General features: G+C 43.2%; 3 protein-coding genes and 1 pseudogene across 6 annotated transcripts in view; 3 read left to right on the top strand and 1 right to left on the bottom strand.

The window, feature by feature from the left end:
- The window catches only part of CCL5 (C-C motif chemokine ligand 5), a 9,271-nt gene extending 6,402 nt beyond the window's left edge, over positions 1-2,869 (top strand). Inside the window, exon 3 of the mRNA XM_030924070.1 lies at positions 2,348-2,869. Coding sequence (XP_030779930.1) covers positions 2,348-2,435 — 88 coding nt within the window. The 3' untranslated portion in view covers positions 2,436-2,869. The remainder of the gene's footprint in view (positions 1-2,347) is intronic.
- Positions 2,870-6,362: 3,493 nt separating this feature from the next.
- Positions 6,363-22,759, top strand: HEATR9 (HEAT repeat containing 9). Of its 3 annotated transcripts, none has more exons than XM_010385189.2 (15): positions 6,363-6,599; positions 8,799-8,848; positions 10,178-10,359; positions 10,678-10,810; positions 11,015-11,071; positions 11,266-11,322; positions 12,008-12,065; positions 12,442-12,572; positions 18,949-19,131; positions 19,496-19,588; positions 19,702-19,821; positions 20,900-20,973; positions 21,469-21,520; positions 21,951-22,037; positions 22,295-22,759. In XM_010385189.2, the coding sequence occupies exons 1-15, from the start codon at positions 6,512-6,514 to the stop codon at positions 22,640-22,642; spliced, it is 1,713 nt and encodes a 570-aa protein (XP_010383491.1). In that variant the 5' UTR covers positions 6,363-6,511; the 3' UTR covers positions 22,643-22,759. The 3 variants fall into 3 exon arrangements, with proteins under 3 accessions (XP_010383491.1, XP_010383490.1, XP_030778945.1); XM_010385188.2 differs by having other exon boundaries at positions 12,442-12,614; XM_030923085.1 differs by lacking the exon at positions 10,678-10,810 and having other exon boundaries at positions 6,512-6,599; positions 10,178-10,372.
- On the top strand, positions 12,793-14,575 carry LOC115894806 (annotated as a pseudogene).
- Positions 22,760-31,020: 8,261 nt separating the features above from the next.
- TAF15 (TATA-box binding protein associated factor 15) lies at positions 31,021-70,554 on the bottom strand. 2 transcript variants are annotated; one of them, XM_010385190.2, is made up of 16 exons: positions 70,445-70,554; positions 62,288-62,327; positions 59,953-60,004; positions 59,780-59,864; positions 59,591-59,696; positions 56,572-56,765; positions 55,020-55,140; positions 44,602-44,636; positions 43,943-43,975; positions 41,884-41,993; positions 39,296-39,425; positions 36,507-36,599; positions 34,502-34,583; positions 34,294-34,382; positions 33,624-34,185; positions 31,021-31,349 (listed from the first exon to the last, which is right to left on the bottom strand). In XM_010385190.2, the coding sequence occupies exons 1-16, from the start codon at positions 70,449-70,451 to the stop codon at positions 31,310-31,312; spliced, it is 1,779 nt and encodes a 592-aa protein (XP_010383492.1). In that variant the 5' UTR covers positions 70,452-70,554; the 3' UTR covers positions 31,021-31,309. The 2 variants fall into 2 exon arrangements, with proteins under 2 accessions (XP_010383492.1, XP_010383493.1); XM_010385191.2 differs by having other exon boundaries at positions 59,789-59,864.
- Between the last annotated feature and the right edge of the window lie 649 nt (positions 70,555-71,203).

The raw sequence follows: 71,203 nt of genomic DNA, 5'->3' as shown, positions 1-71,203 counted from the left end.
AGGTCAGGAGTTCAAGACCAGCCTGGTCAACAGGATGAAACCCTGTCTCTACTAAAAATACAAAAACATCAGCTGGGCATGGTGGTGCGCACCTTTAATCCCAGCTACTCAGGAGGCTGAGGCAGGAGAATCGCTTGAACCTGGGAGGCGAAGGTTGCAGCGAGCTGAGATTGTGCCACTGCACTCCAGCCTGGGCAATAAGAGCAAAACTCCATTTCAAAAATAAAAAATAAAATAAACTTCTGGCCAGGCATAGTGGCTTACCCCTGTAATACCAACGTTTTCGGAGATTGAGGTAGGAGGATGGCTTGAGCCCAGGAATTTGAGACCAGCCTGGGCAACATGGTGAGAACTTGTCTCTACAAAAATAATTTTTAAAAAATTAACCACGTGTGATGGTGTACACCTGTGGTCCCAGCTACTCAGGAGGCTAAGGTGAGAGAATCACTTGAGCCCAGGAGGTTGAGGCTGCAGTGAGTTGTGTTTATGTCACTATACTCCAGCCTGGGTGACAGTGAGATCCTGTCTCAAAAATATAAACAAACAAACAAACAAACTTCTGGATGGCTGCACAGTAAATAGTTGAATTTCTTCCTATGAGAACCTCTAAAATAACATATCCAGTATTTGAACTTAAGTAAAATCAATGTTCAAATTTCAAATAATAAAAAAAATCCTAAAGGAAAAGCCAAAATGGGAAAGGGTAACTAGGCAGGACTGACCCTAAAGTAACGTGTTAATTGGCAGCACTGCTAGCAAGGCCCAAGGTCTCCCACAGGTAGAATCAGTCTCCCAGCAGACAGGTGAGGCAGGCAGCTGGACTGACCTTCATGACCCCCAACTTTTACATTTTCAGCTTTATCATCAATGCCTATAGAGATAAGGCCTCTGATTTTCATAGGCCTCCACATTCTCGCTGGTTACTTGGTGGAAGTGCTTTGACAGTGCCATTATCTCATGGCCCTCAACTCCCCTGAGCCACAATGTCTAGTACCAGGACTTTTAGTCTCATGTTGCTCTCATCCACCCTAAAGCAGAAGTTGCAGAGCATTCTAGTAACAACACATGAATGGTATTTTTCCAAACTTATTCATACATATTATCCTTTGAGCTTCACAGTAATTGTGCAAAGAATTATTTCTATCTACATTTCAGAGCTAAGCAAATAGACTCAGAGGCTTTAAGTGATTTGCCCAAAATGATCAAACTAATAAATGGTGAAATGAAGACTCAAGGTCACGCCCTTCTTTCATGCCCACCCATGCATAGATGTATTCATTTGTTGAGTGTGCCAGGCACTGCGTTGTCTAAAGCCAAATCAGATGTTCTTTCAAGAACTTCTCGGCCAGGGGCGGTGGCTCATGCCTGTAATCCCAGCACTTTGGGAGGCCGAGGCAGGTGGATCACGAAGTCAGGAGATCAAGACCATCCTGGCTAACATGGTGAAACCGTCTCTACTAAAAATACAAAAAATTAGCCCAGGCATAGTGGCGGGTGCCTGTAGTCCCAACTACTCAGGAGGCTGAGGCAGGAGAATGGTGTGAACCCGGGAGGCGGAGATTGCAGTGAGCCAAGATTGCACCACTGCACTCCAGCCTGGATGACAGAGACTCCGTCTCAAAAAAAAAAAGGCCGGGCACGGTGTCTCACACCTGTAATCCCAAAACTTTGGGAGGCCAAGGTGGGTGGATCACCTGAGGTTAGGAGTTTGAGACCATCCTGGTCAACATGGTAAAACCCCATCTCTACTAAAAATACAAAAATTAGCTGGGCATGGTGGTGGGCGCCAGTAGTCCCAGTTACTTGGGAGGTTGAGGCAGGAGAATCGCTTGAACCCGGGAGGCGAAGGTTGCAGTGAGCCGAGATTGTGCCACTGCACTCCAGCCTGGGCAAGACAGCAAGACTCCATCTCAAAAAAAAAAAAAAAAAAGAACTTCTCATCTCCCACTTATTCAGCCATGACTCAGTTTTGAGGGACACCTTATTCTCTCTGCATCTTAAGCACCCAGCACAGGGCCTGGAACAGAGGAAGTGCTGAGAAAAGGCTAGTGATTGGCAGGCTCAGCCCGGGGTTTCAAGGCTCCATATCCTCTTAGCTTTTCAGGCTACATATATTTGTGTGAAGGTGGTTAAAATGCACACAGATTTGTTTCTGGCTTGGAGCCCTTTGATCCAACAGAAGAGGAAATGTCCTCTCCTTAAAAGCCACAAATAAAATCTTATGGAGCTCCAAATATGCCCTACCCCAATACCATTATCATTTCCCTTTATACCTTAATCCACTTCATCCCCCAAACTGACTGTCCCAGTACTGGCAAGATCTCATCCTCCCTCTTCTCTCCCACAGCTTTGTTACCAGAAAGAACCGCCAAGTGTGTGCCAACCCAGAGAAGAAATGGGTTCGGGAGTACATCAACTCTTTGGAGATGAGCTAGGATGGAGAGCCCTTGAACCTGAACTTACACAAATTCGCCTGTTTCTGCTTGCTCTTGTCCTAGCTTGGGAGGCTTCCCCTCACTATCCTACCCCACCCCCTCCTTGAAGGGCCCAGATTCTACCACACAGCAGCAGTTATAAAAACCTTCCCCAGGCTGGACGTGGTGGCGCACGCCTGTAATCCCAACACTTTGGGCGGCCAAGGCGGGTGGATCACTTGAGGTCAGGAGTTTGAGACCAGCCTGACCAACATGATGAAACCCCATCTCTACTGAAAATACAAAAATTAGCCTGGCGTGGTGGTGCATGCCTGTAATCCCAGCTACTGGGGAGGCTAAGGCAGAAAAATCGTATGAACCAAGGAGGTGGAGGCTGCAGTGAGCTGAGATTGTGCCACTTCACTCCAGCCTGGGTGACAGAGTGAGACTCCGTCACAACAACAACAAAAAAAGAAGCCTCCCCATCTAAAGCCTAGAAGAGCTTCTGAGGCACTGCTTTGTCAAAAGGAAGTCTCTAGTTTCTGAGCTCTGAAGCCCCTTGGCTTTGCCAGGGCTCTGTGATCAGGAAGGAAGTCAGCGTGCCTCTAGAGGCAAGGAGGGGAAGAACACTGAGCTCCTAAGCTTCCATCTCAACCCCTCACAGGAGCTTACCGGCAAACATGAAAAATCGGCTTTCCATTAAAGTTCTCAATGCAACTATAAAGCTGACTTGGTTTGATTTCCTCCTGGGGAACTCTCCTTCCCCATGAGCATTGAGCACACAGGGCTCCAGGGCTTGCAAACACCCGATATCCATCCTAGATTTGGATGACAGGGCTGAAAACAAAAGCTTTCTGAGAAGGGGGCATGGGTAGGCAGAGCAATTAAACTAATCAGTGACTTATCCACTCTGGAGGGGGAGGGGAGACAATAGTCACTACGTCCCCACCCCTGAGTCCCCAAGTTTATCTTACTGCCTGCCACAGCGTCACCCTTTTTCCTCAGACCTTGGTTGGCCCTTCCTCCCTGGCCTACCCTCCACCTTATCCCCAGTGGATTTCTTTAACACCACCCTTTTCCCTGGAATGGGATTCAATGGCAATTCCAAATGCCTCAGGTCTTTGAAATAAGGACAATGAGGTATTTTGTGGTTTTTCCACTAGTACACCAGCTCTTATAAGGTGGGGTATTCCAACTTTCCCAAGCTTGTCCCTTTATGTAAACATGTATTGACAATATATGTGGTCATAATAATAGTTAACATTAATTGAGCACTCACTATGTGACAGGGATTGGCTCAGCCCCTTACATTCATCATTCTTTTTCATCCTTAAAACCCTATAGGGTTAGGTACAGTTATTAGCCCTGTTTATAGTCAGGAAAACCCTTAGCAAGAGAGGGAAATGATTTGCCCAAAGCCCCACAGCTCAAAGAGAAATAAAGCAGGTGGGCCAGGCTCGGTGGCTCACGCCTGTAATCCCAGCACTTTGGGAGGCCAAGGAGGGCATATCAAAAGGTCAGGAGATCGCAACCATCCTGGCCAACATGGTGAAACCCTGTCTGTAGTAAAAACACAAAAAAATTAGCTGGTCATAGTGGCAGGCACCTGTAGTCCCAGCTACTCGGGAGACTGAGGCAGGAGAATGTCATGAACCCGGGAGGCGGAGCTTACAGTGAGCTGAGATCATGCCACTGCACTCCAGCCTGGGCAACAGAGTCAGATTCCGTCTCAAAAAAAAAAAAAAAAGAAGAAGAAGAAAAATAAAGCAGTTGATAAAACTTTACAATTAAGTTTAAACCCATCAGGTCTAATGCCAAAATCCATACTTTTTTTTCCCACCCTTAATTTGCAAAATTCTAAACGTATGGAAATTTGCAAGAATATACCACATACCCTTCATCTAGAGTCAAATATTGACATTTTACCACATTTGCTTTATCTGTGTGTGGGGGCAGGGTGTGGTCAGTATATACATTTTTTTTCTGAACCACTTGAGAGTAAGTTGCAAATGTGATATCATGTCACTCTTAAAAGTGTCAGGCACATGTATACATATGTAATAAACCTGCACATTGTGCACATGTACCCTAGAACTTAAAGTACAATAAAAAAATAAAAATAAAAATAAAAATAAATTTAAAAAAAAGTGTCAGGATGTGGTGAAACCCCATCTCTACTAAAAATACAAACAATTAGCCAGGCATGGTGGCGGGCGTCTGTAGTCCCAGCTACTCGGGAGGCTGAGGCAGGAGAATGGCATGAACCTGGAAGGCAGAGCTTGCAGTGAGTCGAGATCTCACCACTGCACTCCAGCCTGGGCAACAGAGAGAGACTCCGTCTCACAAAAAAAAAAGAAAAAAGGTCGGGTGCAGTGGCTCATGCCTGTAATCCTAGCACTTTGGGAGGCCGAGGTGGGTGGATCATGAGGTCAGGAGATCGAGACCATCCTGGCTAACACAGTGAAACCCTGTCTCTACTAAAAATACAAAAAATTAGCCGGGCGTGATGGCGGGTGCCTGTAGTCCCAACTACTCGGGAGGCTGAGGCAGGAGAATGGCGTGAACCCGGGAGGCGGAGCTTGCAGTGAGCCGAGATTGCCGCCACTGCACTCCAGCCTGGGCAACAGAGCAAGACTCCGTCTCAAAAAAAGAAAAAACAAAAAAAAGTGTCAGGATGTATCTACTAATAACAAGGACATTATACAAAACCACAACATGCGTACCATACTCAGGAAACTTAATAATGACACAATATACAGTCTGTAATCGAATTCCTCATAGTCCAGTAAGGAAGACAGACCTGTGAGCAGATTATACATATGAAAAAGACTTAAAGTAAAGCAAAGTGTAAAAAAGCTGTGGTCACATTGTGGAGAGAGGGAATTCTATCACAGAGTGGGGGCGGGGGGCGGGGGGCAGGAACCCTGAGGGAGAATAAAGACTTCAAAGATGAGAAAACATTTGAGTGGACTTTTTGAAAGATCTGAGAGACAGTTTAACAGGCTTAAAAGGAAAAGACTGACAGGTAGAGGGAACAGAATATGCAAAAGTAAGAGGTATAAAAAGCAGCTCCTTCATCAGGTCAAATAGCAAATGCATGCTGGGCTTAATACCTAGGTGAAGGGTTGAGAGGTGCAGCAAACCATCATGACACACATTTACCATGTATCTATGTAACAAACCTGTACTTTCTGCACATGTATCCTGGAACATAAAGTAAAATAAAATAAAATTTAAAAAGTTGAAAGAAAAGAAAAGAAAAAGGCAGCTCCTTACCACACAGATGAGTTCAGTCTTTTGCTGCCAAAGACAGGGAGAGGGTGTGTATAAAAGGGACTTTCCAGGGCCAGGCGCAGTGGCTCACACCTGTAATCCCAGCATTTTGGGAGGCCAAGGCGGGCAGATCACCTGAGGTCAGAAGTTTGAGACCAGCCTGGCCAACATGGTGAAACCCCGTCTCTTCTAAAAATACAAAAATTAGCCCAGTGTGGTGGCATGCACCTGTTGTCCCAGCTACTTGGAAGGCTGAAGCAGGAGAATTGCTTGAATCCGGGAGGCGGAGACTGCAGTGAGCCAAGATCATGCCACTGCACTCCAGCCTGGGTGACAGAATGAGACTCCCTCTCAAAAAAACAAACAAACAAACAAATAAATAAATTAAAGGGACTTTCCCATCCCTGCCATTTTCACAATGACTAATCCTAAGAACAATCCCTGATCCTAACATGGGCTTACTTGAGCTTGACAGTTCACCAAACGGTTTGACTTTCTTCTCCAGTTTATGCCTCACCACAGGCCCTTTCGTTAAGCCAGACATACATGACTTTCCTACTTGTCCAGTGAGGAAACTGAAACTCAGAAAATAAAGTGACTAGCTCAAATGCCACAGCTGGGGCTCAGAAGTGAAACCTGAGTGTTCTATTTACCAAAGTAACCTGGTTGCTTAGCACTTGGAAGCTTCTACCTCCAGAAGTCCAGACACCTCACCTGTACCTCTTGCACCACAGAGGAGAGGTCTCCTCCAGCTGTGTCCCCACTCCCCTAAAAGCCTTGCATTCCCCGCTGCAGGTTCCCTCTGACTCCACCAGGAGAAGAAGATGGCCTATGAAAAATCAACTGATATCTTTGATGTCTCCAGGTCAATGTTCCTGTATCCATGGCTGGAATATCCAGACAGGACCAAAGGTGAGGCTGGGATGGACAGAAATGGAGTCCAGAGAAGGGGACTGAAAAAGAAATGCTACCTGGCTCTCACTCCCAGGCAAGGGTCTAGGTGAGTTCAGCAAACCCATGGGAAACATCAGGGCAGGCCCTTGGACACTTTGATGGCTCTGCACAGTCCTCAAGGTAAGTCTCAGGCTCCTCAGCAGGGCCTACAGGGCCCTCTAAGATGGGACACCTGTGTGTCTCCCCAGTTTCTGCTCCCACACCTGCACACTGCTCTTTACCCTCAATTCTTGCACCTCCAAATCTTTGCATAGGGTGTTCCATGTCTAATACTCTTCCCCCTTATCCACATGGCTAGCTCCTGTTTGTATTGAAGACTCAGCTTGTGCAGTTCACTCTAGGAAACCTTCCCTTATCCTCCCAGCCAGGTTAGGTACCCCTCAAGTGTACCACCTGTGTCTACATCTATCTTCACATTTGCTTCCCTCTGTTAATCACTAAGAAACACTTTTGTCTCTCCAGCCAGAACAGTGGTCCTCAAAACGTGATCCCATGACCAGCAGCATCAGCATCTTGTTAGAAATGCAAATCCTCGGCCAGGCACAGTGGCTCACGTCTGTAATCCCAGCACTTTGGGAGGCCAAGGCAGGCGGATCACTTGAGACCAGGAATTTTAGACCAGCCTGGCCAACATGGTGAAACCCCATCTCAACTAAAAATACAAAAATCAGCTGGGCGTGGTGGCAGGTGCCTATAATCCCAGCTACTCGGGAGGCTGAGGTACGAGAACCATTTGAACCTGGGAGGCAGAGATTGACCTGAGCCAAGATTGTGCCACTACACTCCAGCGGCCCGGGCAAGAGAGCAAGACTCTGTCTCAATAAAAACAAAACAAAACAAAACAAAACAAAAAACACGAAATCCAAATTCTCAGACCCCAACCCTAATCTAGTGAATCAGATACTGTGGATATGAGTCCCAGAAATCTATGTTTTAACAAACTCTCCACGTGATTTTTTTTTTTTTTTTTCTAATTGAGGGTTAGGGGGCGGTCTCACTTTGTTGCCCAGATTGGTCTCGAACTCCTGGGCTCAAGCAATCTGCCAGCTTCGGCCTCCCAAAGGGCTGGGATTACAGATGTGACCCACCATGCCCAGCCTTTCCAGGTAATTCTAATGCACAATCAAGTTTGAGACACTGAATGACCCCAGTGGTTTTCACCCTCAGCTGCACATTAGAATCTTCTGGGGAGCTTTCCAAAATGCCTAGGCCCCATACCCACAGAATTTGATTTGATTAGTTTGATGAAGGACCTAGACATGTTCAAAATTCCCACAAATATTCTAATATGTACAGCAATGCTGCTGCTCCGCAAATCACATATTGAGTTAGGAAGGTAGTAGAAGGCTATGTGCCACTTAAAGGTAGGAATTATACCTTATCTCCCTGGTGCCTGGTAAAATATCTGGTAGTAGTAGTCACTAAATGCTGAATAAATAAATGCTCGAATGTATTTATTCTTTAACCCATCTTTGCAACTGCTCTTTTTTTTTTTTTTTTTTTTTTTTTTTTTTTTTTTTTTTTGAGTCTTGCTGTTGCCCAGGCATGACACGATTTCGGCTCCCTGCAACCTCCACCTCCCAGATTCAAGAGATTCTCCTGCCTCAGCCTCTCAAGTAGCTGGGACTACAGGTGTGCACCACCACCCCTGGCTAATGTTTTTCTTTTTCTTTTTTTGTTTTTTTGAGACGGAGTCTCGCCCTGTCACCCAGGCTGGAGTGCAGTGGCCGGATCTCAGCTCACTGCAAGCTCCGCCTCCCAGGTTCACGCCATTCTCCTGCCTCAGCCTCACACGTAGCTGGGACTACAGGCGCCTGCCACCATGCCCGGCTAATTTTTTTTGTATTTTCAGTGGAGATAGGGTTTCACCGTGTTAGCCAGGATGGTCTCGATCTCCTGACCTCGTGATCCACCCGTCTCAGCCTCCCAAAGTGCTGGGATTACAGGTGTGAGCCACCGTGCCTGGCTAATTTTTTTGTATTTTTAGTAGAGATGGGGTTTCACCATGTTGGCTAGGCTGGTCTCAAACCCCTGACCTCAGGTGATCTGCCCTTCCTGGCTTCCCAAAGTGCTGGGATTATAGGCAGGAGCCACTGCACCCAGCCTGCAACTGCTATCTCATTTGAACCACACACATACTCTTATTCCTCTTGCCAGAACTCAGAAAAGCCATGGCTCCTGTTCATCTGCCCTTGTCCTGCTACCAGGTAAGACCCCTTACTTTTGCTATCCTGGGAGCTGTATCAAAGTTAGGAGGGGCAGCAAACTATCCCTTCCCGTTAAAACCAGCTCATAGAACCCTGACATTCATCTCTTGTGCTCCCATTAACTCTGTGATCTTGAACAAGTCACTTTCCCCCTCAGAGCCTCAGGAGCTTCCTGTGTCACAGGCTAACACCTGACCACCTCCCTTTGTGGAGTTGTTATGAGACAAAGTCTATGAGGCCTTGGCTATACAGAAAGTGCTTACTAATGGAAGTCATTTTTATTAGTTAACACAGGGACAGTTAGCAACCCTCACAGTTTGGGTTGCCAGATGAAATATAGAATGACCAATTAAATTTGAATTTTGGATAAACAACAAATGGTGTTTTAGTACAAATGTGCCCCGAATATTTCATTCATTACCTAAAATCCAAATTTAACTTGACATCCTAGTATTTTTTTTTTGTTGGGGAGGAGGGAGCATTTTTTTTTTTCTTCCTAAATCTTCAACCCTACTCACTGTGAGTCAATGCTCCATTTTTTGAACTTATGCCAATCACTTGATAACCTTTACTATGATCTTCTCAGCACAAAGTTGGGAACCACAGCTGAAGCCTCTCTCCCCTGTTGCCCAGATCTGTTGCAAAAAGTGAAAGAAAGGCTTAAGAAGAGACAGGGATGAATCCTAGCCACATCTTCAGAGAAAGCCCCTGACCCACTCAAAATCCTCCATTACAGTGAAAGCTGTAGTTTCACAATTGTTTAAGTGATAGATTATTTTAAGAAAGTCTGTTTCCCTGCTAAACTGTTAAGTTCCATGAGGGCAAGGATAACTGCAACCCTAGCACCTAGCACAGTACCTGGCACATAGTTGGTACTCAAATAAATATCTGAATGAGCAACAGTCTGTCTTTTCCCCACCTTTATTCCACATCCTCCCCACACCTTGCCTTTTCATTTCCCTACCCAAATGTCATTTTCAAAGTGCTTTGAGATCCTCAACTAACCAAACTATGTGTTCAGATCGATTTACAGATCACCAGTGGCTTCACAATCTGGATCTCTTTTGATCTTTACAACAACCTTGGTAGGGACACAGAGCAAGGATTATTAGCTTTGTTTTACAGATAAGAAGACTGAGATCTTGCTAGGATGAAGTAACTTGCCCAAGTTATGCAATGGGTTAAGTTGTAGCTGTGACTCCAGCTCAGATGAGAGGCTAGAGGGCATCTGTCTCACTCTGCCCTTCCCTCCCTTTACCCCCTCCTCCCCATACCCCAAGTAAGGGCCTAGGGGACCCCTCTGACTGTTCTGCCACTTGCAACCCCCAGATGCCAAAGGAAGAGTTTCCCCCAAGTCCAGAGTGCTGGAGGCAGCATCCGAGCAAGCCAAACTCAGTCCCGTACTGCTACTTCAAGAAACCTGAGATCTACACGCACTGGCACGACCTGTATGATCAGCGAGAGGAACGGGAGGCTGAGAAGATGTTGAGGAAAATGAGAGATGACCATAGGTGTGTTTTGCTGGCCTCCATATTCTCCTCACTCTCCACATCTTCTAGGAAAGTAAGGAACGGCAAGGAAGGGGTGGGCCAGGGAGTAAGGCAAGTCAGCCTACAGGTCCCAGAGAGGAGCTTAGGGCGGCTCGGCTCGGCTCAGCTCCACCTGGCTTGGCTGGCTCAGATGGCTCTGGTGGATATCACCGAGTCCTCATCTGTCTTCCTCTGGTTCCATTTCTGAGCTGGGCCGCAGCCCTGTGGCAGAGGTGAGGGTGCAACCTGAGGAGGGAAGGTACAAGGGGACCAAAGCTGCCTATGCAATTTCTCACACAGGTACATCAAAGAGGGACATCAAACCCACATCCAAATGTTCCATCTCCCCATGAGCAAGCTGACTATAAAATCTGAGATGCGATCTAGGCCCTTAGAGCCTACCTGGGACCCCCTGAAGTGGCAAAGATTAAGGGTCAGGACCATGTGGGAGAGGACGTGGGGGACTCCCTCCCTCTGGGTGCCCTTCCCTTGGGCTCACACCATCCTTCAGCCCTCAGTCCTTGCCTGAAAAACAGAGGGAGGGTAGGAAAAGGGATTGGATTGGATCAGCTCCCTTTAGTTTGAAATTCTGTATTTTTCTCTGTCTTCCTTTCCACTGGCTGCCTTGGGTGGCCAGGAACTCACAAAAAGCCTGGAATCTCCCAGAGAGGATGAGCAATTCTATGCAGCACAGGTGAGAAAAGGCAAGGATACAGGAGGGTGGTTACAGCCAGGAACTGGTAGAGCTGGAAAGTAAAAAGCTGCTTGATGTGATGGTGGTTGTGGGGATGGTATTCCAAGCACAAACTCCAGCTGTGTCCAGAGAATGGTAACTCCTGGGGACGGTGTCCAGGGTTCCTTCTCTTTCCTCCATCCCTCTTCCTGCAGGCTCTGGGATGCTTACGCATCAGTGACAAATTTGTCATGAAGGCACTACAGCAGGTGGTGAGTCTGAGAACTGCTGGAGTTCAGGAAAGAAGGAAACAGGGTCTGAGATGTGTGGCACATGGGCATAGACAAGGCTCCTCAGGGTGCTAGGATGGCAGGTCAGATCCAGTAAGGACACAGCCGCCACTGTGCAGCATGCCCCCATCTCATGTCCTTGGTCTCTTAGAAGAGCAGCTGGATCTAAAAGATGGGGAAGGAAGAATCTGAAGATCCACCTGGTCTAACCAAAAAGACATTGGACTGAAAAGCCAGGAAAGTCTGAAAACCAGAACAGAGTACATTCTCTGCCTTAACTGGAAACACCACATATGTACACATCAGCTTACCACTGGGAACATGCATTCTTAATATCCATAATGTCATTTAACTCTTACAACAACACCAGGAATTAGTATCTGTATTTTTCTAAAAGAAAATGAAAGCTCTGAAAGACCAAGGGTCTTGCCCAAGGCCAAGTGGCTACTAGATACCAGATAGAAATTTGAACAAACATCTAACTCCCAACTGCATTGTTCCTTCCATTGAACCATTTTGCCTGTATTCTGTATTTGAGAATAGATAGGTCACTTTCTAGGCTTCAGTTTCCTCTTTTGTAAAATGAAAAGTTAAGCTGAGACAATCCCTAAAGCTCTGACATTGCATCACCTTATTATATGTTCCTACCACCCGCCTCTTAAATTAGGCCCAAACTGGTCCAGAGAAAGTAAAGTACGAGGCCTACCGAACCCTGGCCATCCTGGGTAAGTATGTCCTCTCTCTTGGTGGGGAGTTGAGAAAGTGCAACCACTTTCTTCTTTGGGTAAGGACAAATGGGTGAGGAGCATACACCTACTCCAACCTAGCATTTGGCAAGGCCTGAGAACTATCCCAGTTATGTCGAACCAAGAGAGGAAGGTAGGGTGAAAAGGGAAAAGAGATTAGAGAGAGGGAGAGGGAGGGTGCTTGGAATTGTGTTCATGTTCAGTCAGCTGCCCTGGTATCCTGGGAGGATGGGCAACACCGTGGTACCTAGGATTTGGAACTTAGGTCTCAATAGCAAAGTGGAGTTCAATAGGTCCTTGCAGAGAAGGGCAGTACCAGAGGCTCTGCCCTGACTTGAGGCCCCTCCCTGTCCAGGTTGCCTGAATAAGCATGTGATCCGGGCTCTCATCAAACAGCTGAGGGAGAAAAATGAGGGTCAAAGGATGGAGACTTTGACGGGGCTACGAATGGCTCTTAACTCCTGGGCTGCTGTCTCTAAAGACAAGGTGATTGGGAGGACAGTCTGTAACGGGGCAAAGCTGGACAAGGTAATTGATAGGTTTAGCTGGGGGTTGGGTGAGGAAGAAAGTAACCTAGCACAGCTTTGATAGAGGAAGACACTGTCCTTGAGGAGTTCCCTCGGAAGTTGAATAGAAGCATATGGCTTGGCCATTTACTAGTCCATTTCTGAAAAGCCAAATTTCAGAGCTGCAGTTTGTATTTAAAATGGAGAATGGAGACAGTACAGATGGTTCCAGATTTAGATGGTTTAACTTACGATTTTTTGACTTTACAACAGTGCAAAAACAACACACATTCAGTACACTCCTTAATTTACCATGGGCATGACATTACAACCTGATAAACTCATCCATGGGATGTCATTGTAAATAGAGGAGCATCTGTAATTGCCTGATAGTACTGTTGAGAGATAATGTATGTAAAACACCTAGTACAATGCCTATGCTCTTTCAGTGGTAACCATCATTATTACCATCATCTCTAAAATAACTTATTAAGGTAAAACCTGTCAAGAAGACACGGGGCCCAAGAGAGTCCTCAGACCCTACTGTTTTTTTCTCCTTTAGTGTTCTCTTACTTTGACCCCATCATTGCCCTATGTAAAAGAGAATCCATCATTCATCCATTTATTCAGCAAATATAAAATAAACAGCTATCATGTGCCAGGCACTGTCCTAGGCCCTTGGGATATAGCAGTGAACCAGACAGGCAAAGATCTCTGCCCTTATGGAGGAGGTTACATTCTAGTGGGGGAGACACATCATAACCAATAAATTTATTTTTAGAAAATTAGGCTGGGAATGGTGGTTGACGCCTGTAATCCCAGCACGTTGGAAGGCTGAGGTGGGTGGATCACTTGAGGTCAGAAGTTTAAGACCAGCCTGACCAACATGGTGAGACCCTGTCTCCACTAAAAATACAAAAAAAAAAAAAAAAAAAAAAAAAAAGCCTTAGCCAGGCATGGTGACACACACCTGTAATCCCAGCTACTTGGGAGGCTGAGGCAGAATTGCTTGAACACAGGAGGCAGAGGTTGTAGTGAGCCAAGATTGCACCATTGCACTCCAGCCTGGGCAATGAGAGCAAAACTCCATTTCAAAAAAAAAAAGGAAAAGAAAATTATGTAGTATGTTAGAGGTGACAGGTACAATGGAAACAATTACGTAGCAGGGTAAGTAAGAGTGATCAGGAGTGACAAGTGGGAGTAGGGATGGGTTGCAATGTTAAATATAGTAGACAGGGAAGGCTTCATTTAGAAGGTGCATTTGAGCAAAGACATAAAGAAAGTGAGTGGGTTAGCCTTACCAATATCTGAGAGAAGACATTCCAGGCAGAAGGACCAATGCAAAGGGAGGAGTATGTTTGGCATGGTTAAGAAAGCAAGAGGGCTTTCAAGCATGGCGTTTGGTTGGTGGGGACCTACACAGGTTCAACAAGGGTATCAAGAAGTGTTACTTCTCTTCGGGGCCCACCTACCCCCAGCCACGACATGATGCTTGTCTGCAGTGATTGCAAGGTGTTCAGATTTTGTAAATCTAAATGTCATAAAAACTATAAAAAGAAGCGCAATCCTCACAAAGTTAGGTGGACCAAAGCATTCCGGAAAGAGCTTACAGTGGATAATTCATTTGAATTTTAAAAACGTAGAAATGAACCTATCAAATACTAGCAAGAGCGATGGAATAAAACTATTGATGCAATGAAGAGAGTTGAAGAGATCAGACAGAAATGCCATGCTGTATTTATAATGAACAGATTGAAAAAAAATAAAGAGCTACAGAAAGTTCAGGATATCAAAGAAGTCAAGCAAAACATCCATCTTATCCGAGCCCCTCTTGCAGGCAAAGTGAAGCAGTTGGAAGAGAAAATGGTACAGCAGTTACAAGAGGATGTGGACAAGAGGATGCTTCTTAAAAATCTCTGTAACCATTTCTTTTATGTACATTTGAAAATGCCCTTTGAAGACTTGGAACTGCTAAATTATTAGTTTATTTTTTACATAAGGTCACTTAAGTGAAAAGTTATTAAAATATATCTTTCCTACATTGCCATCTACAAAACATCAGGTATTACGAATGTTAGATTTCATCTCAGTGTTAAATCTTCACTAATAGATTTATGTAAATCATGAAAATTCTACTTATAACTACAGAAGGGAATTGTGGACATAAAACGGTTATGCCATTTGGATAATGACATTAGGCAGCATATAATAACTAATGGCAAAAATCCATGGCTAGTGATATATAAAACAAAATATTCTTTGCAGTAAAATATTCCCTTTATTAATGTTACAGAAGGAGGAATACACCAAGGAACTAACAATCTGTATGACAGTGTCAAATATTATTTTGATTTTAATATTTCCTATTTTGGTTTATTTGCATCTTAGAAGAGCATAATGACATTGTTTGATGAAGCCTAATTATGCTGGACTGTTTTGACCTGGTTTAACTCTTCTGATAGGTAGTTGTGGATGTTGGGGATGAGAACTGAATAATCTTTGCCTGGAGTGACACTACACTCTAGAGTTTCCACTTTGGAGAATATTCAGTTCTAACTTGTGATTCCTGGTAGAACAAACTTTATTTTTCTAGCCTACCAATGATCTAGAAGCAGAGGAATCCCAGTGCCTTTTAAAAGTTGTTATGTGGTTTTCTTTTAAAAAGCTCGTTTTTGGAAAGTAGAATTTATGGGTACAACATCTGCTCATTATTTGCACATAAAATCATTTAAAAAGTTAAAAAAAAAAAAAAAGGCAAGAGGGCCAGTGTGGCTAACGTGAAGTAAGAATACAGCAATAAGAAATGAGGTCAGGTTAAAGAAGTTAGTAGGAGACTAAATCATATGTGGCCTTCCGGGCTGTTTTTTTTTTTTTTTTTTTTTTTTTTTTTTTTTTTTTTTGTGAGACGGAGTCTTGCTGTGTCGCCCAGGCTGGAGTGCAGTGGCGCGATCTCGGCTCACTGCAAGCTCCGCCTCCCGGGTTCCCGCCATTCTCCCGCCTCAGCCTCCCGAGTAGCTGGGACTACAGGCGCCCGCCACCGCGCCCGGCTGGTTTTTTGTATTTTTAGTAGAGACGGGGTTTCACCGTGTTAGCCAGGAGGGTCTCGATCTCCTGACCTCGTGATCCGCCCGCCTCGGCCTCCCAAAGTGCTGGGATCACAGGCTTGAGCCACCGCGCCCGGCCCGGGCTGTTTTAAGTACTTGGGCTTTTACTCTGAGTGAAATAGGGAGCCAATTGGGTGCAGTGGCTCAGCCCTGTAATCCTAGCATTCTGGGAGGCCGAGGTGGGTGGATCACAAGGTCAGGAGATCAAGACCATCCTGCTCAACATGGTGAAACCTCATCTCTACTAAAATACAAAAAAAAAAAAAACCAAAAAAACAAAAAACTAGCTGAGCGTAGTGGCGCACATCTGTAATCCCAGCTACTTGGGAGGCTGAGGCAGGGGAATTGTTTGAATCCGTGAGGTGGAGGTTACAGTGAACCAAGATCATGCCACTGTACTCCAGCCTGGCGACAGAGCAAGACTCTGTCTCAAAAAAGAAAAGAAAAGAAAAGAAATAGGGAGCCATTAGAAGTTTTTGAGCAGAGGAATAACATGATGTAACTTACATTTTAAAAGGTTCACTCTGACTTATATGCTGCAAAAAGACTGGGGGTTAGGGGCCAAAAGTGTAAGCAGGGAGATCAATTAGGAGCTACTGAAATAATCCTGACGAGATGTGATAATGGCTTGGACCATGGGGATCCCAGTGGAGTTGGTAAGAAGTGATTTAATTCTGGATATATATAATTTTGGGAGTTTTTGAGATGGGGTTTCGCTCTTGTTGCCCAGGCTGGAGTGCAATGGCACGATCTCAGCTCACTGCACCCTCTGCCTCCTGGGTTCAAGCGATTCTCCTGCCTCAGCCTCCCGAGTAGCTGGGATTACAGGCATGCACCACTATGCCTGGCTAATTTTGTATTTTTAGTAGAGATGGGGTTTCTCCATGTTGGTCAGGCTGGTCTTGAACTCTCGACCTCAGGTGATCTGCCGGCCTCAGACTCCCAAAGTGCTGGGATTACAGGCTTGAGCCATTGCGCCTGGCCTCAAATGCTGGATATATTTTGAAAGCAAAACTCTTGACAGGTTGAATGAGGTGTAAAAGACAATGAGGAAACAAGGATGAAGCCAAGATTTTTGGCCTAGCAACTGAAAAGATGAAGTTGTTATCAACTAAGGTTGAGAAAGCTGTAGAAGAGGTTTGGAGTTTGCATCAGAAATCTAGTTTTAGATAAGTTATGTCTGAAACATCTACTAGAACTCCAAGGGAGGCAGTAAGTAAATGGTTAGATATACAATTTGGAGTTTAGGATTGAAGTCTGAACTAGGGAAGGAAATCTGGGAGTTGTCAGCATATGATGTCACTACACTAGATGAGATCACTGAGCTTTGGGGCACCCCAATATTAGGAGGTCAGTGAGAAGGGAAGGAACAAGTAAATACTGAGGAGTGGCCAATAGGGTAGGAAGACAACCAAGAGTGTGGTGTTCTGAAAATCAAGTGAAGAACATACATCCAGGAGAGAAGAGAAATCAAACTTATCAAGTCATGTAAGGACTGAGAACTCATATGTGGATTTAACAATGTGGGAATCATTGATTATCTTTCTTTTTGAGATGGGTCACTCTGTCGCCCAGGCTCAACCGCGCCCAGCTGAATCATTGATTATCTTAATAGAGCCATTTTGGTGGAGTAGTGGAGGTGAAAGCCTGATTTGAGTGAGTTTAAGAGAGATTGGGAAGAAAGAAATTAGGGACAGCAAATATGGACAACTTTCCAAGTTTTGCTAGAAAGGTGGTAGTTGGCACAGAAGTAGAGTCAAGAAAAAAGAAAACAGCATGTTTCCACACTGAGGAGTAATGATCCAGTTGTTAGAAAAATAAGGACTTTGGGCTGGGCGCGGTGGCTCGCCCCTGTAATCCCAGCACTTTGGGAGGCAGAGAGGGGCAGATCACGAGGTCAGGAGATCGAGACCATCCTGGCTAACACGGTGAAACCCTGTCTCTACTAAAAATACAAAAACAAAAAAATTAGCTTGGCGTGGTGGTGGGTGCCTGGAGTCCCAGTTACTCAGGAGGCTGAGGCAGGAAAATGGCATGAACCTGGGAGGTGGAGCTTGCAGTGAGCCAAGATCGTGCCACTGCACTCCAGCCTGGGCAACAGAGCAAGACTCCATCTCAAAAAATAAATAAATAAATAAATAAATAAGGCCGGGCGCGGTGGCTCAAGCCTGTAATCCCAGCACTTTGGGAGGCCGAGACGGGCGGATCACGAGGTCAGGAGATCGAGACTATCCTGGCTAACATGGTGAAACCCCGTCTCTACTAAAAAATACAAAAAACTAGCCGGGCGAGGTGGCGGGCGCCTGTAGTCCCAGCTACTCGGGAGGCTGAGGCAGGAGAATGGCGTGAACCCGGGAGGCGGAGCTTGCAGTGAGCTGAGATCCGGCCACTGCACTCCAGCCGGGGTGACAGAGCGAGACTCCGTCTCAAAAAAAAAAAAAAAAAAAAAAAAAAAACAGAAACGATGTGAATTAGAAGAGTGAGAAAGAGAACTGCCCAGGGAAAAACAGTATGATTACCAGGCAGCACTGAGGGTCTATATGAGGTCTGTGTTCACATGTTTTAATAAGATCATTCACTGCCACAGTGTTTTTCTCCAGGAAGTGGTGGCACAAAGTGGAGAGTTGGATTTAGCCAGGATTGTAGTTCTGTCCAGGGAGTAGAATGAAGCAAGAGTGGGTAAAGAAGTTGAGGGTGAGGAAGGGGAGTGATTACAGCAGGATCATGGAATTTAAGCTGGGTCATGAGGGACGGAGGTGTGGAGGAATGCAAAGGTGGCAGGCTCAATGGATTATTAGTCCCTTGTGGAGTCAAACAATTGTTGGCCTCGGGAACTGGAAAAAGAGGTGATGGTCAGAGTGGGATCCATGAAATGGAGATTATGGAGAAGCTGCATTTGTGGGTAATGATCAGGTCTCTCAGTGGGATGGCTGAGGCAGAGAAGAGAACAAGGATATCGGAGGAGAGGTATGGGATCACTCACATGTATATTTTTTTAAATGACAGGAATTAACACAGAAGAAGTGTTGAAGAGAGTAACAGTGATCCATCCATGAGATAGTTATAGAGAAATGAGATCTGACCTAGGAGCAAGTAGGTGACAGCAAGAATAAGTTAATTGGGTGAAATAATCTGATGCACAAGATTCATTTTAGGGAGGCAGGTGAATATAGTCTGGAAGCATAAAGCACAAAGCCTGGCTAAATACATAGCCCCTCCCCCTACCCATTTTGTGTCATGTCTCCCTCACAGAGGACTCAAGTCGGGGATGAGGGCAAGCTGGTGCCTGTACTACAGACACTGATCAAGAAGTCATCCAGTGAAGCATCTCTGGAGGCAGCCCTGTGCCTGGGTTTCCTGAGGCCTCGCAGCAACATGGTCCAAGAGTTCTTGTTGCAGTGCCTGTGCCAAGGACTCAAGACCCAGCAGATGAAGGTGTGAGGGGCGGGAGGCTGGGATACCTGGGGAAACAGAAGCTGCTGCTGAATTGTGTGTGGTCTGGATCCTGCCATCCTAGTGGTGGAGCACTGCAGGATCCTCTGCGTGCTTATAACTATGTCCATGTATGAGTATGGGGTCATATAGACATATAAGTGTACATGTGTCTGTGTATATTTGATAGGTATGGGTGTTCATTTATGTATATGCACACATGAACTTCTGTTCTCAAGAGGCCAAGAGGCAGGAAAAAGGACCTTAGCTGTTCCTCACCAGTTCTAGGCTCAGACCTCAAGTCCACCTGGCCACACAGATGATGCCTATAGGCCCTGTACACCCTGCCCTACCCTGCCCTTCATAGGCACTTAGGATGCTGGTCAAGGTGATGCATGTGCACTCAGCCCCAGTCATCAGGGCCATCCTAGACCAGCTGTGTTCTTCCAGTGTCCTTGAGGTAAGCTCTGGACTGCCTGTACCCTTCCTTTCCCGGCACTAGGATAGGGTTAGGGGATGAAGAAGGGAATCCATCTTTCACACCTCCCCTCTAACCCTCACCCCCGACCTCAGGACCGCTTTGAAGCCACCCAAATGCTCAAGACCATTGGGCTGGAACAGATCCAGGCACAGGGGCTAGAGGAACTCACATTTAACCTGCTCAGGAAGAAGACGCATAATGAACCCTTCCTCGTAAGTGAGACCAAAGCTCCCAAGCCCAGAGACACCCAAACCTTTCTCTTTTCCCAGGAGACCTCCCCTGGCTTCCCTCAAAGTATCATGTTCATCCTGACCTACTCTTGTTCAACTAACGCAGTTCATGTTTTCATATCACCTTGCCTTTGCTCAGGCAGTTCTCTCAGGTTAAAATGATCTGAGTCATCCTTCCTTCTATAAGGTAAAAAACTGTCTCATACTATTCACTCGCACCAGTAAGTAACCCCTCTCCCCTTCTGCCTACTAAAAATACTGTATGGCTCCTTCAAGACCGATCCCAACAATACCTCCTATGGGAAGCTTTCCCAAATCACCAACCAGCATTAATCCTACCTTCCTCTATGTTCCCTTGCTTTTGTATTTACTATAGCTTGTTATAAAACTAGGTGTTATATTTCTAAAGACATTTTTTAAAAAATATAAATCAGATTGTGCCTTCTCTACATAAAACTTTCTATTGGCTCCCAATGCCCTGTGAATGGCTTATGTTGCTTCCGCAGCTCAAGCCTGCTTGCCTCTCTAGCTTCACCTCTCATCATTCTCCCCGCCAAAACCACACACCAACTATGCTTATGACAACCATGTCCTGATTTATACCTGTTGTCCCAGGGTAATTAGAGCACTCAGAGTGCTTGGAAGAGTCCATTTGGTCACCTCTCTGAGCTAAACTATTTTCAGCTCCCCATCCTCTCTGCACTTTCTCCTGCCTCCAGATTTTTGAATATGCTCTCCCCTCTGCTCCTAAAATCTGACCAACCCCAACCATCTGCCTAGTTAACTCCTACTCACCTTCCAAGTTTCATTCAGCTCAAGTATCACCTCTTCCAGGAAGTCTTCCTGGCACCCAAGACTGAGTTAGGAGACCCTCCTATGTGTACCCTATGCAGTACTTTAATTGCCTATTTACTTGTCTGCTTCCTCCACCAGACTATGAGCTCCTCAAGGCAGGGACTCTATGTAGCACAAAGGAAATGTTCAGTAAAGATTTGAGAGGCTCTTAAGTGTACACCCTTTCATTCCCTCTCTCTGTTGACTCATTTTGATCCCTCTGCAGGCTGTGAGGCAGGCTGTGGCTCAAACTGTGGAAGAACTCAAGTTGAAGCCTATGATGATGAACTTGGTGGAGGCGTGAGTGGCCTGGGAGCTGCCAGGGCCAAATCCTAGGTGTGGGAAGTGGGCAGAGGGTCAGTGAGAGCATCAGTGGGAAGGGGGCAGAGGGTCAGTGAGAGCTGAGAACCTGCAGTGCAGCAGATCCTGAGCTCTCCCTTTCCTGTGCCCCTAACCAAGTAACTCTTTGACCCCTGAGCTTTTGTTCATCTGTAAAGAGAGAATAATAATACCTACCAAGGTTAGGTATAGGTTGCTATAAAGCTGAAAATATGACATGAAAATAACTTCTAAAAGTTCTGGACAGTCCTGATCATCATTCAGTGCCTTCTGGCAAACTGTGGTGCCTCTTTTTCCTCTCCCAGCCCCTTTTCTGATCCAAGAAACAAGAGAAGGAAATGAATGAAATTAGCATCACTTTGCCTAATTCACTCTGGACCTAAAAAGCAACCAGCCTCCCTTCCACTTCCCCTACTCCTTAATTCAACTATAACATACTCACTCCCTTCTACACAGACAACTGATGAACCCAGATGCCACTGCACGCCAGGAAGCAGTCATCTCTTTGGTAAGGCGGGCTCTGCTTCTCTGACCCAATTCCTGTGTTGATGGCAGGGGGAGGAGGCGATTGAGCAGAGTCACTGAGGGGAATAAAGGCCTGTAAATTTTGGGGAAGTTGTTTATTTTAGAATTCCAGCCCTACTGAGAGTTAAGATAACCTTTTCTTCAGGGTTGGGGGTGGGTGGGCTAAGGGACAGAAGATTGATGTGAGCGGTGTTGCTTAGATGCTGCCGAAATTGTCGACTCCTCCTAGCAAATATGGGCATTAAAGTCCCATGTAGTGATCCCAAATGGCAAGGAAAGGAGTATCTCAGCTGGTAAACCCTATCTCCCCGCTCTCTATGCTGCAGAGTCTCACAAAGGGGCTAGAATGGGAAAGAGTATAAGGCGTCTTCCTGGGGCTGACTATGTAGGCACTCTCACTCTGCCTCTACCAGGGTGTCCTGGGGATCCGCAGCCCACAAGTGTTCCACTTGCTCCTGGATTTACTAGATGCAGAAAACCACCAGGCTGTGAAGAAGAGTGTGAGTAAGGCATTCCTGCCCATCTTTTCCTCTTCTCTATCCCTCCCTCCTCCAAGCTTCTCCCACCTATCTCACCACCATTTACTCCTTGTCAGGAGGAGAGGGTGATGAGCCCTTAGACACTGTCCCTTGACCTTGTTCCTTGGGGCCACAGTGCCCTATGGCTAGAATTCCCCCTTCCTTTGGGTGTCCCCTCTCTGGAGTCTCCTAGCCTGAACCCAAAGTGAGCCAGCACTAGGACCTTTGTTTCAACGCAGCTACAAGAAACATTAATCCTTTGTGCCTCAATTGATCCCTGGATCCAAAACAAGCTGAAAAACAAGGTTCTCTTTGTATATGAGGCACCTAAGACCAATGTGAAGGTAGAGCCCACAAGGTTCCGGAAAGAGCCTGAGAACCCAGAAGAGTTAACTATTCAAGACTTTCGACTTGCAAAGCTGAACCCCTTGTTTACTGCAAAGTGCATCACCAAAGTAGGCCAAAAGAAAACACCTGCTTTCCCACCGTACTGCTTGAAACCACGAAAACATAGGCCACAGGCCATAGGGCCCTGGCAGCCAAGGATCAAGAAACAGCTCCGGGTCCTTGCTGAAATTGCCAAATAAGTCAGTTCTTTGGGCCTACTCCCTGACTCCCTCCCTAAAGATGCTTCTCAGGCTCCCCTGAGAAAACAATCTATACTTACCTTCCATGAATAAACAAGTGTCACTCTACCTACCACATTTCTCGGAATCACTACTGCCACTTCTGTTCATCAGAAGCTCCACTAGAACACAGGTCTCCTCACTCCGGCCTGTGTATACTTTCCACTCAGCCACACGCCCTTCTACCAGAGGAAAGAGGGAAGGACAGAGTCAAAGCTTCTCTGGACGGCCAGCCTGCCTCCCTAAATCAAGTGCTTATCTGTGTCCAGAATTTGATGGCAAAGCTAGAGAGGAGTCTCTGCCTAGATAGAGAAAACTAGGAGAAAATGCTGGAAAGCTTGGATCACATCCTCTTACTAACTTGCCCTCACCCCTTACCTCCCTAACAGTGGTCAGGAGATAATTAAGCGTTAATCAGAACCAACCATCCTCTCTGCTGCCTCTTCTACCTAGGTACCTGCTTTCTACCCTTTCCTTTGAAAGACCCTATTTACTCTCTAGGTCATTCCCTTTGAAAGACCCTTTTTATTCTCTAAAACTGCCTTAATTTCTCCCCTATTTCTACGGAAGAAGCTTTAGTTTCCCTTTGCTAACAGGACCTACCACACCAATCCCAACAAGCTACAACCCCTATCAAGAAGGAAGGGCCCAGACTTTGGAGTCAGACAAATCTGATATCTAATCCTAAGGTTAATCACTTTTTTTTTTTTTTTTTTTGAGACAGAGTCTCGCTCTGTCGCCCAGGCTGGAGTGCAGTGGCGCAATCTCGGCTTACTGTAAGCTCCGCCTCCCGAGTTCATGCCATTCTCCTGCCTCAGCCTCCAGAGTAGCTGGGACTACAGGCACCCACCACCACACCTGGTTAATTTTTTGTATTTTTAGTACAGATGGGGTTTCACTGTGTTAGCCAGGATGGTCTCGATCTGACCTTGTGATCCGCCCACCTCGACCTCCCAAAGTGCTGGAATTATAGGCGTGAGCCACTGCGCCTGGTCAGTTCATCACTTTTAACTTTGAACAAGTTATTATTATTAAAGGTTAATATTTAACCTTTGTGATTTTGTTTCCTCACCTATAAAATGAAAAGAATAATGCCTATTACCTCAGAAAGCTCCCATGAGGATTACCATAAAGCTTAACAGTGCCTGTCATTACATAGTAAACAACCAAATATGAACTTTTCTCTCCTTTCCTCTTTAATGTTGTCATATGAGCCTGTGACCATCAGAGGTTAAAAACGGCTGTCTCCTGCCACCTCCTCTTCTTCCCCGAATCCTACTGATTTACTGGGAGGTCAAGTTCTTCCCCTCAAGCATAGAAAAGTCAGAGTAAAACAGACGCTCCCTTCTACTTCCCCATACCCCAGGTTCTACAGTAGTCCCAACAGTTATTCTGAATTCAGTGCAGGCTGAGCATTCCTAATCCAAAAATCCAAAATCCAAAATGCTCCAACTAGAAACTTTTTGAGTACCAACATGACACTCAAAAGAAAATGCTCATTGCAGCATTTAGGATGTGGGGATTAGAGATACTCAACCTATAAGTATAATGTAAATACTCCAAACTCTGGGAAAAAAAATCTGAAATCCAAAACATTTTTGTTTCCAAGCATTTTGGATAAGGGATACTAAACCTGTAGAGTGTGTCACTCAGAATTATCTCTTAACCTACCCCATCACTTCTAGATTCATGTTTTGCATGAGAGCAAGCTGTAAGTAAAAACCAAGGTGGTTTCACTATTTTGAGTGTATGCAGCACTGCCTGGGGGAACCCTCTAATATTGTGACATCAAAGTCCAATGATAGGAAAGATGTTCCTCTTTTGCCTACTCCGCTGCTTTGGGTCCATGAGCAACATAACCCAAATTTCCCTGTGCCTCAAAAGCCTGTGAGTACAAGACATGGCCTTACTAACTACATAATTCAAACTGAACTTCTGCAAAATCCTGCCCACAGATCCCCAGCCACTCCACCTCCATATTTTTAGGTATCTCCAGAGGATGTCTTATTACTCAACCAGATACAAATATCTGCTTAGTAGCACCTCAATCCTAATTTCACCAGTCCCCACAAGAAGACTTAAGATGGCAGTGAGGGGCATAAAGGTTTTCACAGAGCACTCACCATCTGGTACACCACCAATGTACTAGAGCCCTCCCAGTACCAAAGCTATCTAGATCACTCTTAGAAGTCTACTTTATCCAAGCGGTAGCTGGCTTCTCTCATAGTCCAAAGATACCCACTGGTCTCAGATACTGGGAGTGATCCTTAGACACTATTCAAAATGTAAGTCCCTCTCTTTTCTCTCTTCTAACCCAAACCTTTCTAATGGGATCTCTGGATGCTTCTTCTGATGGCAAACAAAAAGCATTCACACCCTCTACTCTCCTTCAAACCTTCTCATCTATCTTTCAGGCTGTAACTGAAGTCTGGCTATTGACTGGGCCCCTTTCTGAAATCGCTCAGGTGTTGCTGATTCTCCTAAATCCCTCCCAATATCACCACTGTTTTGCACATCTATATAAAAATCAGTGTTTCAGCCAGGCGAAGTGGCTCATGGCTGTAATCCCAGCACTCTGAGAGGCCGAGGCAGAAGCATCACTTGAGGTGAGGAGTCCAAAACCAGCCTGGCTAACATGGTGAAACCCTATCTCTACTAAAAATACAAAAATTAGCCAGATGTGGTGGAACGCATTTGTAATCCCAGTTAAACTTGGGAGGCTGAGGCAGGAGGATCATTTGAACACAGGAGAGGGAGGTTGCAGTGAGACAAGATTGTGCCACTGCACTTCAGCCTGGACGACAGAGTAAGACTCTGTCTCAAAAATAAAAAATAGGCTGGGCGCAGTGGCTCACGCCTGTAATCCCAGCACTTTGGGAGGCCGAAACGGGCGGACCACCAGGTCAGGAGATCGAGACCATCCTGGCTAACACAGTGAAACCCCGTCTCAACTAAAAATACAAAAAATTAGCCAGGTGTGGTGGCGGGTACCTGTAGTCCCAGTTACACAGGAGGCTGAGGCAGGAGAATGGCGTGAACCCAGGAGGCGGAGCTTGCAGTGAGCCGAGATTGTGCCACTGTACTCCAGCCTGGGTGACAGAGCGAGACTCTGTCTCAAAAAATAAATAAATAAATAAATAAATAATAAAGAAAATAAAAAGAAAAATCTGTTGGGCGTGGTGGCACACACCTGTAATCCCAGCACTTTGGAAGGCCGAGGTAGGTGGATCACCTGAGGTCAGGAGTTTGAGACCAGCCTGGTCAACATAACAAAACCCCATCTCTACTAAAAATACAAAGATTAGCTGGGTGCAGTGGCAGGCACCTGTAATCCCAGCTATTTGGGAGGCTGAAGCAGGAGAATCGCTTGAACCCAGGAGGCAGAAGTTGCAGTGAGCCCAGAACATGCCACTGCCTGGACAATAGAGCGAGACTCCATCTTAAAAAAAAAAAAGAAAAGAAAAGAAAAAGAAAATCAATGTTTTGCTGAGGATCCTGCTCTCCAACCAGCAATTACCACTGGTCCATTTCTCCATTTCCTCTCATTCATTGCCTGAATCTTAATCTTGTCACCTCGTTGATGGCATCCCTTTGGACAACCATTCAATACTCCAGCCCCTCAGTCCTTCATCTCAATTACAAAGACATTTCCCTTCCATTCACTTTGGCTACCCACCTCCAACATCACACCTAACCTTTGTCATCCTAGGAATTGCTCTATCTCTAAAATGTTCACATCTCACTTTCTGACCAAACCTTCAATCTATGCCGTTCTTATTATCCAAACAAGTTCTTTGAATCTCATCATCAACACTAAAGTCCTGACTTCCCTCCATCCTCCCTATTACTCCCTCTTTTTTTCTTACTCAACCTGGATCCCATCCATTAATCACTACACTCACTTTTTTCATCTCTGATCATCTCTGATGAGAAAAACCCCTACTCTAAATCAAACTGCCTCTGCTCCTATAACCACGTTGCTATCAAAGCTGTTGAAAAAATCACATATCCATACAGACTGGTACCCCTAAATACTTGCCTATTTTTTTTTTTTTTTTTTTTTTTTGAGACGGAGTCTTGCTCTGTCACCCAGGCTGGAGTGCAGTAGCACGATCTCTGCTCACTGCAAGCTCCGCTTCCTGGGTTCCGGCCATTCTCCTGCCTCAGCCTCCTGAGTAGCTGGAACCACAGGCACCTGCCACCATGCCCGGCTAATTTTTTGTATTTTTAGTAGAGACAGGGTTTCACCGTGTTAGCCAGAATGGTCTTGATCTCCTGACCTCGTGATCCGCTCGCCCTGGCCTCCCAAAGTGCTGGGATTACAGGCATGAGCCACCGCGCCTGGCCTACTTGCCTCCTACTTTAACTGAGCCCTTATTGTCACCTGGCAGATGTATGGGTTCCTAGGCACATACTTTCCTGATCCCCATAGTGGTTATATGTCAAGCCTTCCCTTCTAACCTCACATATCCTACAATCTCTTAAACTTTCGGCCGGGTGTGGTGGCTCATGCCTGTAATCCCAGAATTTTAGGAGGCCGAAGTGGGTGGATCACGAGGTCAGGAGATCGAGACCATCCTGGCTAACAAGGTGAAACCCTGTCTTTACTAAAAATACAAAAAATTAGTCGGGCATGGTGACGGGCGCCTGTAGTCCCAGCTTCTCTGGGGTTGAGTCAGGAGAATGGAGTGAACCTGGGAGGCGGAGCTTACAGTGAGCTGAGATCGTGCCACTGCACTCCAGTCTGGGCAAAAACTTTCTATTGTATTACTTCCCCAAACTCTGCAGACTATTATACTTTCTCATCAGGAAAACAAAAAGACATCAGATGGAATTACCTCAACTTCTTCCTGACACCTCAGCTATACGCTTGCTTATAGCACAAAAGTAGATAAGAGCACAGGCTCTAAGGCAGATGCCCAGGTTAGAATTCTGGCTCTGCCACTTACTAAAGATTTGATCTGGGCAAGTTGCTCAATCTCTCAGTGCCTCTGTTCCTTACTGTACCCCCTAAAAAGCCCCTTCCCAATGGCATTCAAAATCATTTACACCATCTACCTCTTCTGTGAAGTATTTCCGATACCTCCTAGCTTCAAAGGATTGCTGTGAGTTAAATGAGATAATACACAGACTGCTTATGTGCCTAGCACACAGTAAGCTCCCAATTAATGTTAGTCATGTTTTTACTACTATCAGCATTCGCACCTATTTTTACCTCCAACTGCAATGCAAGAGGCATTCTCCTAAGGCAAATCCTTCACCGACATTCTAGACGCCATCCCTTCAAGGGACTTGAACATCAATTATTCAATTTCCTTCCATGTAGTGTATAAATATGCTCAGTTCTCACCCATCTTAAAAATAACCTTTCACATGCCAGTATCCCCATCTAGCTACCTCCTCCTCTCACATCATGCCTCTACCCTTCATAATCAAAATTCTTTGTCCTGTATCCATTTCTCCAATTTTTATTAACTTTCTATTATGCGTTTCTATTATCCCACTGCAGTTTGAGTTCAGAATTCAATTCTCTACCCAGACTACTTTTGCTAAGGCAGTGGTTCTCAACAGGGGGCAATTTTGCCCCCTAGTGGCCATCTGAAGCCATTTTTTGGTTGTCACAACATGGAGAGGTAAGAGCTGCTACAGGCATCCAGTAGGTAGAGGCCAGGAATGCTATTAAACATCCTACAATGCACAGGGCAGCATCCCACAGGGCATTTTCCAACCCAGAATATCAATATTATCAAGATTGAGAAACGCTGCGCTAAAATAATGTATAACTATGTTGATCAATGTAATGAATACCTTCTATCCTTTACATGACATAGCCTGGCTTAAGTACTTGATATTATTAGCTTCTCCTTTCCTAAAATTCATTCTTCTTTTGGGTTCCACTGACCACGCCTCACTGGCCATTCCCATTCTAATCTGTTTTAGGATCCTCTTCTGCTCATCTATTAAATGTCAGTATTTCTCCAAGTTTCCTCCTAGGCTCTTCTCTTTCCATATACTGTCCCCGAAAACTAGAATCACCTGGGGCTCTTAAAATATGCCCAGGCCTCCAGGCACGGTGGCTCACACTTGTAATCCCAGCACTTTGGGAGGCCGAGGCGGGCGGAACACGAGGTCAGGAGTTCGAGACCAGCTTGGCCAACATAGTGAACCCGTTTCTAAAAACACAAAAAATTAGCTGGGCGTAGTGGCAGATGCCTGTAATCCCGGTTACTCGGGAGGCTGAGGCTGAGGCAGGTGAATCGCTTGAACCCAGGAGGCGGAGGTTGCAGTGAGCCAAGGTCGTGCCACTGCACTCCAGCCCAGGTGACAGTGCAAGACTGTTTCAAAACAATAAAAAATGCCCAGGCCTCATTCACAGATTTGTTTTGGAGTGGGTTAGGAACACTAGGAAGAAACATTTGGAAGGGAAGCTCAAAAGTTCTATTCAGTCCACATGTTTTTAACACAATTATTTTACATCTAAGTGCAAAGGTCAAGTAGGCAACTGGGAGGGGAGAGATCAGGACTGGAGACGTAAATTTGGTAGTTATCACCATATTAGATGGTAAAGCCATACCCTGGATAAGCTTGCCCAGGATAAAAGTGATTAAGAGAAAGGGGCTTAGAAAAAGCCCCAAGAAACTTCCAACATGTAGAGGTCAAGTTGAGAAGGTAGACATGTAATTCAGTAAGGCAGATAATCAGGGGAACATGGTATTAAATGCTACTTTGAGTTGCAGAATTAGAGGATGTCTCTAGAAGTTTCATGAGTACTCCGAACTCAACATATTCAAAATGGAATTAATTCCCATCTTGCCTGCAAAGCTGTTCCTTTCCCAATGAATTTATCTACCCAATCACGCAGGCCAGAAACCAGACTCTTCCTTCTCCACTATTTCTGACATCCAACTAAATCCTGTCAAATTTCCCTCTTGATTTTTCAAATCTAGTTATTTCCTTTCTTCTAGTCACCTTCTGAGCCTCAGGCCAATATAATCCCTCACCTGGCTGTCTCCAGTCCAGCCTTCCCGCAAGGCAGTCATAATCATCATCCGATGCCACTCAGATCATGCCACACTGATTTACCATCTTTTAATGACTCCCTATTTGGAGGGAGATAAAAAGTGAAATGCAAGGACCTTGTCATAGAGCTTGTTTACCTCTCCAGTCTTTTCTTTTGCATGACCAACCTTGAACTCTTCCCTTCAGTCACAAAGAACTAAATACAATTCTCAAGTGCAGATCCTGCTCCCAACTCTGTCTTAACTCCTGATTTATTCATGTCGTTTCCTTCTGGGAACACTATTTTCTTGCCTCTGTACTGAGTGAACACTATTTTCTCAGTCTCTGTACTTAGTGAACTCCTCGTCTTCCCTCCACATTCGCCTTTCCCTACTCCCATGTGACTAAATTTAGTGTCCTTCAAATCAGCCCTCTAAGCACCTTGTACTTTTTACTGGTGCACTTATCGTCTATGTTTTCTGCTTACTTGGCCAGCAACGTATCTACAATCTGATCCAGTGCCTTACCCACAGTTAAGAGTAGAATAGGCCGGGCGCGGTGGCTCACGCCTGTAATCCCAGCACTTTGGGAGGCCAAGGAGGGCAGATCATGAGGTAAGGAGATCGAGACCATCCTAACAGGGTGAAACCCCGTCTCTACTAAGAACACAAAAAATCAGCCAGGTGTGGTGGCAAGCGCCTGTAGTCCCAGCTATTCGGGAGGCTGAGGCAGAAGAATGGCCAGAAACTGGGCGGCGGAGCTTGCAGTGAGCAGGGATCGTGCCACTGCACTCCAGCCTGGGCGACAGAGCTAGACTCTGTCTCAAAAAGAAAAAAAAAAAAAAAAAAAAAGAGTAGAATAAATAGTTTTCTAATAAACAGCAAATAACATAACATATGTTGCCATCTTAACCCTGGCTTGTAAATCCTTTCTCTTCCTTGGAACTTCATATTCCCAGCATCTAGAACACTCCTCTAAATAAATGTCAACTGATACTAAACAACTGTATCAAAATCACCTGGTAAGCTTGATATAAATAAGTATTTCCAGCCCTAACTCCCCATACCTCACTGAGTTCTGATCCAGCAGACCTAGGGGGCTGGGAATCTAGGAATCTAAATTTAACAACCTAGGAATCTAATTTTAACAAACTCTTCAGGTGATTCTGACTTGTAGTCATTCCTGGGAACCACTAAACACATTAGGAGCTCAATAAATATTGTTGAAAGTAACATTTTAATTTACTGAAGTACATAATTCATTTCCTAATTCTTTAGGATTAGAGTCTAATGTAACTGAGTCCTGTGTGTGACAGAACAATGCACTAATATGTACAAAAGTCCACAAAAACAAGCAGCCTTTATTGCAGTATTACAAAACACTTTTCATTTTGGCAATATTTTACAACGCATTTAGCTCCAAGGGTTGGGGAGAAGGTTGGAAACTAAAGGGGGAACTCTCAACAGACATTTCTAAAAGAAAAACTGTCCCAGCCCTCCCACCCAAATAAAAATCCAAATGTCACTTAATTTCACTACCCAAGAAGAGGCCACGAGGAAAGCAGCAGGCAAAACTCTGGCAATTTCACTATGGATCATGTCAGAGACAAAGGAACATTCAAAACAGTCATCAGTATGGTCGGTTGCGCTGATCATTTCTGTAGTCGTTTCTAGGAATGAAAAATAAAGAGCCGGACTAAATTCTAATTTTCTACCAAGGGGGAGCATCAGACACTACTTGAGGGTGCTAAGTGATTGGCATCAGCTAGACAATTTCTAAAGAATGACACCATGCCTCATTTATTTCTATACTCCTAGAAGATACTTAAATGTCTAATTTATCAGCTTTAAGATTCACAAAGTTCCTAGAACAATCTTTGCTTCACTCTTAAAAATTTTCCACCTAGAATAAAGACTTCAAACCACAAATATTTCAGGAGATCAGAAACTGTCCCAATTCCAGCACTCTAAATAGGAGAGTGGCATAGTGGAATAAGCAAGCACTTACATGCATGAATTCTGGATCTGCCACTTACTATGTGACCTTGGAAAAGTTACACTAAATGACTCTGACTCTATAAAATGAGAAGTATACGTACTTCATAGGGATGGACAGGACTAGAACTAAAGACTATAAGAACACTTTACAGTATTGGCCACACACTAATAAGTGTTCAACAGATGGTAATTAGGTTACTCATAATAGCTAAAAATTATATAGTGCTTACTATGGGCCAGCAACTAGTACAACGTAATCTAATACAAATCTGAAAAGGATGTTTTACTAGCCCCATTTTACAGATAAGAGTACTGACACTCCAGGCTAGGTGTGGTGGCTCACGCACCCAGTAATCCCAGCACTTTGGGAGGCCAAGGCAGGCGGATCACGAGGTCAGGAGATCGAGACCATCCTGGCTAACACAGTGAAACTTCGTCTCTACTAAAAATACAAAATATTAGCCAGGCGTGGTGGCAGGCGCCTGTAGTCCCAGCTACTTGGGAGGCTGAGGCAGGAGAATGGTGTGAACCCGGGAGGCGAAGTTTGCAGTGAGCCAAGTTTGTGCCACTGCACTCCAGCCTGGGCGACAAAGCGAGACTCCATTTCAAAAAAAAAAAAAAGTACTGACACTCCAACACTTCAAAGGATTAAGTAACTTTCCTAAGATCACACAGCTAATAAGTGGTAGAGTTAGGATTTAAATTCAGACAGTCTGTTTCCCAACTTCACGCTCTTAACCATATTCTATACTAATTCTCACTGCCTTATACTGCTGCTGGCATAGAGGTCCTTAGTATAATAATTGAAGTTACTTTCTATCATTGGTCTTCAACTTCTGCTGCTGCTACACCATTCATGTGCACAAGGCATTCCCATCAGTGGTTTTTACCTAGGAAAGTTATTACCAGAATCTCCAGAAAAATAACTGCAGGGCAGTATATATGATTTGAAAAAGAACCACCCTATGAAAGGTATGTTCCTTCACTTAGATTAGGAACTCCTGATTTACACATAGTTTCAAGTTATTATCTGTCAATCTCAATTATCTTTATGAGAAAAAAAAACACACACAGATACATCCAAACAAATAAAGATTTATGAATAAGAATTTCCAGCAGGTGGCAGGGATCGGTGGCTCACGCCTGTAATCCCAGCACTTTGGGAGGCCGAGGCAGGCAGATCATGAGGTCAGGAGATCGAGACCATCCTGGCTAACACGGTGAAACCCTGTCTCTACTAAAAATACAAAAAATTAGCCGGGCATGGTGGTGGGCGCCTATAGTCCCAGCTACTCGGGAGGCTGAGGCAGGAGAACGGCATGAACCCAGGAGGCAGGGCTTGCAGTGAGTCAAGATCGCACCACTGCACTCCAGCCTGGGCGACAGAGTGAGACTCAAAAAATAATAATAATAATAAAGAATTTCCAGCAGGTGCTGTGGCTCATACCTGTAATCCAAACACTTTGGGAGGCCAAGACAGGAGGAATGAGGCCAGGAGTTTGAGACCAGCCTGGGCAACATAGTGAGACCCTGTCTCTACAGAAAATTTTTAAAAAATTGGCCAGGTGTGGTGGCACACACCTACAGTCCCAGCTACTTGGGAGACAGAGGCAGGAGCATTGCCTGAGTCTAAGAGTTTGAGGTTACAATGAGCTATGATCATACCACTGCACTCTAGCCTGGATGACAGAACAAGACCCCGTCTCTGTCACTAAATTTAATTTTTATTGTCTCTAAAAAATAAAAATTAAAGTTAAAAAATAAAAAGTTCCAAAACAAAATTTTAGAAATTGATAAGCAGGAAACTAAATCATCTTCTCCATCCTGAGAGAACTGCCAATGGGAAACTCAAGTTCCAAAACACTGGTAAAAAGAAAATGTGGTTCAAACCCCTCAATCTAGGTGTGGTGAAGTAAAAAGGTTAATAAACGCATTCTAATACTCACCTTCCTCCCATTTTGCCTCCATAGCCACCTCGGTCTCCTCCGTAGCCCCCACCTCGGTCTCCTCCATAGCCGCCACCACTCCTGTCTCCTCCATATCCTCCACTTCGGTCTCCACCGTAGCCACTGCCACCACCACGGTCTCCTCCATAGCCCCCCCGGCTTCTGTCTCCTCCATAGCCTCCTCGATCTCCTCCATAACCTCCTCGATCTCCTCCGTAACCTCCTCGATCTCCTCCATAGCCGCCTCGGTCTCCGCCATAGCCTCCTCCTCGGTCTCCTCCATAGCCACCTCGATCTCCTCCATAGCCACCTCCTCGGTCTCCTCCATAGCCGCCTCCTCTGTCCCCACCATAGCCGCCGCCTCTGTCCCCACCATAGCCACCCCCACTTCTGTCTCCACCATAGCCGCCCCCACTTCTATCTCCGCTGTAGCCACCACCGCTGCTTCTGTCTCCACCATAGCCACCCCCACTTCTGTCTCCACCATAGCCGCCTCGGTCTCCACCTCTGCCCCCACGACCTCTGTAGCCCCTCTCTCCACCGTAGCCTCTCCCCCGGAAATCTGCAAGGTAGAAATGCAAACAATGAGGCCAGCAGAAACAACGTAAAGCCCCCTTAATGCTAGTCAGAAGATAAGCACGATGCAGATGCCATTAAAAGGCTGACCCACCTCCTCCTGAGGGACGAGAGTCCTCTGGTCTAGGCTCATTGCACTGATTGCAGGAATTCCTTCGAGCAAAGTTCATATTTCCGCATGACCTAAGAAAGGAGGAAAATATAATGCTCCTAGATAGTTTCTAATGGACTCAGAACTCCTTTCTGTACCCTCCAGCCCCAATTCCAACCCCTACTCTCACCAAAGTAAACAAGATACTTACGGATTAGGGCAAACCCAATCCCCACTTTTGGGGTCTCCACCTCTCCCTTGAAAGCCTCCACGACCTCTATATCCTCCACGGCCTAGGGGGATGGGGCCAGGGGAGAAAAATCAGCAGCAGACATTAACAAAACAGAAGAAAAGCATCAGATAAAACATACGAGTAGGTACCCATCAATACTTAGGCAGCACTCTGCAAATTAACCCCTTACAGCAGGACTTTGTAATTCTTTGATTTGGGTCTTGTACTCAGTAAACAGAGGACCTTGAAAACAGACCCTAGGCACACAATACAGTGCAAATAATGCACTAGAAAACTTCCAAGTCCATTTTCTATAATACAGGTTGAGTAACCCTTCCCCAAAATACTTGGGACCCAAACTGTCTCTGATTTTGGGTTTTTCAGATTTTGAAATATTTGCCTTCTACTTGCAAGTTGAGCAGCCCAAATCCAAAAACCCAAAACCTGAAATGCTTCAATGACCATTTCCTTTGAGCATTATGTCGGTACTCAAAGTTTTGGATTCCCAATTTCAGATTTTCAAACTTACGATGCCTAACCTATACCCTACTTAGAGAATCTCCATGATGAAGATGAGGTGAGAAGACAAACTCCAAATGTGAGAGTATGAATGTAAAGGCCACAGTAACATTCACCCACAAAACAAAACAAAACAAAAAAGACAAGTATATGAATCTCATAGAAATGAAGAAGCTGGGCCGAGCACGGTAGCTCACACCTGTAATCTCAGCACTTTGGGAGGCCAAGGTGGGCGGATCATCTCAGGTCAGGAGTTCGAGAGCAGCCTGACCAACATGGAGAAACCCCATCTCTACTAAAAATACAAAATTAGCCGGGCGTGGTGGCACATGCCTGTAATCCCAGCCACTCGGGAGGCTGAGGCAGGACAATCACTTGAACCCGGAGGGAAAGGTTGTGGTGAGCCGAGAACGCGTCATTGTACTCCAGCCTGGGCAACAAGAGCGAAATTCTGTCTCAAAAAAAAAAAAATTAAAATAAAAAATTTTTTTAAAAAGCTGGCAGTAACTGTATCAGGTAGCTTAAAAACTGGTCAGATTAGTTGGCCAGGAGCGGTGGCTCACGCCTGTAATCCCAGCACTTTGAGAGGCTAAGGCGGGTGGATCACGAGGTCAGGAGATGGAGACCATCCTGGCTAACACGGTGAAACCCCGTCTCTACTAAAAATACAAAAAATTAGCCAGGTATGGTGGCAGACGCCTGTAGTCCCAGCTACTCGGGAAGCTGAGGCAGGAGAATGGCGTGAACCAGGGAGGCGGAGCTTGCAGTGAGCCGAGATCGTGCCACTGCACTCCAGCCTGGGTGACAGAGCGAGGCTCCATCTCAAAAAAACAAAACAAAACAAAACAAAACAAAAAAAAACTGGTCAGATTAATTACCTCATTAGGTATCATTAAAACAACTGCCTCGCCAGCTACAGTGGCTCACGCCTGTAATCCCAGCACTTTGGAAGGCCAAGGTGGGTGGATTACGAGGTCAGGAGTTTGAGACCAGCGTGGCCAACATAGTGAAACCTCGTCTCTACTAAAAATACAAAAATTAGCTGGACATGGTGGTGCACGCCTGTAGTCCCAGCTACTTGAGAGGCTGAGGCAGGAGAATTGCTTGAACCCAGGAGGCGGAGGTTATGGTGAGCCGAGATCACGCCACTGCACTCCAGCCTGAGCAGAGCGAAACACCATCTCAATAAAACACAAAAACCAAAAAAAATTGCCTCCTGATTTCCAAGTGAACAGCAAACCACGATACAGCTTTCCAAAGGGATTTCTACAACCATTTCCCACTACCTTCTTAGCTATTACAATATCTCATTTACCTATTCAGTACCCGAACTCATTTTAAGACACAGGAAAAAAGACCTAGTGAGAGAAAAAGCAGTACCAAGTTCACACAAATAGAAACAGAATATGAACTCAAATTTAAACCCTTGGATAGTATCCAGGACTGTGCGCAGCAAGGATCTTACCTCGCCGCCCACCTCCACTTCCACCTCCTCTCATGAATTCAGGTCTTCTAGTGGCAAAGGACACTTTAATGATGTTGCCATGGAATTCTTTTCCTAAGAAAAAAGAAATCGGCTTTGAAGCAATGCTACTCTATACCTCCACCTATCAACAAAAATATACAAGTCTTGGAAATTTTTGGTTTCGAAGGAGTAACAGACATGTCCTCACAGAAATTAAAATACACTGGTATTCCAAAGAGTCACACTAACAGTGCTAAAAATGTCATTATCTACTGAAAAGAGCACATCTGTCACTGGGGGATAGTCACTTCTTGCCAAGCTTAAAAAAATAAAAATAAAAAAAAATAAGGTGGAGTGGTGTGTGTCTGTAGTACCAGCTCCCAGCTACTCAGGAGGCTGAGGTGGGAGATCAATTGAGTCCAGGAGCACGAGACCAGCCTGGGGAAGGAGACAGTGTCAGGGGTAGAGAAAAAGGCTAGGTGCAGTGGTTTGTATCTGCAATCTCAGCACTTTTGGAAGCTGAGATAGGAGCCTCGCTTGAGGCCAAGAGTTTGAGACAAGCCTGAGGAACACAGCGAGACCCTTTCTCTGAAAAAAAATTTTTTTAATTAGCTAGGCATGGTGGCATGTGCCTATAGTCCTAGCTACTCAGAAGTCTGAGGCATGAGGATTACTTGAGCCTGGGAATTCAAGGCTGCAGCGAGCTATCATCGTGCCATTGTATACTAGCCTGGAAGACAGAGTGATACTCTCAAAAAAAAAAAAAAAAAAAAATTCGGGCGTGATGACTCACGCTTGCAATCACAGCACTTTGGGAGGCCAAGGAAAGCTTGGGCTCAGGAGTTTGGGACCAGCCTGGGCAACATCGTGAAACCCCGTCTCTACAAAAAATACAAAAAAATTAACTGGGTGTGGTGGCACCTGTAAGTCCTAGCTACTTGGGAGGCTGAGGCTGATCACCTAAGCCCAGGAAGTCAAGGCTACAGTGAGCCATGATCACGCCACTGCACTCTAGCCCTGGCAACAGGCTCAAAAAAAAAAAAAAAAAAAAAATCTGTATCTAATATTTTTACATGGGGAAAAAAAGCCAGTTTAAGGGAATGAATACATGTGCAAGTGCAATAACATGTATGTATTTACACATATGCTTATATGCATTGCCTACTGTGCTTACTAGGGGAAACAAGATCACTAGGGCTCAAAGGTGAAAAAGAAACTCCTATTTTACCATATGCCCTTGGTACCATTTGAAATTTTCTGATCATTTCCAAAGTAGCATTATAATTAGTAACTTTTAAAAAAATAGTAGTAAATAAAATTGGCAAGATTTGAACTATAGAGTTAGGTTTAAAAGGCTCATACGTCCTATGGGCACAAGTCACTGCAGTAAACATGCAGTAAGTGTTAGTTACTATTAAATTAGGGTGCAGGCCGGGTGCGGTGGCTCAAGCCTGTAATCCCAGCACTTTGGGAGGCCGAGACGGGTGGATCACAAGGTCAGGAGATCGAGACCATCCTGGCTAACACGGTGAAACCCCGTCTCTACTAAAAAATACAAAAAACTAGCCGGGCGAGGTGGCGGGCGCCTGTAGTCCCAGCTACTCGGGAGGCTGAGGCAGGAGAATGGCGTAAACCCGGGAGGCGGAGCTTGCAGTGAGCTGAGATCCGGCCACTGCACTCCAGCTTGGGCGACAGAGCGAGACTCCGTCTCAAAAAAAAAAAAAAAAAAAAAAAAAAAAAAAAAAAAAAAAAAAAAAAAAAAAAAATTAGGGTGCAACAAAAATGATGAATTTGTAACATGGGGAAATGACTATGTTTAAATGTTAAATGAAAAATACCTTAAGACAAAACTCTATTTGGAGTATTATGATGTAAGATACATTTTAAAACACTAGAAGGAAAATTATTAAGAAATATTATCAGTGGCTACCTTTGAGTAGAGGGCTATAGATGTTTTACCCATTTCTTCTACTTTCCATTAAAAAAAGTCTATTTCTTCTAAGTATGTATTAACTTTATATTTGAAGGGAAATCAGCCTAAAATTTACTTTATTTATTTATTTATTTATTTTGTGACAGGTTCTCGCTCTGTTGCCCAGGCTGGAACGCAGTGGCTCAATCATGGCTCACTGCAGCCTCGACTTCCAGGGCTCAAGTGATCCTTCCACCTCAGCCTCCTAAGTAACTGGGACCACAGGTACACACCATCATGTCCAGGTTATTTAAAAAAAAAAAAAAAATTTTTTTTTCTGTTTTTGTAGAGGCAAACTCTCCCTACGTTGTCCAGGCTGGTCTCCAACTCCTGAGCTCAACTGATCCTCCTGCCTCAGCCTCCCAAAGCGCTGGGATTATAGGCGTAAGCAATGCCACCTGGCCTAAATTTCAAACTATAAAGTCAGGGGATGATAAATCACTTAATGGGTAAATTCAAGTGATAGATACAGGAAAACCCCAGCCTTTAGCACTATGCAATATATCCATGTAACAAAATGCCATCTGTACCTCTTAAATTTATTTTTTTAAAACGAAAAAATAACATACAGTGAACCAGGCCAACTTTCTACATCTGTATCAGGGTAGTCTCATGCACAAGGCATGATATAAGGAAATATGCTAGACCAACAAGGATAGAGCTCATTTCATTTCTAAAGGTACATAAAAATTCTGGCCTGTATTTTTAGTAAAAGTAAACATGAATATAACCACTGTCACCCAGAGCATATTCTGACTTCCAGATTAGAAAACATTTATCCAAATTTCATGCTGAAAACTGTATGAATGAGGCATACCATCAAACCAGTCAATGGCTGCCTTAGCTGAAGGAGGGTCATCAAATGACACTGTTGCCTCCCCCTTTGGCTTTCCTGTGTCCTTGTCTGTATAAAGATTTATCATTGGTTTTCCAGTCTTCTTATTTGTCTGAGGAAAAACAAAAACACTTGGTGTTAGCATTTTTAAAATAAGTAATCATGTATCATTTAGATAATCAAAGATTTATTTTTTGCAAGTAATTCACACATTCATACTATAAAATACTATGCACCTAATATAAAGTTACCTGTAGGTTTGGACAAGCATAACTCTCCAAGCTACACTAAGTGAAAACCAATCTATAAAAATGATATAGTATACTGTTTTATCTATGTATAATTGCTTTTTTTTTTTTTTTAAATTGAGACAGGGTTTTACTCTGTCACCCAGGTTGGAATGCAGTGGCACCATCATACTCACTGTAGCCTCAAATTCCTGGACTCAAGAGATCCTCCCACCTCAGCCTCCCGAGTAGCTGGGACTACAAGCGAGTGCCACCAAGTCCAGCTTTTTTGTTGTTGTAGAGATGGGGTCTTGCTATATTGCTCAGGCTGGTCTCAAACCCTTGGCCTCAAGTGATCTTCATGCCTCAGCCTCCCACAGTGCTGTGATTAAGTGCTGTGATTACACGAATCAGCCACCACACCCAGTTTATAATTTCTTTAAATCCACAGAAATTAAATGTAGATAATGCTTCATGTAAATATGTAACTTTTTTTTTGAGACTCCTCTGTGGCCCAGGCTGGAGTGCAGTGGTGCAATCTCGGCTCACTGCAACTTCTGCCTCCCAGGTTCTTCTGCCTCAGCCTCCCGAGTAGCTGGGACTACAGGTGCGTGGCGGCCCCACGCCTGGCTAATTTTTTGTATTTTTAGTAGAGACGGGGTTTCACCACGTTAGCCAGGATGGTCTCGATCTCCTGACTTCGTGATCTGCCCGCCTCGGCGTCCCAAAGTGCTGGGATTACAGGCGTGAGCCACCATGCCCGGCCGTAAATACGTAACTTCTAAAACACTACACTGGGATTTGGCTGGGATAAGACAAGGGAGAATTTTTACTTTTTCAAAACTCTGTGAATTTAGGCCAGGCATGGTGGCTCACGTGTGTAATCCTAGCACTTGGTGGGAGGCTGAGGTGGGAGGATCACTTGAGTCCAGGAGCTCAAGACCAGACTGGGCAGTAACAGGGAGACTCCATCTCTATAAAAAATTTTTTTTTAATTAGCTGGGCATGAGGACATGCACTAGTGGTTCCAACTACTCAGGAGGCTGAGGTGGGAGGATCACTTGAGCCCAGGAGATTGAGGCTGCAGTGATCCATGATCATGCCACTGTACTCCAGCCTGGGTGCAATAGAGCAAGACCCTGTCTCAAGACAACAACAACAACAAAATTAAATATTTTGTGTGTAATTAATTCCTTAACAAATTATAACTCCCACAGAAAGAAAAAAGTGAGCAGGCCAGGCACAGTGGCTCATGCCTGTAATCCCAGGACTTTGGGAGGCCAAAGCGGGCAGATCACTTGAGGTCAAGAGATCAAGACCATCCTGGCCAACATAGTGAAACCCCATTTCCACTAAAAATACAAAAATTAGCTGGGCGTGGTGGCACGCGCCTGTAGTCCCAGCTACTCAAGAGGCTGAGGCAGGAGAATCATTGGAACCTGGGAGGTGGAGGTTGCAGTGAGCCAAGATCGCGCCATAGCACTTCAGCCTGGTGGAAGAGTGAGATTCTGTCTCAAAAAAAAAAAAGTGGGTAATTCCATAGACACCAAAACAAGGGCAGATGTAAACTGATTTCAAGAAACTGCTACTATCTAAACACTACTAAGGCTGCTTTCTAGTTGAAGAGATGAAAAACACATGCATGAAGTTAATAGTGCACAAGACGCTTTATTGAACGAGTAATTATGAGATAACGTATTATCTCCAGCATAAACATTAAATAATCCTTCCCAAGAGCTATAACAACTTGAGTTTGCATGTAATTCAGTCTATAAAATGTTCTCAGCAACTCCTTTATTTCTCACAGTTATAAGAACTAAGCAGAGACTAATTTTAGAGTCCTAGGATGGAAGCTAAAGCACAGGTAGACTGTGGAAAGGTAAACACACGTAAGAAATAAAATCTTCATATATTCAACAAATTTAGCAAAGGTCTACAGACATAAATGAGCACGTGCATCATAAAATTTTAAGAGACAACAGGCGGATCACGAGGTCAGGAGATCGAGACCATCCTGGCTAACACGGTGAAACCCCGTCTCTACTAAAAAATACAAAAAAAAACTAGCTGGGCGCGGTGGCAGGTGCCTGTAGTCCCAGCTACTCGGGAGGCTGAGGCAGGAGAATGGCGTGAACCCGGGAGGCGGAGCTTGCAGTGAGCTGAGATCCGGCCACTGCACTCCAGCCCGGGCGACAGAGTGAGACTCCGTCTCAACAACAACAACAACAACAACAAAAAAAAAATTTTTAAAAGACAAGGCTTATTGAAGTATATAGGCTTACTACACAATCTATGTATTATAATCAGAACATTGTGAGATTTTCAACATATATTTTTACTCACCTTGATAATTCCTATTTGCTTAAAGAACTCCCCAACTTGATCTGTAGACACACCCTCCCCAAGTCCTTGCACAAAGATTGTGTTGTTATCTGAATTATCAGATTCTGAATCTAAGAGAAAAAAAGTGACGGTTAATTTTACATATTCCTTGGTTATCACATTCTATTCAGTAATCAAAGACAATAATTTATTGTCCCTTTCAATTGTTTCTATGACAAAAAGGAGAGGACCAATATAAGCACAATCTTATATAAACATGAACAGTATTCACAATAATTATTTGGTTGATCAATTCTTACAACTAAATTTCAGGTAACGTGGATCAAGTCCACACTATGTGAAATACCTATATACCAATTAAGGATGATCTTACAAATCTCACTCTTCAGATCAGACATAGGGCTAAAGGTCATGAAGAGATGGAGTTAATTTAGCATTTCTTTCTCTGGAGAACTCTAATTCTTTACAATTAAATATTTTTAAGATTCTCTAGTAGAAAATTCTCCAAATCTGATACTTTGAACTTCCAATCAAGCCACCAAGCAGAACTGCTGGTTTCCCATTCATTGCAATGAGCTTTGTATATACCAGAGTGCAGAGGCACCTTGTACACACACCTTACCTTACATGCACACTTTTGGATTAGTACAACAAAGTAAGAAAGATGTGTACAAATTCAGTCCATGAAGGGATAATTCAGAAATTGCCATCCATATAGAATACTTTGGCATCTTAATAAAAACAAAAGTTCTGATTTTAAATTTTTGGCTCAAATAGATTTTTAACCTCTAAATTATAACTTTCAACAGGCTCCACAGGTAAATCTGTAGCCTTGAATTTCATTTAAATAAAAAGCCACAAAATTAGTGACCTCTACCCAAAACAAGACAGTTCTCTCATGTATGAATTCACGTTTCTTGAATTCACTAAGTCAGCACACTTAAGCAGACTACAATCCAACGTAGGATTTTCTTTCTTAAACAGTTTTTCTACTTCTAATTCCACAATGATATAAATTTTTTCATTAAATCTGATTTGCAATAATTTTCAATAATTAATGCTAACTAGCAGTAAAAATTCAAATATTTCTTCACAGAAGAAAGAATATGGGAAAGCATAAACAGCAATTTTCCCTAGCAAACTGTCCCATCAATACTCCTGAATTTTTCTGACATTTCTTTTTTTTTTTTTTTGAGACGGAGTTTCGCTCTGTCGCCCAGGCTGGAGTGCAGTGGCCAGATCTCAGCTCACTGCAAGCTCCGCCTCCCGGGTTTACGCCATTCTCCTGCCTCAGCCTCCCGAGTAGCTGGGACTACAGGCGCCCGCCGCCTCGCCCGGCTAGTTTTTTTTTTTTTTGTATTTTTTAGTAGAGACGGGGTTTCACTGTGTTAGCCAGGATGGTCTCGATCTCCTGACCTCGTGATCCACCCGTCTCGGCCTCCCAAAGTGCTAGGATTACAAGCTTGAGCCACCGCGCCCGGCCCTGACATTTCTTTAGAAATAAAGCTCCCTGGCTGGGTGTGGTGGCTCACACCTGTAATCCCAGCACTGTGGGATGCTGAGACAGGCAGATCTCAAGGTCAGGAATTCGAGACCAGCCTGGCCAGCATGGTGAAACTCCGCCTCTACTAAAAATACAAAAAATGAGCCGGGCATGGTGGCGTGCACCTGCAGTCCCAGCTACTTGGGAGGCTGACGCAGGAGAACTGCTTGATCCCAGCAGGTGGGTGTTGCAGTGAGCCAAGAATGCGCCACTGCACTCCAGCCTGGGCAACACTAGCGAAACTCCATCTCAAAAAAGATGAAAAGAAAAGAAAAAGAAAAAGAAAAAGAAAAAGAAAAGAAAAGAAAAGAAAAGAGAAGGAGAGAAGGAGAGAGGGAGAGAAAGAGAGAAAGAGAGAAAGCAAGCAAGCAAGCAAGCAAGCTCCCCAGTTCTGGCACCGCTATCAAATTAAACCTTCCTCCCATACTAAGCCCTCCAAACACACACTTTTCCCACCAAAAAATGGAAAACTAACATTTTCTTAATGGCAAAGTGACAAACCACCATAAACCTTACCAGCATCTGGTCTGGGTCCATAATCCCTGTGACCTAAGGGAAAAGAAAAGAAAAAAGAGCTATTTAAGGCAATTCATTTAAAATCATTAACAAAAAAAATAGTAATAAACCAAGGCATGAAAAGTCAATACTTCCAAAATCCTTGAAAGTCAACCATCACAGATTTACAAAGTAAATATATAAATTATGTTTTATTTAAAGTTTAGGAAATCAAGATGAATGTCAACATTCCCTTTAACTTGTCCTAGACAGCACCTGCCAGTTTAGCATTATGCTAGTATCACGTTTGTTAAGCTCTGGTTGTAAAGGCTGATTGGACAACCCTAGTAATTTAAAAACACCATGTCAGCTACCTCTATAAAAACAAATTGTCAAAATCCAGTGAAGGTGTCATTCATTGGTCACCACAGACTCTTTCATGCAAATTCACTGTGTAGAAACCCATGGTACTGTTTGAGATCAACTCTGGCTTTTTAATGTTTACTTTGATATATATATGTGTATATATATATATATATATAAATTTTTTTTTAAAGCACACAACACACACCAGCCTCAACAGAGTAAGAAAGGACTTTTGACTACATCTGCGGGATATTGGTGGCTTTTAGATTTATATAGCATTTCCACTGAAACATTTTGGGATACTCAGCACTTACCACCAAAATTTTTGAAGCCACCGCGGTCACCACCACTGCAGAGGAAAAATTGAAGAAATGATTTCTTCCTTAAGTCTCTAATGTGCTGAGCCCTGGGCTCAATCTACACTTAACTGTCACAAGTAGAGTGCTTAGGAAAACAGTAGCACCTCTAAGTTTTCAGTAAATTCCATTTCATAGAGTTCTAAATGTTGCTTCTATCGAAGTGTTTTCCCAAGGATTTATTTCCACAAAATGTCTTTTCAAGCTTATTACATATCTAATACACTCTTATTTTGAAATCTTCCCAACCCCAAGCCAAAGGGATACTATTAAACCGTAACATAAAACTGGAGGCACAGCATGAAGAATACTAAACTAGAGCAAGTATTTTTTCCAAAAGGGTATTTTCTAAATATGAGAAAAAGAAAAAAGACCAGAAGAATATAAAGCAAGGTTAAGATTTTGATGGTAGAACAGGAGAGGATTAAAACTTGAATATTAGGTTCTGCTGTGATACCAATAGTGGATTTTATGAGATGAATTTTAAAAGTGAAGTACAAATATACACGAAAGTGAGACTGAATAAAAGCAGTCTTAAAATTTCAAATCATTCAAAACCCTTATAAAAGACTACAAAGAGCATCACTTAAAAACCGCCCTCCTACTCCATACCCACTATACTACATCTCTTCACATCAGAGCTACAGAGGTTCATGCTGCCACATGCTCTGTACACTATCAGTAGTGTACCTTACAGACAGAAGGCAACATATTCCAATGCAACTCCCCATAGGACAATTTTTTTTTTTTGAGACAGAGTCTCACTCTGTCACCCAGGCTGAAGTGCAGTGGTGGGATCTCGGCTCACTGCAACCTCCACCTCCCAGGTTCAAGTTGATTCTCCTGCCTCAGCCTCCCTAGTAGCTGGGATTACGGGTATGTGTCCCCGCACCCAGCTAATTCCTATGTTTTTAGTAGAGATGAGGTTTCACCATGTTGCCTAAGTTGATCTCCAGCTCCTGGCCTCAAATAATTCGCCCACTTCAGCCTCCCACAAGTGCTGGGATTATAGGCACAAGCCATCACTCCAGGACACAGACTTTTATCTGGCAAATTACAATCACAAGGACAGTGGTCCTTGTGAGTATGGCTTTATGTAACAAATCTAAGGTCTCTCTTATCAAGACACTTTTTTTTTTTTTTTTTTTTGAGACGGAGTCTAGCTCTGTTGCCCAGGCTGGAGTGCAGTGGCCGGATCTCAGCTCACTGCAAGCTCCGCCTCCCGGGTTTACGCCATTCTCCTGCCTCAGCCTTCCGGGTAACTGAGACTACAGGCGCCTGCCACCACGCCCGGCGAGTTTTTTGTATTTTTTAGTAGAGACGGGGTTTCACTGTGTTAGCCAGGATGGTCTCGATCTCCTGACCTCGTGATCTGCCCGTCTCGGCCTCCCAAAGTGCTGGGATTACAGGCTTGAGCCACCGCGCCCAGCCTTCAAGACACTCTTTTAAATACCCATCCAATAAAAGCTTGCTTCTCTTAACTGAATTCTGTAATCCTTTAAGATCTATATGCTAATATGGCAATAAAAACACTCAAAAGTTTTCTGATATCAGATCTTCTACTACTAATAATCTTATTCTACTATAACCCAAGAAGCTAATCTAATATACTGAAGTCTCTCACTGCTTAGAAATCTCTGCTTTATGGATACCTATCTTACAGGGGGTGGGAGGAGGAACCCTCAACTCTAGTGATTACCCTACCCTATAGATGGCTTTTCTGAGCCATATTGAGATAAAACACTCAGAAAAAATTCTCCCTTCTTAATAAATCCATTCTATTTCACTGTAAGGTAAAAATATTTCCACTTACAACTGCCTCGGGTAAAGACACATGCATTTTAACTTGTTGTTACTTTTTATATGATTTCCAGGATGCCTTTTTAAGCAGGAGTCTAAGGCTATTTCAAGGCAATATAGACAATATGAAACTCAGGCCCTTCCTATACAGTTTACCATTGAATTTTCTAAACCCCCGACTTCAGAACAAATAGTACTGAAGCCCTCCCTATACTTCTAAATGACATGTATATCGCTGCTTACCTCTTTAAGAAAGGGAAGCCAACAGATTCGAGATTAAAAGATTAAACTGCTGAAAATATTATTATTAGAAACCAAGGTATCTCAGGTTTTTTTTTTTTTTTTAGAGGCAGTCTTGCTCTGTTGCCCAGACTGGAGAGCAGTGGCACAATCTCGGCTCACTGCAAGCTCCGCCTCCTGGGTTCACACCATTCTCCTGCCTCAGCTGGGACTACAGGTGCCACCACACCCGGCTAATTTTTTATTTTTAGTACAGATGGGGTTTCACTGTGTTAGCCAGGATGGTCTCGATCTCCTGACCTCATGATCTGCCCGCCTCGGTCTCCCAAAGTGCTGGGATTAAAGGCGTGAGCTGCCGCGCCTGGCCTCTCAGAGGTTTTTTTACTCCAAAAAGTGAGAGAAAAGAACTAGTGAAAATATTAAGCCCACATTCTTATGCCAGGAGGTTAAAGTTCCGAGGATAAAGATGACTTTTAAAATGGGAAATTGGAGGTCACTGGGTTCACAAATAAGTGCTAGAAGAAATGCCTCTTACTTTGTTGTCATCTTAAGGGAATATCTAATCTGGCCACAATGGATGGAAAACATGCAATTTCATACATAGCTAGTTCCTATAATTTCCATTCTGGCCAGCAATATAACTTTGAACAATAGAAAAAGGACATAACCCTGGCAAAAATAAAGGGATATAAAACAAATGACATTTAAAAAGGTTTACGATTTCTTATTCCTCCATATAATACATTTGAACATTATCATCTTTATTTATTTTTTTTATTTCTGAGACAGAGTCTCGCTATGTCCCCCAGGCTGGAGTGCAGTGGCATGATCTCGGCTCACTGCAACCTCCACCTCCCAGGTTCACGCCATTCTCCTGCCTCAGCCTCCCGAGTAGCTGGGACTACAGGCGCCTGCCAGCACGCCCGGCTAATTTTTTTTTTGGTATTTTTAGTACAGATGGATTTCACCGTGTTAGCCAGGATGGTCTTGATCTCCTGACCTCGTGATCCCCCGTCTTGGCCTCCCAAAGTGTTGGGATTACAGGCGTGGGCCATTGCGCCCGGCCTTGAACGTCATCTTTACTGAGAATTTCCTTTGAAAATAAAGCAGCTGAAGATTTCAACACATGGCCATAAATTTGGAAATACCATGGTACATTGGAGAAAGAACTAGTCTTCAAACCAAGAGACTCAAGGTATAGTCTTAATTATCACTAATCAATCTTGAAAATTTGGACATGTCAGTGGTTCTCCATAAGCTTCAATCTCCTTAACAAAATAAGGGTCTGTATCCTTACTATTCAAAATGTCATGGAATAGAAGCATAAGCACAGCCTGGAAGCTTCTGAGAAAAGCAGAATCTCAGGCCCCACTCTAGACCTACTGAATAAGAATCTGCATTTAGTAAGATCCCCCAAGTAATTCATATGCACATTTAAGTCTAAAATATCTAGAAATTTGGTTTAGGCACTGATCTAGATGATCTGTAATTTTATGCAAAGCTTTCTTTCAAGTTCAAACGTTGCAATCATTTTCTCTCCCTTTAATAGAAAATAATCCTCTTTTAGGAATTTATTAAATAAAGAAAATAACCTTCAAGTAGTACTATTAGATATTAACAGAAGATGAGCCTGAGGTTAACAATCTTTCTTTAAAATCTGCATTAATGTTACAAATCCCTTTTCTACATGCTAAGGCAAATTAAGACACAAAGGTACTTGAACATCTGTGAGTCAAGATGTTGACACAACAAATTTGCTTTAAGTCCCAGAAAAAGGAGAAAACATGCACACATAAAGAATTCCTGAAGTAGCAGAGATATTTAACAGAGACATAAGCATACTCAACTTTATTGGCAGAGTATCCCCTGCATAAGAAAACTAGCTGCTTTTCTTTTTGTTTTTTGAGATGGTGTCTTGCTATTTTGCCCAGTCTGGTCATGAACTCCTGATCATCAGTGACCCTCCTACCTCAGCCTCCTAAGTAGCTGAGACTACAGGTACACGCCACAGTCCCCAGCTAGTTGCATACTCTCTTTTTTTTTTTGAGACAGAGTCTTGCTCTGTCGCCCAGGCTGGAGTGCAGTGGCGCAATCTTGGTTCACTGCAAGCTCCGCCTCCCGGGTTCACACCATTCTCCTGCCTCAGCCTCCCATGTAGCTGGGACTACAGGCGCCCGCCACCACGCCCGGTTAATTTTTTGTATTTTTAGTAGAGACGGGGTTTCACCATGTTAGCCAGGATGGTCTCGATCTCCTGACCTTGTGATCTGCCTGCCTCGGCCTCCCAAAGTGCTGGGATTACAGACGTGAGACACCGCGCCCGGCCTTTTTTTTTTTTGTGACAAGAGTTTCACTCTTGTTGCCCAGGCTGGAGTGCAATGGTGCGATCTTGGCTCACTGCAACCTCCAACTCCCGGGTTCAAGCGATTCTCTCACCTCAGCCTCCTGAGTAGCTGGGATTATAGGCACCCACCACCATGCCCAGCTAATTTTTGTATTTTCAGTAGAGACGGGGTTTCACCATGTTGGCTAGGCTGGTCTCGAAGCCCCGACCTCAGGTGATCCACCCGCCTCAGCCTCCCAAAGTGCTGGGATTAGAGGCGTTAGCCAGTGTGCCCAGCCAGTTGCATATTCTTGACCCAAACACAGAGACAGTTACCCCAAGTTCAAAACCACAAAGAGCAGCCCACACGAACGCATACTCTGAAGGTTCTTTCACTGTTATAGCAGTATACATTTAGAATAGACAACAGATTCCATTTCAGATGCTTCTCAAGAAAGAAAAAGTTCTTTGACAGAATCTCCACTCCAAAGCTTTTTTTTTTTTTTGAGATGGAGTCTCACTCTGTGGCCCAGGCTGGGGTGCAGTGGCATGATCTCAGCTCACTGCAACCTCTGCCTCCTGGGTTCACGCCAGTCTCCTGCCTCAGCCTCCCGACTAGCTGGGACTACAGGAGCCCACCACCAAGCCCGGCTAATTTTTTGTATTTTTAGTAGAGATGGGGTTTCACCATTTTAGCAAGGGATGGTCTCTATCTCCTGACCTCATGATCTGCCCGCCTCGGACTCCCAAAGTGCTGGGATTACAGGCGTGATCCACCACACCCAGCCTCCAAATCTTTAATTTAAAAAAAAAAAAAATCTAACTATATCTATTTACGGACTAAAACTGCCAAGAAGTAAAAGGACAATGCAGGAATCGCTATTCTTAGAAAATTTCACTAACTAGAGAGAAAGGGCTTAGCAAAATGGAGAAAGATTAGCTTAAAAACCCATGCTGTGCTTGAGTTTTCAGACTACTAAATCCAGAATACAATTTCCTGAGTGTGAGGAAAACAGGAAAAGTACACCACTAATTCCACATTTAAGTGACTCAATGGATTTAAGTACTATTCTCAATAACAGCTGTATTTACATTTTATTTCCTCCTATGTCTTATATGCATGGTAAAAAGGCTCTCTGGAATCAGCATCTATCAACATCTCAGGAGGCCAAGAATCTATCATTCTAGAGCTGCACTGTCCAATACAGTATCCACTACCTACATGTGGCCTGCTGAGCACTGGAAATGTAGCTAAATTAAGATGTGCTCTAAATGCAAAATACAAAACAGATTTCCAAATTTTAGTATGAAAAAACGAATGTTTTTTCATAGGAGGAAATAAAATGTAAATACAGCTGTTATTGAGAATAGTACTTAAATCCACTGAGTCACTTAAATGTGGAATTAGTGGTGTACTTTTCCTGTTTTCCTCACACTACGCCTTTTTTTTCCCTTTGTTACATTTGAAAAGGTATGGGGCGGACAGGAAATGGAATTTGACAGTCTCACTATTACCCAGACTGGAGTGCAGTGGCTTTTCATAGACACAATCACAGCTCACTGCAGCCTTGAACCCCTGGGCTGAAGCAATCCTCCTGCCTCAGTTTCCCAAGTAGTTGGGACTACGGTGTATGCCACAGTGCCCGGCTAATTTTTTTCATTTTTAAGAGATGAGGTCTTACTATGTTGCCCATCTAGTCTCAAACTCCTGGCCTCAAGCAATCCTCTTGCCTCAGCCTCATAAGTAGCTAGGATTACAGGCGCAGGCCATCATGACCAACAAATTTTTTACATTGATTGCATGATGAAATATTTTGAATACATTGGGTTAAATAAAATACATTTTCTCATTGTTTATTTGTGTTGTTTTCTTTCCAATGTGGCTATTAGAAAGTTTACAATTAACTATATGGGTCACATTTGTGACCTCCATTGTATTTCTATTGGGCAATGCTGTGTTAGACTCACCAGAACATATGCATATTTTTATTTATTTTTTAGACCCATGTATACAGTGCCCCTGTATACATGCGTATTTCTACAGGAGCTAATAGAATGCCCTTTTAAGGGGGAGAAGATCCTCAGAAATCTGCATAATTTTAGGCTTGACATATTAAAGCCTGAAACAGCTACTAAATTTGATGGCATACTAATAATGAAAAGCAATTATTTATTAAGTTCTGGCAATTTTACAAGGCATTAACCACAATGCTAAAACTAAAAATCACTGGGAGAATTTATGCCCTTAGCTTCTAGTCCACTAAGATGTCCATGTTAATTATAGATGACAGTAAGAAATGGTCTTTTTTTTGCTACAATTGCTTTTTCAAAGAAAAAGATTAAGTTTCCTGTAGTTCCTATAATCTTCACTTATCTCTCTTTCATACTTGGAAAGCTGATGGCTTCTTTTTGACCAGAAATCTTCTTCTAGCCAGGCAATCACACCATCTATAAGTCTCAGAATGTCCCATCCTTTACCTTATAGCCAATCCTCATCCACAAATTATGCCCCCTCCTTTTCTTTGGCAATGGAGTTTCGCTCTTGTTGCCCAGGATGGAATGCAATGGGGTGATCTCAGCTCACTGCAACCACCACCTCCCAGATTCAAGTGATTCTCCTGCCTCAGCCTCCTGAGTAGCTGGGATTATAGGCACCCACCAGCTAATCATGTCCGGCTAATTTTTTGTATTTTTAGTAGAGACAGGATTTTACCATATTGGTCAGGCTGGTCTCGAACTCCTGACCTCAGGTGATCGACCACACCCAGTCTATGCCTCTTCTTCTTTTAATATAAACCAACTAATGCCAGATATTCTTCAAACAGCCCCCAAAAGAATTGCTATTTTTTATTTATTTTTTTTCGAGACGGAATCTTGCTCTGTTGCCCAGGCTGGAATGCAGTGGTGCGATCTCGGCTCACTGCAAGCTCCGCCTCCTAGATTCACGCCATTCTCCTGTCTCAGCCTCCCAAGTAGCTGGGACTACAGGCACCCGCCACCATACCCAGCTAATTTATTTTCTTGTATTTTTAGTAGAAACGGGGTTTCACCGTGTTAGCCAGGATGGTCTCAATCTCCTGCCCTTGTGATCCGCCCGCCTCGACCTCCCAAAGTGCTGGGATTACAGGCATGAGCCACGCCTGGCCAAGAATTGCTATTTTTAAGATGACTGAGAACACAAATGGGAGTGTTGATGATGACTAATGAAAAATGTTTGGGTATTTTGGTACTTAAACGCAAAATTGTGTGGAAAAAAGAAATCTTAAAACAGGTCATTTACATTCAAATTCAAAACACTTTTATCCCAATAAATAAGCTAAAAACCACATCTTTAAAAAGATGTTATAACACATAAAAAGTATATGAACTTCAGCCAGGTGCAGTGGCTCACACCTGTAATCCTACCACTTTGGGAGGCTGAGGCGGGCAGATCACGAGGTCAGGAGATTGAGACGATCCTGGCTAACACGGTGAAACCCCATCTCTACAAAAAAAAAAATTAGTCAGGCGTGGTGGCATACGCCTGTAGTCCCAGCTACTCAGGAGGGTGAGACAGGAGAACTGCTTGAACCTCGGAGGTGGAGGTTGCAGTAAGCTGAGATGGTGCCACAGCACTCCAGCCTGGGCAGCAGAGACTCCATCTCAAAAAAAAAAAAAAAAAAAAAAAAATTATATGAACTTCAAATTTCAGTACCCATAAATGAAGCTTTACTGGAACACAACTCTGGTTATTCATTTACATATTATTTACGGCCGCTCTGGTGCTCCAAGGGCAGAAATGAATAGTTACAACAGAAACCATATGGTTTACAAAACCCAAAACATTTACTATCTGGCCTTTCACACAGTTTGCCAACTCAATATAAGAGTAATCGGCATCCATATGGATTTCTTAAAAAGGCCTTTCATGAACATCTCAACAAATAACCGAGTATAAGGCAAGACTGCAGATCCCTTCCTCAGCCGATCCTTCCCCCCACTGAAACCAGATCAGCATCATTTTGACCAACTACATACTGGACCTCTGCATATGATTTTGTATGAAGGGGTATTAAAGGAAAATAAAAAACTTAGTTTATAAGTCAGTATCTAGGCCACAAATTATATGAAGTATGTTGCCAGGGGTTTATAAAAGTACTTAATTGGACCCCAGGGTTGGTTAAGGTACTCCTTCCCTCCTTTGTCAGGAGGATCACTCAAAGTCCTTTCAACCTTCCAGTCACAAGATGAGTCACAAATGAAAATACATTAAAAAAAAATTTTTTTTTTGAGACGGAGTCTCGCTCTGTGGCTCAGGCTGGAGTGCAGTGGCGCGATCTTGGCTCACTGCAGGCTCCGCCTCCCAGGTTCACGCCATTCTCCTGCCTCAGCCTCCTGAGTAGCTGGGACTACGACTACAGGCGCCTGCCACATCTGGCTAATTTTTTGTATTTTTAGTGGAGACGGGGTTTCACCATGTTAGCCAGGATGGTCTTGATCTCCTGACCTCGTGATCCGCCCGCCTTGGCCTCTCAAAGTGCTGGGATTACAGGCGTGAGTCACCATGCCTGGCCAATGAAAATATATTTATAATGACTTCCCTACCTATTCCCTATCTTCTTCTTCCATTCTTAGACACAGTGATAGTTTAATAATCGATTAGGATATAACTGTAATTTCCTTATGAAGAAAACTAAAGCTATGATGTACTATAAAACATAAAGCATCTCAAGGCAGCCAATTATCCGAAACATATTAACTGGTAAATTAAATATACCTGTTGGTTATCTTGTTTGGGATAGGACAGAGGCTATTATTAGGTAGAGAGTAAGCACCATGTCACTTTACATTGTCCATTTATACCCACATGATGGCAGACTGCTCTTCGACAATGAAGAGGCATAGAATCTACTTGTTTTACTTTGGGAAACTGACTTTGACTATCAATCAACAGACTTAATGTTCAAGTCTTACAACATTTTTCAAATATGTTTAAAATTCAGGTTTTCCATAAAATTAAACCACTGTACACTAAAAATAGAGAAATACAAGGCAGTGAAATCAAATCCTGGCTCACTTGAAGAAATAACAGTCTGTGGGCACCTGGTTGTTTCTCAGGTCACCTCAGGGGACAGATGATCCCTAAGGTGCAAAAGAATGAACCGGTGCTGATATATGACTGATAAGTTTCAGCAACGGGCCACTGACCATTTCAATTCCCAAGCAACATAAATTACCTTTTAGCCTGTGTATTTACACACAAATATGCAACCTGCAAACTTCTTCTGAGGACAGATGTCAACTACTTTTTCATTTTTGTTTTTATGGTCAAAGTAGCAAACTTACAGATGTATCTAAAACCAATTTTAAAACCAGCTTCATTACATATGCTGTAAATAAATACCAAAACCTGGTAACACTAGCATGGAGAAAAGAAAAGCTGAATTAGAAAGACATTCCTTTACACAACTTAGTCAAGACAAAATACACATTACTAGGTGATGTTACACTAATTATTCCAATAATTATTTACTTAAGAAGAGGGACAAAACAGTTTTGTTACATTAAATCTTTCTCTTATTCGCCATCCCCACCTTTCTACTCCATTACTGCCTCCTAATACTTTCCCTTCCCAAGGAGATTTGAGATTAAGAAATAGCCCTTGCCCTTCAATCTAGAATTAACTTACCTTTTATTTTTACATACAAACACTGGATTTCCCAGAGTTGTCTTTTAAAGGTTGTCTTTTAAAGGAGTTTAGAGCTCTGGCAGGAAAGTCAAGTGGTTAATCACAACCATAGTTGTTTCTCTACTGGTGTTTAACATGTACCACATAAACTAACTGCTAACATAGCCAATTCTAAGGTCATTTAAGACTGAAAATACACTTTTAATTTCTGCCTTTTTCTCCAATACATAATCCCTTTTTTAAGTCTCTTAACTAAATTAGATGCTGGAATTGATCCAGCCAAGTAACACCAAAAAAAAAAAGAGGAATAAGAAAAAATGTAGGCATCTTTATCTATATACTTACCTTGATCCTGTCATAGGACCTCTTCCATCCTTGTCATATCCCCCACGCCCTCTACCTCCTCCCTGTGACCCGCCATATCCTCTATTATCTTCTCCATACCTACTCACATCACGACGGTCATCTACAAAAAAGAAAATATTACACACAAATAACCACTCTCATTTCTAAGGCTTCAAGTAACAATCTTGAATGGCTCTTTAGGCCACACATACCCTTACAGAAAATGGCACATGTGCACACAACTCAAATGCAAGTCGTCATAAAATCATCTGGAATTACATGTTTTTGAGAATTATATCTGTGTCAAATTCCATTCTGCTGAAGTGACATGGCAAAACAGCAATGTGGAACAGCATGAGTTAAAATAAATCTTAGCTACAAGAACCTTAGTAACTCAGATGAAAAGCACTAATTTTTTTTTTTTTGAGATGGAGTCTCGCTCTGTAGCCCAGGCGGGAGTGCAGTGGTGCAATCTCGGCTCACTGCAAGTTCCGCCTCCTGGGTTTACACCATCCTCCTGCCTCAGTCTCCCAAGTAGCTCGGACTACAGGCATCCGCCACCACGCCTGGCTAATTGTGTTTTGTATTTTCAGCAGAGACGGGGTTTCACCATGTTAGCCAGGATGGTCTCGATCTCCTGACCTTGTGATCCACCCACCTTGGCCTCCCAAAGTGCTGGGATTATAAGCGTGAGCCACCGCACCCGGCCCCCCAATCTTAAAAGTTACTTCTTTCTTCGCTTCGGAAACGTTTAAATGTAAATTGAGCATGGACAAGGAATAACTGAATCTTCAAACTGAGAGAAGATTATTAGTGAATGTGCTTCCACTTTTTTTTTTTTTTTTTTGGAGACGGGGTCTCGCTCTGTAGCCCAGGCTGGAGTGCAATGGCCCGATCTCAGCTCACTGCAAGCTCTGCCTCCCGGGTTTACGCCATTCTCCTGCCTCAGCCTCCCGAGTAGCTGGGACTACAGGTGCCCGCCACCTCGCCCGGCTAGTTTTTTGTATTTTTTAGTAGAGACGGGGTTTCACCGTGTTCGCCAGGATGGTCTCGATCTCCTGACCTCGTGATCCGCCCATCTCGGCCTCCCAAAGTGCTGGGATTACAGGCTTGAGCCACCACGCCCGGCCTGTGCTTCCACTTTTATTCATTCACTTATTCATTCAATTATTCAACAAATGTTTACTGAGCGCTTGCTATGAACCAAACCATGTACTAGGCCTTAAAGATACAAAAATAAGCGCCCCAAATGAAGTACACCACCAACACCAAAAGAACTTGTACCAGCAGTATTGTCAAAGGATCAGAGTTCACTGAGACAAAAAGGAAATTCATGTAATCAGTCATCAAAAATCATGACCATTTGGGGGTCTCCAAGTTCAGAAGTAGAAATCTGATAAACTAGTTTTGATTACCATGAGAGGGAACACATCTTCAAGGTTACCCTAAATTTTGACAAACAGGTGAAATCCTCCATGGTTCTTTTAATCAGAAATTCATACAAATAATTCTGTGAGGGGGAAAAATAATAATAGAGGTCAGTAAATCTTACCTTGTGTGTGGTGGCTGTAATTTTCCCTTTGTGAATGATAGGACTGCTGGTTTTGATTATAGGAATCATGCTGCTGATCATAATTTGACTGCTCATCATATGAGCCTTGATGTTGATCATAGCCTGACTGCTGGTCATAGGAATCTTGTTGACCATAGTCTGGCTGGTCATAGGAAGGTGCTCTTCCACCTTGGCTAAATAGAAATGGAGAACTTAAGAGATTTCATAGGAAGATTACATTTGCTGAAGCAAGTTGACTGAAACTGATATTAAGGGTCCTGACTAGTTAAGACATTAACCATATTTACGACTACCTTCTCGTGGTAATTAGTTATCTGCAGTCTCCTGGAATTCCCTTCAAAAGACAATTCTGCTAACATTGAAGAGGTGCCATATTATGAAAAAAAAAAAAATGTATCTTTGAAAACTGTAGTAAAGCAAAAAATCACTATAGTTTTTACTATCTCCCTGAACTTTTTTTTTTTTTGAGACAGAGTTTCACTCTTGTTGCCCAGACTGCTGGAGTGCAATGGCGTGATCTCGGCTCACCGCAACCTCTGCCTTCCAGGTTCAAGCAATTCTCCTGCCTCAGCCTCCCAAGTAGCTGGAATTACAAGGCATGTGCCACCACGCCTGGCTAATTTTGTATTTTTAGTAGAGACAGGGTTTCTCCATGTTGGTCAGGCTGGTCTCGAACTCCTGACCTCAAGAGATCTACCTGTCTTGGCCTCCCAAAGTGCTGGGATTACAGGAGTGAGCCACCGCGCCCAGCCTATCTCCTAGAATTAAAAAAAAAAAGGAAAAGATGCTACAAAGTACAGGAATATGTCTGACTCTTTAATAAACACGCCACAAGAGTTGAGTCCTTTTAATAGTTACAATAAAAGACTCTATATCACTTAATTTTAACAAGCGTCATCTCTTAAAATATTTTTACATCTTTTTTCTTAGAATTATCTTTAGAATCTACAGTACAGTCTTCTAAACATCTTCAGTGATAGTACATTTTAGAAAACAGTATAGGAACTTGCTTGGTAATGCAATTTTTTTAATCTGAAAAGAAGTCTATCAGGTAATGAGACTGCTTATTCCATCAATTCAAAAGGAAAATTCTAAGTATCTTCAGAACAATATTACTGTATTAATTACATGCTCTCAGGGTGGGAATATTAAAAGGCAACATTTAATTGGATTTGAGTTCCAATAGGTTTACTTATTTAAAAAATGGGCTGGCGGGGGGACAAAAAAGATCTTATAATAGTTACATTTTATTCTTCACCAGAGGATCAGAACAATCTAATAAAAGATCAGTATGTTCCCTAACTCCTTATCGAAAGCACAACACAACCACAGTCCAAACCCTAGCACTTTAAAATGGCTGTCAAATCAAACTTAACATTTCTTTTCAGACTACATTTATAGGTCATGTTTCCAAAAATACATCATTTATAAAAGGATTCTCCTTAAATTTAAGACTAACCAACAAGGCTTGAGGAGTTCTCTTAATGTAGCATGTCTTCTGAGTATTATTCCCCATATTTGTACTCTACTTTCTACTTTTCAAAACACTCTCACATCCGTAAGGGTGATAATTTGACCTAACAAATCTTTCCTCAATGCTTTTATTTAATTTTCACTTAGAATAAATGTCTTCATTGTAGAGAGAAAACACTAGACACCTCAGTTTTTAGCCACATCACTTGATAGGCGAAATAATTTCTTTACCTCTGTAAAATGGGAATCATTACTGACACTATTTCATAGTGGTATTTGAAGATCAATTACATCAGATAATGCAAAAGCATTTCACAGAATGTAAAGCACAATTTTTAAAAAGTAACTTGCTATTATTAAGTAAATAGCATAAAATTAAGTACCAGCTCTTCAAATGTGAAAGGTAAAAAAACTTTATAAAACCTGAAATTTATCAGTAAATATTCACCTACATATATCAACAAACAAAACACATTTTAGGATATCTATGTGTAAGTTTTGACCCTTTTAAAAAATATTTTTGTCCCAGAAAAGGTAATATATTCAAATGGTTCAAAAATAAAGTGGAAATTTAAAAATGGATATTGAGAAGTCTCATTCTAAAGGCAGGTTTTTATTTATTTATTTATTTTTTATTTTATTTTTTTGAGACAGAGTCTCGCTCTGTCACCCAGGCTGGAGTGCAGTGGCCGGATCTCAGCTCACTGCAAGCTCCGCCTCCCGGGTTTACGCCATTCTCCTGCCTCAGCCTCCCGAGTAGCTGGGACTACAGGCGCCCACCACCTCGCCCGGCTAGTTTTTTGTATTTTTTAGTAGAGACGGGGTTTCACCATGTTAGCCAGGATGGTCTCGATCTTCTGACCTCGTGATCCACCCATCTCGGCCTCCCAAAGTGCTGGGATTACAGGCTTGAGCCACCGCGCCCGGCCTAAAGGCAGGTTTTTATTTAATTTCAGGTATAAAGCAGAGGTCCAAAATTTTCTAACATTTTTAAGGACATCAATTTATAGCTAAACAATGATTTCACAAATACATCATAAGAATCAAATGACGGCCGGGCGCAGTGGCTCAAGCCTGTAATCCCAGCACTTTGGGAGGCCGAGACGGGTGGATCACGAGGTCGGGAGATCGAGACCATCCTGGCGAACACGGTGAAACCCCGTCTCTACTAAAAAAATACAAAAAACTAGCTGGGCGAGGTGGCGGGCGCCTGTAGTCCCAGCTACTCGGGAGGCTGAGGCAGGAGAATGGCGTGAACCCAGGAGGTGGAGCTTGCAGTGAGCTAAGATCCGGCCACTGCACTCCAGCCTGGGCGACAGAGCGAGACTCTGTCTCAAAAAAAAAAAAAGAATCAAATGAAAATGCTATTTCCACATTCTCCATGATATACACTTTTGAAATCCACACTTCATTAAAACTTTCCTTAAAAAAAAGTCTAAAGCTAGGATTTTGTTGGTTAAATCTGTTTAATATCAGTGTTATTCCCACTGCCCAAAACAATCTCAGTACTTTACTATGTCCTTACCTTCCTGATGATTCCATGTTTTGCTGCTGTCCCTGGTTATTATATGGTTGCTGGCTATATGAGCTCTGCTTTTGATTCTCATAACCACCATAGGACTGTGAATAACCTAAAGATTAGATGAGTATATCATTTAGTGAAGGCTCTGATTTTTCAATTTCTGAAACAACAAATTTAACAAACTAGTCCAACCTGACTGACTTTGTCCATAACTGGAGTAACCGCTGTAGTTCTGTCCATAAGAGGAATCAGTCGTTTGCCCATAGCCAGAATAGCTCTGAAATTTAGGTAAATACTCAAGTTTCATCACCTACTTAAGATAAAAATAACTACTTATGAAGAATACAATTTATATTTCAACCTACTTGTGATGCTTGTCCATAGCCTGGGTTGCCTTGATTTCCATAGGAAGAATAACTGCAAAAGAAAAATTTAACACTTGAAAGAAATGTGTTACAATTTAAAAGTTTAAATGAAGACCTTGCCTGCATTTTCAATTTTCAACTCAAATACAAGCTTCTTTGCTGAGAAATCATCAATCTGCCTGTCTCTAGAGTCTAAATTGAAAGGTGATGACCAGACTGTTAAAGAAATACATGAAGTCACTCCCAGATCTCCTGAATGTCAAATACTCCAAAGTTTTGTTTTGACAGTCTCACAGAAACAAAACTTGATCAGAGCTAGAAAATTCCAAGAGAATTATGCTTGGGTGTGGGGTAATAAAAACTACATAGCAAGACCTATAATAAATATCTGAAGCAGAAAAATGATGACTACACAAAAAATGAATACCTTACTCAATTTAATACCTTACTCAATTTAATTACATCTTGACTGATTAACTTTTTCCTACCATTTGCCTTAGTCTTTTAACTTCCTAAAAGATGCACAGGGAGGCACTAGAAGTCCAGTTTAAAAGCCTCAATAATTAGAGGCATGTTTATCTCCAGAGTACAGTTATAGGATGAAATTACGCCGTATCCTCAGTGTTGTAGCAGGGCCTGGCACATAGCTCAATAAATATTTGTTGACTGACTAAATAAATGTACCCTCCTGGGATCTGAATTTTAATTTTATAGTATATAAGCTCTAACAAGTCAGAAACAAACTTTCTGAATCTATGACTTCCTAATATCCAAAGAAAACTAAAACATTTGCAAAAAAATTTTTTTTATCATTTTAAAGGTATCAAGTGCTAACAAGATTCCTTAACTTTTGAAAATATATTTCATCAAATAAACATTTTTGCTAGATACCTACTAGGAAGTTAGCACTATCTCATGAGATCAAAAAAGTCAAATCAGTTTTGTTTTTCAAGAGGCTTAAAATTTGATAAGGTATCTGAGGTGCTATTCTGAATACCTCACACTGAGCTGTAAAACATTTATCCTGTAAGTTGAAGTCTGTATTTCTGGTAAGAGAAGCCCACTGCATATACACATTCACATAAAAATAGAACTTTATTTTTATTGTGAGCATGGCAAGCACACTAAAAAAAAGCCAAATATTTATTTTATGGTGTTTAAAAAACATGTGCTCTGAAAAAACACATTAACATATTACACACCATCATAAAATGCTTTCTCTAAAAAACTGTTGAGTTCAATTGCTTACATTTTTTTTATTTATTTATTTGAGACAGGGTCTCATTCTGTCACCCAGGCTGGAGTGCAGTGGCATGATCATAACTCACTGTAACAACCTTGAACTCTTGGGCTCAAGTGATCCTCCCGCCTCAGCCTCCCAAGTAGCTAGGACTACAGGTACACACCACCATGTCCAGATAATTTAAAAAAATTTTTTGAGAGACAAGGTCTTGCTATATTACCAAAGCTGGTTTCTAACTCCTGGCCTCAAGCAATCCTCCCACCTTGGCCTCCCAAAGTGCTGGGACTAGAGGCATGAGCCATAGTGTCTGGCATTAAATTTCTTTTTTTTTTTTTTGAGACGGAGTCTCGCTCTGTCGCCCAGGCTGGAGTGCAGTGGCCGAATCTCAGCTCACTGCAAGCTCTGCCTCCTGGATTTACGCCATTCTCCTGCCTCAGCCTCCCGAGTAGCTGGGACTACAGGCGCCCGCCACCTTGCCCGGCTAGTTTTTTGTATTTTTTAGTAGAGATGGGGTTTCACCGTGTTAGCCAGGATGGTCTCGATCTTCTGACCTCGTGATCCGCCCGTCTCGGCCTCCCAAAGTGCTGGGATTACAGGCTTGAGCCACCGCGCCCGGCCAAATTTCTTTAATAATTATTTCTTCTAAGAGATTTCCTAAATAAAACATAAACTTTACAATACCAAGGAAATTTGTTTTAATCTCTAGGACGTATATTCATCGATGCAGACAGATTTAAGAAAACAAAGAAGCCCAGTGCAGTGGCACACGTCTGCAGTGGAGATTACAGTTACTTGGGAGACTGAGGCAGGAGGATCGCTTAAGCCCAGGAATTTAAGGCTTTGGTACACTATGATTTGCCTATGAATAGCCACTGCACTCCAGCCTGAGCAACACAGCAAGAATGTCTCAAAACATAAAGAAAAACAGAAAAGGAATAAATGTTTTATAGCACCTATTTACACTGACCCTCTTCACTCTGTGACAAGTTAATATTTAACTTATGACATCCAGACATCAAGTCTCAAGAGAAGCTTGACAAAATTCACCTCAGTTATACCCTTTCATATTATTAAAATGTATGTATACTTTACCTTTGCTGCTCACCCCCAGACTGACCGTAACTTCCAGAATCTAGAACACATAAAAAGAATTTTAAATCTTATTTAAAATTATGCTTCCTTCAAAGGCTGACTAGCTCATATAGAAGAAATAATGGTAAGAAAACGTGAAGAATTGCGGAAAGAAAAACTAACCCAAGTTAAATACTATGAAATGAGAAATTTGTACAAATAGTATTTACTTTTTACAATAACTACATATTTGCAAACTACTATTCTACATGTGTGCTGAGGGTCACAAGAAGCCAGTGAACAAATGTAAATCAGTGAAAATCCATTCTTTAAACAGACTCAAGAGCTTAAGCAGTATTATGATATATAAAAAGACATCTGTTAAAACTAATCAGGTCCAAAAAAGGGAAAGACATGCACTATGACATCCTCAGGATTACATCTACTTGTATATCCTTACCACCCCAAGATATATACCATTCCTCTGTACTGAACTGCTTTGGCTGTCAGCACCAACAAAAATATTTCCAAAGACTTGCTAAAAAAAAAAAAAAAAAAAAAAGCAGCTAAGTTAGTTGCTCTATTCTGATTTTATCAAGCTTTCAGGGATTCAGCCAATTGGCACAGCAAGTCAGCAATACCTGCTTGTAGCTTCAATTGAGCAATTAAAAAAACTACCAAGGGACCGGTCATGGTGGCTCACACAATCCCAGTACCATGGGAGGCTGAGGCAGGCGGATGGTTTCAGCCTGGCCAACATGGCTAAACCCCATCTCTACAAAAAATACAAAAATTAGCTGAGCATGGTGGCATGTGCCTGTAGTTCCAGCTACTCGAGAGGCTGAGGTGGATCACCTGATCCAGGGGCAGTCAAGGCTGCAGTGAGCTGTGATTGTGCCACTGCACTCCAGCCTGGACAACTGAAAGAGACTCTCAAAAAAATTTTTTAAAAGGTGGGGTGGGGATGGTAACATATAAAAAATAAATACAGAACTTGAACTCTGAGCTGTTCTCAATACTTCAAAGTGTCAATCATATCAAAAATTACTGAAGAAGTTCTATTTATCTATCCTTTAGGCTTTACTCAGATTCAAATGAATGACCTAAGTATGTAATGCATAAAAGCAATTTTATATGAAACACTTTTGCAACCGCAGAAAATGGCTCTAAGTTGCAAACTGTTGACCATCAGGCCCAACCTCACTCAATTTGAAAGAATCACTGCTGTCAAATTGTTCTAAAACCCACCAAAACCTAATGAAATTGGTAACTTTTTCTTTCTTCTTTTTAAGAGATGAAGTCTTCCTGCCACCTATGCTGGAGTGCACTGGCGCCATCACAGCTCACTCCTGGACTTGAGCCATTCTCCTGCCTCAGCCTCCTGCATAGCTGGGACTACAGGTGTGCAGCACCACGCCGAGCTATTTTTAATTTTTACAGACAGGGTCTCAGTAACTTCCTCTTTTTAAAATTTAATTATGCAATATGTTCCTGTAACAAACTTTTTCATCCAATTTATAAAAAGCTACAATATGAAAATATTGCCACCGAATATAAGTGGGTGATACTAAATTTGCCACTTTCCTGCAGTAAAGCTCTCCAATTAGACCAAACAAGATTTTAACGCTTAATTTTAAGAACAGTAAATGAAGGCCAGATGCAGCGGCTCATCCCTGTAATTCCAGCATTTTGGGTGGCCAAGACAGGAGTACTGCTTGAGCCCAGGAGGTCGAGGCTGCAGTGAGTCATGATTGCAACACTACACTCCAGCTTTAGCGACAGGAGGAGACCCTGTCCCAAAACAACAACAAAAAAAAGAATATTAAATGAAATCTTGACACAAACTACTACTACTAGGAATATGGAGGGCATAAAACTAGCTGAAATAAAAAAGAAAAAATTACACATCATTGCCAGGCCCATGAGAAGATAGCTAGAGTTGTAGCTAACAACCAAATAAGAAAAATCAGAAAAGAATACACAATCTAATTAGGACATTAAGAGATTAGATGCCTCTATGAAATGACAGGAAATCAGATTCTCCTAAATCAAAGGATGAAAAGGGCTATGGGGGGAAAACAATGAGTAAGACAAGATATTTGCGGATGCATGAAGCTTTAAACTATATCCTGAAGCATGGATGTAGGTTCTCCCAGTGACAAAGTATATAATCGCAGCATATTTTCTTTAGGTTCAGGCAAAGTTTCAGTAGGGTGCAGCTCATAAGTCCTATAACCTTATCTCAAATCTAACAGTAAGGTCCTTAATCTTAACCCAGTCATTTCAGCCCTCTGAAATTATAAATCTAACTTCTTTAGCTGGCTAGCTTAAAAACTCCAAGATGATCTAGAAATAAGCATACTGACTAGTAAATCTGGCCCTTGGTATAAATTCTTGAGTGATAAAGTGTAGGTGTTTTATATTCATCAGAGACAATCAGTTTATAAATTAAGGCATTCCAAACAACTGTTGTGATTATTTGACACTTGTGCTTTGTGTCTAGACCTATGAATTATTTAAAGTGCTTTCGAATTTCCAAAAGTGTATAGTTTTGATTCTCTTTGTGTTTTTTCCTAATACTCCACTGCAGCTAGAAAAGTTATTTTATTATTCTTGATATTTGTTCGGATTTCTGGTTTTGCTTTTCCCCCTTGGCACGTCCCCTGTGTGCCTGAAAAGAAGTATGTATTTTCTAAATTTCAAGTGAATTCTATCAAGACTATAGCATTATGCTCATTAGATGTATCACTCATATTTTACTAATGTTTGGTCTAGTCTTAATAATGTTTGGTCATATTCTGTTTACCTGATCTATTAATTGTCATATTATATATATATATATATATATATATATATATACACACACATATATACACACACACACACTTTTTTTTTGAGACAGAGTCTCGCTCTATCGCCCAAGATGGAGTGCAGTGACAGGATTTTGACTCACTGCAACGTCTGCTTCCCAGGTTCAAACAACTCTCTTGCCTCAGCCGCCTGCGTGGCTGGGATTACAGGTGCCTGCCACCTCACCCGGCTAGTTTTTGTATTTTTAATAGAGATGGGAGTTTCACCATGTTGACCAGGCTGGTCTCGAACTCCTGACCTCAGGTGAACCACCCGCCTCGGCCTCCCAAAATGCTGGGATTATAGGTGCTAAGCCACCAAGTCTGGCCTGTTTTCTATATTATTAGGCACATAAAAGTATAGCCCTATGTTCCTGGTGAACTTCCTTTTAACATTACATCTGAACTTTATTTTGGCTAGTAACATAACTTAAAAAAGAAAGAAAGAAAATCAGCTGGGTGCGGTGGCCCACGCCTGTAATCCCAGCACTTTGGGAGGCCGAGGCGGGCAGATCACGAGGTCAGGAGACGAGACCATCCTGGCTAACATGGTGAAATCCTGTCTCTACCAAAAATGCAAAAAAATTAGCCGGGCGTGGTGGTGGGCACCTGTAGTCTCAGCTGCTCAGGAGGCTGAAGCAGGAGAATGGCGTGAACCTGGAAGGCGGAGCTTGCAGTGAGCTGAGATCACGTCACTGCACTCCAGCCTGGGCAACAGAGCAAGACTCTGTCTCAAAAAAAAAAAAAAAATCACCTTTTAGTTGGTGTTTGCAAATTGCTTGAGCTGAGGAGTTCAAGACCAGCCTGGGCAACACAGAAAGACCCTATCTCTACAAAAAATTTTAAAAATTAGCCAGGTAAGGCAGTGTGCACCTGTTGTCAGTCCCAGCTACTCCATTAAAAAAAAAGAGAAAAAAGAAAATTCAAAGTCAATGGTTACTTTCTCTCTAAACTCTAAGGATCATTTCATTATTTTCCAGCTTCTTAAAATATTTAATTAGTCTGTTATCAATCATACCACTGCTTCCTATTTTCTCCAGTAGATTATTGGTATTTCATAACCTGTATTTTCACATCAATGTATCCAGGTATGAATTTGTTTCATGTTTAAACTAGTGTTCACTTCAAAATATTCGTTTACTTTGGAAACTAACTATTGATTCTTCCTCCATTTCCTCCTTCTCAACCTCTTATTATGACAGGAGTTCTTAATCTATTTCCCATATTTGTTAATTTTTTTTTTTTTTTTTTTTTTGCAGGACAGGGTCTTGCTCTGTTGCCAAGGCTGGAGTGCTTAGCACAATCAAAGCTCACTGCAGCCTCGAACTCCTAGGCTCAAGTAATCCTCCCACTTCAACCTCCCGAGTAGCTAGGATTACACACGCATACTGCCACGTTCAGCTGATCTGTTTTGTACTTTGTAGAGATGGGAGTTTCATCATGTTGCCCAGGCTGTTTTCAAACTCCTGAACTCAAGTGATCTACCCACCTCAGCCTCTGAAAATGCTGGGATTATCGGCGTGAGCCACCATGCCCGAAAGCTTTCATTTTCATATCTTATCCCCCTGAACTGAATGCTGGAAGATCACATCTACCTTCCACATCTGAAAGATAAATCACATCCATCATATCTGTAATTCTTTCTTCTACTAGATCTGCTATCCAACTTAGTCACTTTTTCTAATTCTAAACGTTTTACTTTATTTTTTCAAATCTATGTGGCTTGTTTTATTAACACCTTGAACTTTTGTTTTTTTGAGACAGTCTTGCTCTGTCACCCAGGCTGGAGTGCAGTGGCTCGATCTCGGCTCACTGAAACCTCTGCCTCCTAGCTTCAAGCGATTCTGGTGCCTCAGCCTCCCAAGGATCCAGATTACAGGTGCCTGCCACCTCGCCTGGCTAATTTTTATATTTTTAGTAGAGACGGGGTTTCACCATGTTGGCCTGGCTGGTCTTGAATTCCTGACCTCAGGTGATCCACCTGCCTCGGCCTCCCAAAGGGCTGGGATTACAGGCACGAGCCACCGCGCCCGGCCAACACCTTAATCTTAGGGTTGATTCCTTCCTTTAGGTTTTCTTTTTTTTTTTTTTTTTTTTTTTAACAATTTTAAACATAAAAATATTCTCTCAGATAATGTTAGAGGCTCTAATCCTGTCATTGACTCTCATTTCGGTTAAATGTTTCCTAAAGCTCTGCAATTTACTGTGAACACGTCTTTTGCAAGGCTTGCTTTACCTGAAATTCCTTGTCATCTAAACTGTGAAATGTCCTCCAGAAAATGTTTTTCAGATTTTTTTTTTTTTTAATGGAGTTTCTCTTGTTGCCCAGGCTGGGGTGCAATGGCACAATCTCAGCTCACCGCAACCTCCACCTCCCAGGTTCAAGTGATTCTCCTGCCTCAGCCTTCTGAGTAGCTGGGATTACGTGCATGCGCCACCCTGTCTGGCTATTTTTGTATTTTTAGTAGAGACGGGGTTTCTTCAGTGTTGGTCAGGCTGGTCTCGAACTCCCGACCTTAGGTGATCCACCCAGCTCGGACTCCCAAAGTGCTGGGATTGCAGGCGTGAGCCATCACGTCGGGCCGTTTTTCATGTTTTTAACAGAAACACCAAGAGTATTACCAGCCCAGAAACCATTTTTACGTTAATTTGTCTTAAGGTTTCCTGGAGCCTAAATGTCCATGCTACCCTGTTATCTCTTATGTTGGTACTAAGGTTTTCTCCAGTTCATTCCCTCACAGAATGTGCAGTCCTTCGACTCCGTAACACATTAAGTCTAGAATTTGTGTTAAGAGTCTCAGTTCCTATTACCTGTCGTTAATGGTCCGTACGTTTTATCTCTGGTCCTTACGCAGTTATTTGAGCAATAAAACTCAGGTCTCTAAGAGAGGTGTACACCTTCCTCTCCAGTGTAGCTCGCAAGTTAGCTCTTTGCCTACCATGCTGCCTCCTACTTCATTTTTAGCACTGGGGGTTTGTCCTTAGTTTTCACCTTTTTGAAAATCTTTGTAGATAGATTTTCAAGTTAATCGTGGTCTGCCATACTGCCAGAATGAGAAGTTACCTTGACTTTGTAATTTTTATGTGTGTAACTAATCTGAATTTATAAGGTGTTAGATAATTCACATTTGTAAACAGTATCTGAATGTAAGACTCTGACTTATAATTTCTACGATTTTGATTTATTGATTACTTAAGTGCTTATATTTTATTAGGTTTTTTGGAGTGGTTGAGTCAATTGGATATATTAAACTGGATATATTAAACAGTAGTCTGGAATGTTTAAAGGACTTAACTAAAATTATTAATGGCATTAGTTGTTTTGGGGTATTTTAATAAACATTCATCAAAGAGCAAGTCAAAAGCATTATTTTTATACAAAGTCAAAGGTATTATTTTTATACACTTATTACAAAACATATAAATAGTATACCAAGCCTAAGAATATAAAGTCTAGCTTTAATTAATTGAAGGTTAATTTAAAAACACACATCTAATAAGTAGTCCTTTTCACACATCGAAAAGCCAATTTCGTATTTAAAAAAAAACTCAAATTACAAAATAACAAATATCTGGTGTCTCAGTAACTTCAAGATCAGTACTAATGATTAAGCCAGCTTATATGCTAATATGATACATGAAAAAGCCTGTATTTTACAAATAGCAAACCACTAAAACTTTAACTTTCCACAGAAGCCATTGTTTTATATCAATAATTATGTTAAAGATCAATACAAGCTAAAAGTTTTTAATAAGCAGTGAAACAAACCATTAAAACTTGGTAAATTTCTCCAAGAGGGTAGAATTTTAATTTCTGTTTAAACCGTGGGTAGATTATGATACACTCTGTGAGGGTGTACTGTAAGTACTTCTAAGGAGCTTTATTAGAATTCATCCCAAATTATGTACCTAGTAAAAGATATACCAATGTCTACTTTGGAATAAGAAATTATTACTTGTTTGAACAAGGATTAAGCAGAAACTGAAAGAAGTGCAGTTTATAGCCTCTTACATAAAGTAAATAGGCACCCCTCAAAAACAAACCAATATCCTGGCTCCTTAAGTATCAACATTAATCTAAGTAATGTACGGCATGCTCCTGTCCAAACGTTCCCGCTAATCTGTAGTCTTCTCAGATGGATGCTTCATTTTGATCACACATTTCTATCCTGCAAGACTGAGTACCCCTGGGTTTTTTGTCTGGTTTTATAACACTAGGCAGGTTTGGCCTTACTCAAAATACAAGGCTGCAAAAGGCCTGTTTCACCTCAACCATATGGTTTCAGGAAATGTTCTGTATTTCCAGCAGAAAAGAGGTATCTAACTCTCATGAGGGTTTCTAGCCAGTGGATAGATACCTGGGTCTTTGCGGCCCGTGATGCAGCCTAACAGTAGAGGACCTTGTGTGATCAGCTAGGTCTGCTAAAGCAGGACGACATCCATGTTCTAGACTTTTTATTCTGGTTTAGCAGGATCCAAACCGGCTGCCCTGAAGAGACTAATGCCTCTCTTTCTCTTCCACACAATGGGTGGCCTCTGCCAAGTTAACTGCTTCGTGGGAGGAAAAAGATGGCCTTTCCTTCGGTGTGCATGCTTTAAGGGAAATGCCACATACACCTACAAGAGCTTCTCAATAATAGACAGACAAGGCTCACTTTCAAACTCTTTCAGGAGATAAACTGGAGGGGAAGACGAATGGCAGGAAGGTGAAGAGGAAGCTGAATTACTAGGAAAACACCCCCAACTCCAGTCCGGGTGGTTACTGCAGAGTGAATAACGATAAGTACGATTTGGTGTAAGGCAACGTCCTTTGAAAGGGCTCCCAGAGCGTCAAGGCCCCCACCTGATGAATGGGTGAGTCAGGCAGGCCCAGCTCCACTTCACGGATGGGAAAACTGAGGTACGAGGCGGCGAGATGACTGGCCCGAGGCCTCGCTGAAAGATCCGAGGCGGAGCGGAGAACCAGAAGCACCGCTTCTCTTAGGCTGATGCTCTAATCTCGGCTCCCCCCGCCCTTACGATGGCGTAGACGGCCTCCGCCCCCCGACTCACACACACCCTCCCCCGGGAACGGCAAGTCTCCTCAGGTTCCAAGGACAGGGTCAAAAGACAAGAGGCCCGAGGCGCTCCCGCCGTGATTTGCAGCCGGAGAGCGTTGGGAGCGTGCGTGCCTCCAGTCCAACATGGCGGCGGTAGCGGCCGCCCCCCCACCCCAAGCCTCCCTCAGGGCCGGAGGCTTCTCCTCAGGGCCCTCCGGTGGGCGGGAAGACAGCCCAACCCCGCCAGGCCCTTCTCGTCGCTGCCGCTGCTCGCTGAAGGAGTCACCTACCCGACATGACTAACGGCCGCGGCGCGGAGGCCCCACAGCCCGCCGAGAACAAGGAATACGAAAGCCAGGCGGCGCGGCGGCCGGAGCTGTACTGAGGGCGGCGCGGCGGGCTGAGGCGGACTGCGGGGCTCCGGCAGCCAATCAGCGGACAGCGGGTGGTACCACAAAGCCGCAGCAGGAGGGGTGTTTCTGAATTGGTACTAGCCGCGGAGCCCTGAGGCCCCTTTATTCCCCCCTCCGCTAGCCGTACCATTATTGAGAGGGAATTGAGAAGAGAAAGTACCAATGCCAAGATCACGATCGGGGAGGAAATGGAACCTTCTCGCTCCGTCTTATTTACAATCCCATTTCTCACTTTATTGGGTCTGATGGAATTTGCGGTTAGGAAACGAAAGAGGAGGGACCTTATAAACACAGACTATTTGGTTATGCAAAGCTTTTCTTTCCCTACAATTTCGAATGGTACGTCCTAGCTGGCGTGCTTTTGCTGCAGAGTGCTTGGGCCACCTGGGGGCGTTCGGAGTCGGCGAGCTCGGGGACTGCGAGTCGTGACCAGCTCGCGTACCTCATCGCCTCCCGGTTTGTTGTAACTGTCTCGCCGAGTAGCAAACAAGGATGCTGGAACAAAAGGGTGCCTTAAGACGAAATCGTACACAAATCTGACCCTGAGAATGTGGCTGGGCGGAGGGATCGAGCTTTTATTTTCAGCACTGTAATAATAGCTGACTCTTGTCAGGCACCTTACATCATCTCATTTAA

Source organism: Rhinopithecus roxellana, chromosome 19 (genome assembly GCF_007565055.1).
Source record: "Rhinopithecus roxellana isolate Shanxi Qingling chromosome 19, ASM756505v1, whole genome shotgun sequence".
Taxonomy (NCBI): domain Eukaryota; kingdom Metazoa; phylum Chordata; class Mammalia; order Primates; family Cercopithecidae; genus Rhinopithecus; species Rhinopithecus roxellana.
The sequence above is the reverse complement of the archived record's forward strand: the minus strand, read 5'-3'. Positions and strand labels throughout refer to the sequence as shown.

Bases quoted from the DNA above. Each gene is read 5' to 3' on its own strand.
- HEATR9 (XM_010385188.2), top strand. From the start codon at position 6,512: ATGGCCTATGAAAAATCAACTGATATCTTTGATGTCTCCAGGTCAATG. The intron at 11,072-11,265 runs GTGAGAAAAGGC...CTCTTCCTGCAG, and splicing joins AGCAATTCTATGCAGCACAG to GCTCTGGGATGCTTACGCAT. The intron at 19,589-19,701 runs GTAAGCTCTGGA...CCCCGACCTCAG, and splicing joins GTTCTTCCAGTGTCCTTGAG to GACCGCTTTGAAGCCACCCA.
- TAF15 (XM_010385190.2), bottom strand. The intron at 44,637-55,019 runs GTAAGTATATAG...TTTCCTCTGCAG, and splicing joins GGTCCTATGACAGGATCAAG to TGGTGGTGACCGCGGTGGCT. The intron at 43,976-44,601 runs GTAAGTGCTGAG...CTTTTCCCTTAG, and splicing joins TGGCTTCAAAAATTTTGGTG to GTCACAGGGATTATGGACCC.